The sequence below is a fragment of the Mytilus edulis genome, chromosome 11, assembly GCF_963676685.1.
Source record: "Mytilus edulis chromosome 11, xbMytEdul2.2, whole genome shotgun sequence".
Lineage (NCBI taxonomy): Eukaryota > Metazoa > Mollusca > Bivalvia > Mytilida > Mytilidae > Mytilus > Mytilus edulis.
Window position 1 is genome coordinate 58730842 of NC_092354.1, and position 72089 is coordinate 58802930.

The 72089-nt window shown below is 32.7% G+C and overlaps 2 protein-coding genes and 1 long non-coding RNA gene across 8 annotated transcripts in view; 2 read left to right on the forward strand and 1 right to left on the reverse strand.

Moving 5' to 3' along the window:
- The first annotated feature begins 7778 nt into the window (after nucleotides 1-7778).
- On the forward strand, nucleotides 7779-16502 carry LOC139495926 (uncharacterized). Its single transcript, XM_071284336.1, has 4 exons — nucleotides 7779-8233; nucleotides 12418-12497; nucleotides 14133-14181; nucleotides 14914-16502. The coding sequence occupies exons 1-4, from the start codon at nucleotides 8143-8145 to the stop codon at nucleotides 15477-15479; spliced, it is 786 nt and encodes a 261-aa protein (XP_071140437.1). The 5' UTR covers nucleotides 7779-8142; the 3' UTR covers nucleotides 15480-16502.
- A 4390-nt stretch (nucleotides 16503-20892) lies between these two features.
- On the forward strand, nucleotides 20893-37039 carry LOC139495927 (adhesive plaque matrix protein 2-like). Of its 6 annotated transcripts, none has more exons than XM_071284337.1 (16): nucleotides 20893-21035; nucleotides 23485-23595; nucleotides 24721-24858; nucleotides 25719-25826; nucleotides 26388-26519; nucleotides 26943-27062; nucleotides 27570-27686; nucleotides 28144-28254; nucleotides 28983-29102; nucleotides 29810-29941; nucleotides 30527-30646; nucleotides 31144-31263; nucleotides 32344-32463; nucleotides 33413-33521; nucleotides 34585-34674; nucleotides 36892-37039. In XM_071284337.1, exons 1-16 carry the CDS (start codon nucleotides 20978-20980, stop codon nucleotides 36893-36895), a joined length of 1710 nt encoding a protein of 569 aa, XP_071140438.1. In that variant the 5' UTR covers nucleotides 20893-20977; the 3' UTR covers nucleotides 36896-37039. The 6 variants fall into 6 exon arrangements, with proteins under 6 accessions (XP_071140438.1, XP_071140440.1, XP_071140439.1 ...); XM_071284338.1 differs by having other exon boundaries at nucleotides 20909-21035; nucleotides 29822-29941; XM_071284339.1 differs by lacking the exon at nucleotides 23485-23595.
- A 32481-nt stretch (nucleotides 37040-69520) lies between these two features.
- Nucleotides 69521-72089, reverse strand: part of LOC139495935 (uncharacterized) — a 5388-nt gene continuing 2819 nt past the window's right edge. Inside the window, exons 2-3 of the long non-coding RNA XR_011657504.1 lie at nucleotides 71823-71982; nucleotides 69521-69827 (exon numbers count right to left, since the gene is read on the reverse strand). This is a non-coding gene — a long non-coding RNA (uncharacterized lncRNA). The remainder of the gene's footprint in view (nucleotides 69828-71822; nucleotides 71983-72089) is intronic.

A 72089-nucleotide genomic window follows, 5' to 3' on the forward strand; every position in this document is an offset into this window, starting at 1 on the left:
TCAAGGGGAGGGAGAGTGGTATAAATTATGCATTATTTTGGATAACTGTTGAATACGTTATTTGCTCATTCATTTTCAAAAAATATTTTATACAAAGGTTGCTCCAATATATATTCATTATTCTAAAGTAACACATAAAAGAAGGAAACGTACTAATTTCAGTATGATGATAGGTAATCCTACAGAGAGTCTTCCTTTACTATGTTGAGTTACGAGGTAAAAGGAAATAGACAATGAAATATCCTATTATTATGTCAGTATGTGGACAGATTTGTCTGTCATGTACCGGAGTAAAAAATCGATCCGATTGCCAACACCTAACAACTTGTACAAACGATGAGGTATGGATAATATTGTCAATGACAAAATAATTGAATTTCTCTGAATGTAAAAAAAACCCAACAAATTATGCGCTGCTTGAATTTTATCTGCTGGATCGCAAAAGAACTATGAGACAGGACAACTTTCAACTGGATATAAAACAGCACAAGGAGATGTGGAATGATTGTCAATGGAACAAATATCCAAAAGAAGTAGATGTTAGCAATGATAATTTAACCACTGAAAAGTCTTCAACAATGAGAAAATCCATACTGCATTGTCTACTTTTCTTTTATTTACAGGTATGTTTTGTCCAGAAGCACACCACCGAATCTGGTTCAGTTTTGTACGATTTAGGATGTGCGTACGAGCAGGTATTTATAAAATACAAAATGATGATTAATCTACCTTGTCCTACATAAGAAAATACCATTTGTCTAATACGTTTGAGCTTTTGGTTTTGCCATTTGATTAGGGACTTTTCTTTTTGAATTTTCCTCGGAGTTTAGTATTTTTTTTATTTTACTTTTTCATACCACATCTACATATTTATAATAGTTGATTTAATAAACTCTATTTTATGAGACTCGTTTTAATATCTCGATCGTAAGCTGTTTTCAACAAAAAGTAAAATCATAAAAATACTGAACTTAGAGGAAATCCAATCGGAAAGTCCATAATCACATGTCAAAATCAAATAACAAAATACATCAAAAACGAATTGACAAGAACTGTCATATTCCTCACTTGGTACAGTACAATTGATTAGGACAAAGATAACAGTACCTGTGCTCAATTGTATCATGGTGGTTGGTGGTACGGGAGTTGTCATCTATCTAACCTGAACGGACGTTATCTTTCGAGATCCAGTCCATATGGCGAAGGAATAAATTGGCAAGCATGGCATGGATACCTTTTCTCTATTAAATCAGTGAAAATGATGATCAGAACACTACATTAAAGATTTGTCTAATAATTTATTTTTTTAATATATTTTTCATTGCATAGTTATTTGTCAATTACGGTCCTCAAGAGGTCAATTGATTTGTATTGGATCGTTTGGTTGCTGTGTCATTGATGTATACCCAACGTCACCTTATATTCATGAAACAAAATCACATGATATCGATGATAATAAATTAGTAAAATCAGACGTTGTATCATTTTCCAATGAATACAAATAAGTCAGAAAAGATATAAGTAATAATTCCAAAATGTAATGCTTAAATCAATACGTCACTGTATATTTTGTCGATTGTATACATATGATACATAATAAATGTGTACTTTATAATCAATTATATGAAACTTTGCATATTAGAAAGAAACAAAAATATTGTAAAAAGCTCAAATCCTATATCACAACTTAAGTCAATGATGTACGCCTGGAGTGTAGTAGGGTGGAGGATTTGCAGTTGCTCCAAAGTCGATGAGATGTGATTGCTCAGTCGATGGTGCAGTTGGTTGCGCATGCGTCTGATAATGTGCCCTTGTAAATTGTGGGACGAAATGTAAGGGTTGAGGCAATCCGTTAGAAGCTGTTGGTTGTTTAGGGAGCTTTGTTGCATCATACTCCTGCAAAATCCGGAAATATTCACCATCAGGACTTTGTAGCACAACAAGTCCTGGTTCAATCTCATGGGCATAGCATGGAACTAACGGGATTTGTTGTCTTGCTGGAGTTATTGTCGTCCCCGGCGTATCTTCGTCACATTTACAACACCTCCATAGATATACCAATAGTACAATAATCATAACGAAACCAATTAACACGACTAACATATTCTGGTTATTGTAGTCCTCCCATCTGAAAAGGACATTAATTTCTAAATATTTTCATGGTTACTTTTCCGACATCTAGCATTCTTTTAATTAATCTGCATAGTGAAATTGTTTTAAATGAGGCAAACCAATGATAAACTGTGGATAAGGAATATATAAAAATAAGGAGATGTGGTATGAATACCAATGAGACAACTATCCACCAAAGTTCAAATGAAGTGGACATAAACAATTATATGCACCCGTAAAGCGTACGGCCTTTAGCAATGAAAACAACCAATACCATATGGTTGACTTTAAAAGGCCAACAAGAAGATTTCAATTGAGATAACAAACGGCCTAACGGTCATATCTTCAAAATTGAGGATTGGGGACTTTTGAAATATTTACTTTCATTATGTATATTTATGAACTTGTTGATATTGTTAATTGTTTATTTTGTTATGTTGTGTCACATGCTATAAATGTATGGTGTAATGGCAATAAAGATTTGAAATGAAATGGAAACAGATCCTATCGACAAGTTTAATTATCCCTTTAACTCTCAGAGTCTGAGATACATGATAGAAATGAATGATATTTATGACATGAAAGCTGTAAGGGTTGTTATTAAGTAGCTATAATTGTATTCTGTTTTAAAATCCGAAGAAGAAATTTGAAAAAAGGAAAACATTTTTAACAAATCAAAAAACACTTACGAATTAAGATAATAATCCCCCATTCTTTACTGTTTTTCTTCCTGAAAATAAAATAAATATGCAAATTATTATTGTTTTCACTACAAAAGAGACGTCTGTGATGCTTATTATTATTTTTCAAACACTCCATCATTTAAAAGTAAAAATTGATGAAAAATCCGTCAAAATAAAGAAATTACAGTTGTATTAAAATCCATAACTAGCAGTACTAATATTTCAATAAAAAATCATCACTGTACTCGGGGTTAATGCAACAATGTAGCATTCAACAACTCGCTTTCAAGATACAAGTAAAAACATTTTCTACCATCTATAAATGTTCGACAAAATGTCCAGCAGTACATAGATGAGTTTCATTCTAGTCAATAGTTTTCTTTTATGCTATCGTCTACTTGGGGGAATATGCATGAATTATTTGCCACTGGATGTTAAGCAACAATGAATCAATCAATCTTATTATATGCCATAGTCCATAGTTGTTTTTTCAATTATTATTTTGTCATTGTTGAAGTTTGAATACATCCAGATGATGTATCTGTCAAAAAAGCACGAACCCCATAAGTTGTTCTTTGTCTAAAATTGAGAATGGAAATGGAAAATGTGCCAAAGAGACAACAAACCGACCATAGAGCAGACAACAGCAGAAGGTCGCCAACAGGTCTTCAATGCAACGAGAAATTCTCGCACCCGGAGACGTCCTTCAGCTGGCCCCTAAACAAATATTTATTAGTTCAGTGATAATGAACACCATACAAAACTCCAAATTGTACACAAGAAACTAAAAGTTAAAATAATACAAGACTGACAAAGGCCAGAGGCTCCTGACTTGGGACAGGCGCAAAAATGCGGCGGGGTTAAACATGTTTGTGAGATCTCAACCTTCCCCCTATACATCTAGCCAATGCAGAAAAGTAAACGCATAACAATACGCACATTAAAATTCAGTTCAAGAAAAGTCCGAGTCTGTATTTTTGGCCATTCGCTGTTTCAGCTAGGAATGTTTAGGATTTAGTGTTCCTGATCCAGAAACAGAAATTCGTATGCAAACAAATATATCAAGTGTTTATTTCGTTCAGGGTAAAAAGACTATTGAATCTTTCATTGTTCTTTCTCCGAAATGAAAAATAGTGTCAAATCAGTGATTAATTTCCATTGTTTAAGACATCGTAAGCTAATATGGGCCTTTTGAAATATTATCCAGAATACTTTAGATACTGGAGCAGCTAATTATTGTACATTTGGGGACAATAGTTTGATTTCGAGAATAGAGAACAGAAACTCGAAAAGTTCTGTAATGATGATACGGGCTATAGTTTTATCTACATTAAATGATTACTTTACTTGAAGTAAAATCTCAAAACATCACGGTTTTATGTAAATGAAACATCATCAAAATTTTGTAATGTCAAAACCGCTTACTTTCGTTGATCATTTGTGTATTGTTGTTTTGACAGCTGTTCTATCATTTTCACGTACTGAAATATCGATTGCTGTACTGTTTCTCATCAACCACGACCTTTTAAAACTGATTTTTACAAACTATTAAAAAGAGGAGGGTGACGTTTGTATTTTAAGGAAATGAATAAGTATCGATGTGCTAAAAATGCCTACATACATGTAAAAAATATAATATGAAAATTAATCCTTCAATTCATTCGAAGGCAAATGTAGATTAATCGTTGTAAATCTGTAAAAAGTTATTCTGGACTAATAAAACAATGCATCCAGTTTTGGTTTCTGAAATTTCTAAAGGTATGTCCTGAAGAACTGATCGGGAAACTAATTAATGAAAAAAATAACTTACTTTCTATACATGTACGTTTACTTCGCCATTAATTTACGTGATATGTATTGAACGAGAGAACACATGTTGCAGATGAAATGTACAATTCATTATTACAAAATCAATGAAGGAAATATTTGTCGAATTAATCATTGATTTGAGCATTTAGTTTGTTTTTCTTTTATATCATTATTTTTTTTTACTAAAAGATCGAAAAGTACTTTTTATCATTAAAAAAGAACTTAATTATTGAAATGGATCACGTGTTTATTTCAAAGGTGTTTTTAATTCTCTTGTTATTTTATAATTTATATGATTCATACATGTTTTAAAGTCGTGTTAATATCACTGTTTAATCCATATTTATGAATTCAATAAATGATGACGAAGAGGAAATAAATAAAAGATCAGTTCGATATAAGGTATATCAGAGCTCGTCACGTGACAAACTACACGTAGAAACATATAATACCCCTTCCTTTTCCCCCTTCTTTTAATTCTTCTCTATTCTTTATTTTTTTTTGCGCTCATTCCTCTATTCATTATATTTTAGCACCCCATTCTCAACTCTATTATTATATATTGACCGATTTTTACCCCCGATTTATGGGCATTATGTTTTCTGGTCTGTCCGTCTGCTCGTCCGTTCATTCGTTCGTCCGTCCTTTCGTCCATTCTTTCGTCCGTCTGTCCTCTTCAGGTTGTAGTTTTTGATGAAGTTGAAGTTCAATCAACTTGAAACTTAGAAAACATGGATGGAGAGTTGTCTCATTGACACTCATACCACATCTTCCTATATCTATATGTTCCCTATGATAAGATATTTCTAATCGTAATGCCAAATTAGAGTTTTTACAGTTCACAGAATATAGAAAATGATAGTGGGATTGTGAACTATAGACACCGGTGCATTACGTTAGCGCGCGTTACCATTACATTTGCGCGCAGACAAATTCTTGTTCTGTTTTCTTTATAGATTTTGCCTATTTATCCTTTTATTTTGACCTTTGTTTACTATTCTGTAAACCTTATCCAGACTGCATTATGAATTCTAAAATGTATTAAGGTAACAAATTAGGCTGTGCTGTAAATAATAGTTTTATTGATTGTTTTGATTCATTGTTTGATTGTATTTTTATTGTTAATTTAGAGATAACTGAGGTCAAATGTTATAGAATATCATTGACAAAAACTGTTACAGTATCTGTATCCACCCTAATCTGACACATACTATGGGTGTTATTGCTATTCATTACAGCCTTTAGACAAAGATGAAAAAGTCGTTTAATAGCCTTGTTTACAAAGTATTAGTCTTAAAATTAGCTTTGGGTCGTATTGGATGGACATAACTGGGATTTTTTTTATTCTGTTTACAATGTTTTGTCTACGACCAGCTACGAACTTAAATGTTCAGGTAAATCGGTCACTTCATATTTGATCATATCTATGAACTATTATTGTACATTAAAGTACGTAGACGTTTATAATATTCTAGCGATTTTCATCACTTTTTCATAATCATATTTTTGAAAATTAGTCTTTAGTTTTATTTGGTCTTATAGCCTTGATTAATATTCTTATGTAGATTTTAGCATTTATAACTTTCAATTGATAACATATTTGAGGGTTCATTGCCTTACGTCTTGTGGCAGATATTACACACGAAGAATATAAACAAACGGAATTGAAAACTTTTGTTAAAAAAATCAAGGACCATCCAAGTAGACTGTAATCACATAAATCAGATAATGTATAGTAACTATTTGTACTTTTAAGAGTGCTCCGTACTTTTGATTTCTTTTTTATCAAATAAGGCACAAAATTTCAAAGAGTATTTGTTCTGTGTTATACATTGATTCTGCACAGTTGGTCTTCCGGGATTTAGAACAAGAAATTAAGACTGCCACTTGAAAGAGAGCATTATGAAAAAAGAATAATAATTTAGCCCAACAATCTGTACTCTTCAGACATCAGTAAGAGTCATTTTATATAGTGCAGACAATGCAGCATTCTTTGTTCACACAGCAATTTCATCTCCAACCCGACTTAGGTGAGTATTTTAACATCCCGCACAACCAAATGGTTAACTCGCTCTGTCATGGGTATTTATACTACCGGATATGATTGATTGATTGATTCGGCTAGTTGGTTGCTTAACGTCCAGGGAAAAATTTTTCATTCATGTATAGGAAGAAACAAAATTTACATTAATACAAAATATATGTCCTCTACTAAAGGCCGTCCAGCATGAAGGTCAGGGAAATTTAGACTGTCAATGGAAAATAGCGGGTATATTGAATTGGGACCTTGTTTAGCCTTGCAATAGGTCACCTTCGGACCCCTGGGATAGAGAGGTCTCTTTCGTGCCGAGATTAATTGTGGCATTTTCTTTACACGAAGCGTCTTATTTACTTTCTGACCAGACGTTTCTGCGCACTTGAACATACCGTACAGTCAAACAAACGCCCCTCTTAAGAAAGGGTTTTACTGTCGTTCGGAAGAAGACCTTCAGTGGCCAAATTTATATTCCCTAGTCAAATAAGGGGTGGATAAAAAGGTTACACGATGCTATCCACATTTTTTTTTTGTAATGGTAATGGATTTTGTATCAAGAAGGCGTGCATATAAGCTTTTCTATCGGAACTACCAATTTAGTAAAAGATTCGGTGCCAATCTGATAAACTTGTATCTCGTACAAATAAGTACACTATTTTTTATGACATTGTACTAACTTAAAGTATAAAAATGACGATTTTCAGTAGGATAACTGTCTACAAAATATTACAAAAAGACGAGAAAGTTCTCCATACATATCCGAGGTTCAACGACCACCCTTAAAAGTACGAATTGCGTGTACTGCACAATATGGCCTTGGAATGCACTGGTAAACATAAATAGAAAAACTAAAGATTTATCCGTGTTGCAGACAGTTTTCTTTAAAGTTGAATAGTGAATAAATTAGTCATGTATGCTTCCCGATTTTTACGAACCGAAAAAACGGCATTGACGTATTTCAGAAAATTCCAAGCGGTCCTCGTGGTCTTGTTTACCATATAATTAGACAAATTTCGTCAACAAAATTATGCCAGAAGGTAATAGTTTACAATATCAGACCGCAAAGATAGTGAATAATCCCCGGGCAATAATACGATTATCCGTAAATATCAATAAATTTACAAATGTTTACCAAAGCCGAAATCTGAGACGATATGAACAGTTTATAATTTGTAATTTCATACTACCGCATGTAAAACTTTGCATTTACATTATTCTTTGTTTCAATAACAAGTATATTATCAAAATATAAGTGCAAAGAAGACAATTTTAACCGTTTGACACTCGCTATATATACTCCAGTGATTTGTAAACATCAAAAGCTGACCACAAGACTTATATTTAAAGTACGTGTTATACTGAAACTCTTTACTTTCAAGGAGTACACGAAAGATCGGAAGCAAACTTTTTACTTACTCGTATCTGGATAAACTGCGTGATGTAAAGATACCACCTAGCTTAAACTCTATTTGTGTAAAAAAAAAAATCAAGTAAAAATAAACAATGAGACTAATAAGATTGTTAGGTTGTGCTATGTTGGTGTGTATGCTTGAGGCAGCGCCATCTGGAAGTGTGGACAGTAACAAACAAAATGGTAAGATTTTTTCAAATATTTTTTAACCTGATAAACCATAAATAGTCAAAATTATATATTAAACAATATTAGTTAAATGTACAACTCTTCTTAATTCTAAAAATGGATGTTCTAAATATAAAGTTTTCATCTTTTAAATTGAGCTAAAAAAAATAAATATTTTAAAATAAAACACAAAACACAACACAATACCACGTCCTTTATCTATGGTACATTTCACCTAAATAAGGGTCTTCATGGAGGGTATAATTGATGCCTGTATTCTTTAATTTCTAAGACCATTGTTCTCTGTTCTTTATAAATTTTGCCTGTTATTCTTTATTCTTTATATTTTAGCAAACAATTACTTTTCTCTTTTCTTTATTTTTTTTGGCATTTCATTCTGCAAAGTTTCCAATTATTCTCAATGCTGTAAACCCAATATACACCCTCCCAAATTGACAAAGAAAGAACAAATTATATAAGAAAAACAAGTCAAAAGTAATAAAAGTTGATATTTTTACTTTGGTATCATTTTTTTTTCTCGGCATCTGTTTTCCTCGCAATACAGTTGTAACGTTAGGAAAGCAAACATCAAAGATTGCTCCTGTAATATATTTAATATTGATAGGTGCTTGCTACTCAGTTACTACGATCAATTTCCATCTGAACATAGAAAGTTAATACTACACCGAGCGCAGATTGATACGACTGTAGCATTCCGAACTTCCTTTCTAAATCAATTTGATCAATTGGACGTCTACCAGACAGAATACGCTGATGTAATGATCGTGTTAAATCGTTGTACTTCTATAGTTGTTTTGTCTTCGAATATATTCAGGGGGGATGCAATCTTCGACAGTTTATACCAAAATGTTTAGGTTCAACAATGACAACCGGTTTATTTCGATCACTATCACTATATTCCAGTAACTAAATAAGCTTTTGTATATTAAATAAATAATCGCTATGAAAATAAAAAAGAGATGCGGTATATTTGGCGATACAACTGTCCGCCAGAGCTCAAATGAAGTGGATGTAATCAATACAAGGTCACCATACGGCTTGAATAACGAGACAAACCTATACCTTATAGTAGTGTATAATTGGTTCCGACATGAATAATGTTAAAAAATTAAAACGAGAAAACTAAAATAAGTTGCTTTCTGTCTCGTTTTCGCAAATGTTAACAAAGTCGTCAGTATAACAAGGTGTGAAAATTTCTCATTAAAGCCATGTCCGTCGAAAATAGCAGCATTTTAAGCACAACTGGGTTTTCTCATTGTCAAGGTAGTATTACGGAGACAGATCAAGACGACACAACTTCATTTATTATGAAGCAAAGAAACGTATTCGATGATCAAGCCAAATAGTTCGTTATCTTTCTACCAAAACAAAATTCCACACTACTGTCTTCCGGCAATTTACGTCTTGGAATGTCTGGAATGTTGTCTGTCATGATGACTTGCGAAAGTAGGTTCATGTACATGAATGATGTGATCAGACAGAATTAGGTCAAAATGTCTTTCGGGAAAACATTTTTATCAAAAGGGTTCAGTTAAGTTCCTCGAGTTCCAAGAAAAGCAAAACTGGTGAATAATCATGGGGAGCTAAAATATAAAGAACAGAGAAAATGGCCTAACATTTAAAGATGAAGACCACCAAGAACATCGGTTATATACATATAAATTATTTGAATAAAATTAGCAGAAATTATCAAAATTTACCAATTATCCCTAATTCAAATAATGACAAAACGTTCACAGTATGCTACATGTTTTCCCTTCAGATACAGGCTATGATGTGTTTCCAGTCGGCTTCTGTTAAATACTACAAACGCCGAGTCATTAAAATCTCCAAGGACAATTAAAACGGAAAGTCCTTTATCAAGTAGCAAAATCAAAAGCTCATATAAGTCATTTGTTTTTTGACATTTTTAACTTTTATATAGATATTTGAAGATGTGGTATTAGTGCCAATGAAACAACTCTCCATCCGTTTGTTTTGTTCACACATCGTTTCAAAAATAATGAAATTTTATGCGACTGTCGTACAAGTGAGAGGTTTTGCTAACTATAAAATCAGGTTTAATTCACCATTGTTGATGTGGTTCGAAAGTCTTTTTCGTTTCTCGTTTTTTATATAGATTAAACCGTTGTTTTTTACCGTTTGAATAGTTTTATACTAGTCGTTTTGGGACCCTTAATACATGTAATTTGCTGTTCGGTGTGAGCCAAGGCTCCATGTGGAAGAACGTTCTTTGATCTATAATGGTCTACTTTTACAAATTGTGACTTAAAAGGAGAGTTGACTCATTGGCACTCATACATGCACCACATCTTCTTATATATATTGTGCATGTTTAAAAGCTGTTTGTATTCATACCAAATTAATATGTTTCCCTCCTGGATATAAATATGTAGTTAAGTGTATCATCTTTTTATTACAAATCAACATACAATTGAACACACCCTACATACACGTGGGTAACATTTCTTTTTATATTTGAAAGAAGTAAGAAAAAATCTAATTATTTATGCTAATTATGTTGTTTATCATATCATGTATAGCCGAAGGGTATCGTGTTTTCAAATATAGATGTATTTTGATAAACGATCATTCCGCCCTTACTAATAAAATAATTATCAGACTACAACACACAATCGTAATGCAATGCGTGGATATTGGCATGTCGGGATACATGGTTAGGAGGAAACGCATACACTGTCGACTCGCCGGATTTGGTTTCTTCGGATTTAATTCCTTTTGAAAATCAAATTACAAATGTAAAATACTATTTTGTTTTACAGGATTGTTAAATTTTATGAAAAATTTCTAACCGTACTTATTGATACAGTCTATGTTTTGTTCATTGTTAAAGTAGTGACCCTATACATGCTTATATCCACGTTATTTGAACTCTGGTGGATAGTGGTCTTATTGTCAATCATACCATATCTCCTTGTTTCTTTTTCAGCATTGATAACGCATGTTGAGATCTCATAAACATGTTTAATCCCGCCGTATTTTTGCGCCTGTCCCAAGTCAGGAGTCTCCGGCCTTTGTTAGTCTTGTATTATTTTTGATTTTAGTTTCTTGTGTAAAATTTGGAGTTTAGTATAGCGTTCATTATCACTGAACTAGTATATATATATTTGTGTAGGGGCAAGCTGAAGGACGCCTCCGGGTGTGGGAATTTCTCTGCATTGAAGACCTATTGGTGACCTTCTGCTGTTGTCTGTTCTATGGTCGGGTTGTTGTTTCTTTGACACATTCCTCATTTCCATTCTCAACTTTATGTCAAGCATAGGTACATGCAACATACTATGTAATAGTAACATTTTCGAAGGCTCTTGTTTATGTGTTTTCGATTGATTTAAAATAACTTTAGCTTAAAATACAGTAACCGATTTATAAATCTTAGAGCACTTCAGTCTCTTCAATGCTTGTCGTGTGATGCTGTTTTTCATATTTGTGTTTCGTTCATTTTAAGAATTGAATGCTTCTTTTTGTAACTTCATTGGGGTGTAAAAGCGTTGACCGAAGTACGTTTTGTATGAAGCGCGTAAGCGCTTCATACTAAAAATGTGCGCACGGTCAACGCTTTTACAACCCTATGAAGTTATAAAAAAGAAGCATTCAATACTTATAATTACATTTTTTTAGCAATGATCATGAAAACACGAATTTTATTATTGTTTTATTTAATTCACCTGTGCACTTTATTGTGGGACCACGTGTTATCATGAATGAAAAGTTTTATTGAGCAATGCAGTTGCTGACGGAATAACACGTGATGTACAGTTAGCCAATCAGAAGAAAGTATCATAATGAAACATACATCTAATGTAATTATTGTTTTGTACTTAAATCAGCCCGTTGTAGTTTTCTCGTTTGAGTTGTTTTACATTTATGATTTCGGGTCCGTTTAAAAAACTACATAGCTGTATGGGTTTTACTTATTATTGAAGGCATTACATCTATATATTTTGTTTTCGCTAGTGAAGAGTTAACTTATTTGCATTCAACCCTAATCGTCTTATTTTTATATCTAGATGCTTTCTGAATTATTTTATTTTTATGATGGGTTGTTGCATCATTGACTACGTCCCTTATCGCTTTTTATTCGTAATTTAACAATGTCTGTACTTATCTCGTAAGACTTTCGTGTAGGACTACTTTTACATAATGCTCACTATTTTCAGGGCCAAAGATATACGAAGAGTCGTTTTTCTACAGTTTGTTTTTGAAGCTGATGTCTAGTGGATCTTTAAGACAATGGATAGTAAGTATCTGTCAAATATCAAGTCTCTGGGAATCTTGAAATTTAGTTTTCAACAATTTAGGCCAATAACCCAACGTGTTTCGTTTTTATGCAGGGGCGGATCTATGATTTTTTTTTAAGGAAGGGCAAAATTTTCGAAAATGCTACCATTTATATATAAGCAATTATTTTATTCGCCGAGTTTATGCTAGTAAATAATTATCATACAAAAGGAGTCTACGTCCTCTTCTGAAACTAAACTTTTGAAAACTGATTACTAGAAATTCAAAACTTTATAAATTGATAAGGTGCATCAAACACACTTATCTGGATTTACCCTCAGCGTCCGTTCGAATCCAAAACTAGAACTTAAACACAAAACCGATTTCTATGACTTTTTAAAAAAAAAATAATCTTAGTCCTTTACAAACGGGCGCACTACGTTTGCGCGCATTTGGGGATTAAAATGTTTTACGTTTGCGCGCAGCTTTTGATTACATTTGCGCGCATACATTTTACAGGTAAACTCAGGTAAAAATATCAATGAAAAATAAATTAAATCATAATTGACTATATTTTTTCATAATAAATATGACTTATCAATTATCAATTCCCACTTCCACCTCCTCGTTGGTAATGCACCGTTACAAACGAAACAAGTCATTTATAACCAAATCCAAGTAATTAGTTAGGTTAGAATACATAATATATACACCAATACACGTTTGATTCAGAAACATACTAGTAATAATTTGTAAGGATTAAATAAACAAATAAACTTAATTGGATGTTTCAAAATGTCCTAGAGTCAATGATTTTATCAGAAACAAAATATTTTAATATGATTAATTGACCTGATAAAGGTATCTTGACCTTAGCAAGTGGCGCTTGAACGAGACATCCAGATCACGTGCCGTCTTTTATTTCCTTGTCATTGTACAAGTTGGACTGCATTGGCTTTGTTTGTATGTTTCGTTGTCATTATATGGTCTTGCTATTTAAAGAGAGAGGTTTTATATGTAAAACTGGTTTAAAGTCACGCTTACTGGATCATGTATTACCGAGTGATGTTTTTAGAAGTCCCTTTTTTGTAGAAGTGGGTGTGTGGTGTAGACTTACTGTCACAATTTTTGGCATTTCTATTTTACTCTAAACGTTTGTTTCTTTCCAAAATTGTATGATTGTTTGTTGATGGCATCATATATTTGATGTAAATTTAAAAGCAAGTTTACAAACTGGCACATGTACACACATTTGAGCAGAGAGGTACAGTGTTTAATGTTTGAAACTGTTGACACGGTATATCATTCTCATAAGGGTAAAGTTTGGAACACGTTTAAACTCGCTGCATTTGTTTGCACCTTTTTTAAGTCAGGAACCAGCTGGTGTTCACTGGTTGTCGTTTGTTAATGTGGTTCATAAGTGATTCTCGTTTTTTTATTGAGATTAGACCGTTGGTTTTCCCGTTTGAACGGTTTTACACTAGTCATTTTTGAGTCCCTTTATAGCTTTCTATTTAGGTGCGCACAAGCTCCTTGTTGAAGACGATACTTTGACCTGTACTGGTTTACTTAAAACAATAATGACTTGGATGGAGAGTTGTCTAATAGGCACCCATGCCACATCTTTTTATATCTTTGTACAATTATTTTGCAGAATCAGAAATTTTTGAGGCCATCAGGCAGCAGTTCTGGTTTATCATTTGGTATGTATTATTAACATTAAACGTGAATGTATCGAAATAAAAGCCATGCTAAACACTCAGAAAACTTGGATAAGGAAATAAAAAAAATAGAGATGATACAATGGTATCGATAACAAACCACATAATAGAAGAAAACAGTAAACACTTAGGTCAGAAGGAAAACAAATGATGAAAAAATTACAACAAAACTCATAAAAACAACACAAACATATTAGTATTAAGTAAAATAAACCAAATCAAATCCGTTGGTGAATTCAGACTCCAATAGTTCCTTCTTCACGAGTGACAACTGCCGTTGTAACATGACATACTATAGGATGATTGTGAAAAAGCAAAGCACGTTCTTATAATCACCTTTATTTTGTCATGCTATGATAGATTTAATTTATTAGGTTTTTTTTTCTGTTCGTTGCATAGATGGATTCCCATATCCTTTGTGTTTCAATAATGATAAAAACTATTGATAACTTTTCTGGTTATGTTGTGTTGAATCGTTTCCTTTTATGACGTTAATCTTTTGAACACAGTGTCTGTTTACCTGTTTAACCTTTAAAGTTGTTTTAAAAATGCCAGCATTCGTATCTTCTTACTTTTATGAATAAGCAGAGAGAAAACACAAAGTCAAGTCACTAACAACTACTTTAGTAAATATGCATGACATATGTGTCACTGTAAGCTAAGCAACAACCTATCAATCATATGTAAATTTTTGATTATTTGTATTCAATCCAGGTGCAAATGGTAGTAACAACAGACAAACAGCAATTCAAGCAGAAACGACTTCACCAAGTCTGACCTTTGTGAGAGACCTTGACCCAAATGTTAAAGTGCAAACAAGCACTTCTGTAGTGAAAGATCTTACAGTTGAAAGGGATCATATGAATCCTACCTCGACGCCGAATCAGGTTGTAACGGACTCGAGAACGACAAAAAGTAAAGACAAATTTACAATACCGATGGTTATTTTAACTGGTCCCGAAGCCGAAAAAATAAAGGTACCAGATCATACAACAGAGGGCCTAACTGTGGTTAGAGACTACATGCAAGATGGCAGCAAAAAAGTTAAACGTCACGTGTCAAGAAAGAAGAGAGCTCACCAATATCAATTGCCGATTGTTAGACTGGGTTCAAAGGTTAAATACAACAATCCCTCTGACAAAGCTTCTCAAACATCACCGCTGACCGATGACGATGGACAAGATTTAGTTATTGTTCGGGATCAGTCCAATCAACCAAAAACCGTTACATTCAGATTCGTGCCTTGTGGGAACGGTCAAATGTGTATTGTATTTGATTAAAAGCTGGTATGGAGGGATTTGAAAAAAATGTCAACCTTTTTTTTACTTAATGGTCCTATGTTAAATAAACAATCCTAAGCTTGCGGCTCTACTAAACGTTTACTTGCTCTTAACATAGAGGCAGTATTGTTAGCATTAGATGAACACACTAATCGTTATTTTACCTCTTTTTGATTTTACATTATTTATAAATTCGTCCAGTGTATCTATGATGAGCTATATATAAGTATACAGATACACTGGTAATTATAATATATACGTTTATCTATTTAACATATTACGCTCTTAAGCATACTTTTATAATTTTTGTTTTTAAATAATTTATTAAGTGCTTCAACTAGTGCTGTCATTTGTACATATTTATTATTTCATACATTTAACACAACAGTATTTTCAAAAATGATGTCTTTTTCAATAAATATAATGAATAGTGGCCCAAACTGGCAAATCACCAGCCAGTGAATAAATGAAAGAGACGAGTACCTGAAAGATTGAATTGGAGCCAACTCGAGTTCGTATACATGTATGCATGGTGCACGGGTACTCATTTGAAGGTTAAACATTCAGTGAATCGAATTTTTGTCTATAATTTGGATTATAAAACTGAGTTGAGTTTTATCATTTTGTTCACATCTTTTATATTTTTATATATATTGTATTTTTGTGTTATGTTTCATTTCATTAATTATCATTTAAATCTTGTTATGTTTTGATGCAAAATGGTTAGTAAAATCATTGAAGATGATTACAGGTAGTCTGTGAAAGGGCATAACCATTGCGAATAGCGTTTATTTCTTTTATTTCATTCATGAAAATGTAAATTGCAGTCTTGTTACTCGGGAAATCTACTAGATAATTTTCCCGCAAAATTTGACAGACGAGATTATGATCCCTTTTCCTGTATATGCACTTGTCTAAAGAACTGTTTTGCAGTTAAACCAATATGTGGTTATCTTTGTTCATGTTTCCTGAGACATATTTGTTGTTGTACATGTGTTTTTGAAACAATAAAATTTACTCTTCCGTGTGATGTTTTTGTAGATAATATCATTTGCGTGGCTTGATTATCAGTTTGGTCAAATGACCACAAGGGGACAACCTGGTTTACATATAGTGTCCATTGTATTGCTTGACCCTCATGGGTGTAATTTTGCAATAAAGATTATTATTGTTAAATACTCTACGAACTTTCATAGACTTACACGGCCAATTACATGTTTAAAGATACAATTAGAAGTTCAATTCCTGGGCGGTTATTAATATTATTGATATCTCGAGAGGAGGAAGAGTTTTAAAAATGAACAAATTGGGCTTGTAAAAACAGAAAATGAGCAAATCGGGCTTGTGAAAACAGAAAATATAATAAAATAAAAGTCAACACGATTAAACTGAATATTCTGCAACACAAAATGATGGAGGAAAAAATGTGTACATGCCTGCCGCTAAAAAGGAGCATGCGTAGCAACATATGAAAATAAATGATCAATCCGAATACATCAACCAGCTACACCCCATATGTCAAATGGTCGTCCCTTGATTTTTAGAACGGATTTATGCGATACGACCACACAATAGTTTATTTTTCACATAGAGCGTTGATTTTGCGATTTCGAGGGTAAAATCCAAATCATCTCCCTTTACTTGATTCTCATCTTCCTACAGATTAAATTTTCGTAGAATTGAATTAATCTCTAGTCTGTTGTTATCCAACATTACCCTTTTGCAACAAAATCACATTTCATAGTTGTTTAACTTTTGACGTTAGACACGCTCTTAATTGTAGAAAGAAAAGATAACAACCATATTAACACACACTTGTCTAGAATTTGTAAATGATTGATTACTTTTGCTTTCTATATGTACAGTGGCAAATAGTTGAAAAATTTAGACAGTCACTTGGAAAGAACAATATTTAGTTATAACGTCTCCATTTCAGACGGGTGTCAAGCAATGAACGGACAGTGTCATTCATAAATTACAAACTTTATATCCTAGAACTGGGGGTTCAATGCATAGTAGCATTTATCATCCATTCTTATGATTTTTTAGGTTGGGTTGTTTTGGGAGAAAAAAAACGAAAATAAAGGCGTCCGGATATTTTTTCTGTCATCAGACCGAATTTTAAGTCATATACAAGACCTCCGATTTTTTAAGCGGTGACCGCTTTAAAGTGGAGAAGAAACTTGGAATTGATAATAAATAGCAAATACACTTTATTTATAATGTACGACGTTCATAGTATACAGAAATGCGAAAATAATTGAATTTAACAGACTGAAACAAAAACAAAAATAACGGACGTTGGAAAAAAAGGGAGAGGGCTTAAGAAATTGTCTGTCTCCAAGTACCTATGACTTTTGATACTTTTTCTGAAATTTGCAGACATAAAATATTTTACAAAAATTCATCCTACAACAGTTTAAATACTTTCAACCAATCTAAACGGACCTACCGAATTATACTATTTACTGGGTTTGTAATAACATGAGCAACACGACGGGTGCCACATGTGGAGCAGGATCTGCTTACCTTTTCGAAGCACCTGCGATCACCCCCAGTCTTTGGTGTGGTTCGCTTTGCTTAGTCTTTAAATTAGTTTTCTATGTTGTGTCTTATGTACTATTATTTGTCTATTTTTGTCTTTTTAGTTTTTAGCCATCATGGCGTTGTCAGTTTATTTTCTATCTATGAGTTTGACTGTCCTTCTGGTATCTTTCGCCCCTCTTCCCTAAATACATAAATAAGCAAATGTGGTATGAGTGCCAATGAGACAACTATCCATCCAAGTCACAACGTATAAAAAGTTAACAATTATAGGCCAAAGTGGCCATGTTTTAAAGTCAATCTAATTATCTTTAGAAATGACAAAGCTGCTGAACAGAACAGGAACATAGTCACACTTAAAAACTTTTATAGTTCTATAATATAGCACTGGGACATGCAACACCATAAAGTCGTAAAAGAACTGACACACCGTGAGAAGAAAACAACAAACAATCAGTTTACTGTACACAACACTACATATAAAACTAAGAAAGTCCGAGTAACAAAAGTGGTCGTGTGTAATATCTTCATGTGTTTTGTTCGTTATTTTTTTTAAATTGGGTGTCATGGGTGATCTATGTTAGATTCAGGATCTGCATACCCTTCTTGTGCAACTAATAGCACCCCAAGGTTTTGTGGGTTTCGTGTTGCTCAGTCTTTATTTTTTGGTACTATTCATTGCTTGTCTGTTGATATTCATCTTTCTTAGCCATGGCGTTTTCAATTTATTTACGACTTATGTCCTTCCAGTATCTTTTGTATCATATAGACACCGGAATGTGATATAAAAAGATGTGGTATGAGCGCCAACAACCACTCTCCATCCAAGTCAAAATTTGTAGAAGTAAACATTAAAGGTCAAAGTACAGCATTCAACAATGAGCCTTGGCTTACACAGAACACCAAGCTTTAAAAGGGCCCCCAAAATGACTAGTGTAAAAACAACGGTCTAATCTAGATAAAATACGAGAAACGAGAGCACTTATGAACCACATCAACAACCTGCAACGAATAAATACCAGGTCCTTTACTAAGGACAGGTGCTAAGTCTTTTTGTTTTTTTGTTGCGCTTTTGAGGGGCATTGACATATACCACACATGTATCATACATATGCTAAAATTAAATTAAACAAAAACATAGAAAATAGTCTGGTGATATGTCTTTGCAACATGAATCATTATCCATCACAACAAAATGAAGCAGCAAAATTTTTACAAAACCTGGAAGCGGATTCCAGATTTTTGATACGAGCGTAATTCTAGAAAATGGCGTATATACTGCCCAGTGAAAAGATGCAAACATTGTGTTTGGACTATTCTTTTTAAAACAAAAAAGATAAATCGTTGTTGTGGATAAAAAGGAGAATGATTTGCGTCTTCTACAGATCCTGGATCCGACACTGAAAACAATACGAATTACACATGTAATGTTCTTTCTGACGTATTGATCCTTCTTATTAACCGATAAGAACAAAATATCCTGAACAGATCATCGGCTCATCCATCATCTGTATTTATTGGTTTTATAATTGGTGAAATAATAAAGAGGACTCAGACTCTCAAATTTTGCTCTTCAAAAGTAAACTCTTAAAAAGAGGATACAAGAAACAAGAAATAGATCCTTTGATATTTAATATTTAAAGCACTCGATAGAAGCAGAGCCAATCTCCGTACAGCGCTCGTTTCCTTTCCGTATACTTAGTACACTACAATACAATGACATATTTAGTGTAGTGATACGAAGTAAGTACGGAAAGGATGTGAGCTCTGCGCCGGAGATTGAAGCAGAGCTAGCACATTAAAATATAGAAACAAATCACGGGAAAATATTCCCCTATGCTTCATAACTAAATACAATCCCATGGTTAAACAACTAGGCAACACCATACGAAAGCACTGGCACATTATTGAAAAAGACGAAACTGCTAAACAGCTTTTTCAGAGACCACCCATTATAGCCTACAAGAAGCAAAATAGCTTGAAGGACATGCTTACATCATCAAAACTCAGATAATTCATTGAATAAAACAAAGCTAATACTGTTATCCATACTTTGAAAATCTAGGAATACGCCAGGTGTCGTACCCCAGTAATATTATTCAGTATCTAATGTATACAATCATTAAAACTAGACTTAAAAAATACGGGTTACGGGTACCTGATGAGGAATGTCTTGGCCTAAAGCCTAAACCGAAACACCAGGTGTATCAAATAATAATAGACTAGACATGTGATTATAATCATTTAAATCTATGACGAGATTCAATCAATCAAACATTCATATATTTACCAATACGGATCAATTAGGCCCCTGCATGGTTCATTGGATTGGTCCAGGACACGTCTTATATTTAAAAATACTTGTAAGTATATTTATTTGAAAAAAATGAAATTTCCAGGATAAGAGTTTTTTTTATAAGAGTAAATTATCGGGCTAAAAGTAATTCCTGGATAAGTGTATAACAAACGTATGACAAATCCTTTCTATTTTCTATATAAGTCTGTCTGTCAATCGTTACAAAACTTCACCGTTCAATTAAGGAACAGTCTGTGCAAAGCGGCTGTTTTGGGACTTTGATCTGTTTTTTTACATTTCTATATATGTACTTTGATCAAGGTAGAAAATTATTTATTTATTAAATATGAAATTCTAAATATTGCATTAAAATATTTATGACACGCCTTTCTATGCACATATTGTGTTTGAAATTGTGTTTCCTTTTTTGTTTTTTACTGCAATAATCATCAAATTAAAATTATTTAAGTCATTTCAAAGCATTAACACGTATACTCAAAAGAGGGGAACAAAAAGGAAACAGAAGCGTTTTGTAGTATATATGTTATACACTTTTACATACCATTTACACCGTTTATCTTCCGTGGTGAGCCCATTTCCAAAGTTATATAAAAAGGTGGTTTGTTCTTACCATCTTCATCTCGGTTTTTCTACTAAGATGCTGTATAGGAATCTGATGCTTTGTGCGCTTGTGTTTGTAATAGCTGAAGGAACAGGTAAGTCGACCTTTACATTGTCATTTTGGGGCCTTTTATAGCTGACACTGCGGTATGGGCTTTGCTCATTTTTGAAGGCCGTACGGTGACCTATAGTTGTTAATTTCTGTGTCATTTTTGGTCTCTTGTTGAGAGTTGTCTCATTTGCAATCATACCACATCTTCTTTTTTATATTTCAAATCTAGAATGTCATATCATAAACTTATTCTTGGTAATAAAATTCTCAACGATAAAGCACCTGATTATTTAAAGGAACTCTGTTGACCAATTGTGAACCTACATAGTAAAGTCTAAGGTCATTTGCAAATAATAATTTAGCTGTTGTACGACCGAATACAAATTCAATGAAGAAATCTTTCGCATATTATATAGATCCTCAATACCAAAGGAAATAAAATGTTGTGAAAACCTGGACACTTTTAAACAAAAATGTGTAGGTTTCTTGACTGTAATTGATTTATATGAACTCACTCATATATTCTAATGATTTTGTATTTTATGTATATGAATGCATTTAATTTTCTCTGATTCTACAGACAATGTATAGATCTAGTTATATTGTACATTACTTTGTTTTGTTCTTTGTTTTTCTTCTTGTTGGTAATTAGTAATAATTTCTGCTGTAGACGCACAGTTTGGTTTCCAATTGTCTATACTAGCATTTTTATCCTTTTGTTATTTAAATTGTCAGCTTAAACTTTTATACATACAAGGATAAAATTTCAAAAACGATCAATGATGATGACATATTGCTAGTACAAACATTATTGATATTAAAACGGTCAAATAACTATATATACACATGGAAAAAAGTATTGCAACACCAAATTGAAATTCAAATTAAAAAAACACTTTTTATTTTTTGGTTAAATAATTTGTTGAAATAGAACTAGTTAAACATTTTTTAAATATCACCTGAGTTTAATCAATAAATATCGACTCTACCAGTTCTTATCTGCACATGCAGCTACTGTACTCGTAAACACTAAAACAGATGTTTTGATCCTCATTGTTTTCAACACTTAAAATAACCAAGTTTATAAATTTATGTTATTGACACCTTGTAATTGGTCATCCACAACTCCTAACTGCAGCAAGATGGCAGATATCTAGCATGGGGGAAGCAGGTATGTCGCTGTGATAATTGCACGTATTGTTGGTCATCACCATTCCACTACAAGTCGTTTGGAGAATAAAAATCACGCAAGAAACGATGTAAAAGACCTTCCGAGGTCAAGAAGACCCCCTATAACATCTGCTAGGGAAAATAAAGCATAATGAAGGTTGGTCAGAAGGAAACCCATTGCAAACAATACAATCCTAAAAAGAAAATGATGACCATACATGAGCCTTTAAACAAGAACTGTTCGCGATCGGCTCATCGCTACTGGTTATCGTGCGATAATACCATTTCGGGGACCTTTGCCTACGAACAGACACACATATGCCCGTATCCAATATAATGCAGAGCTAGCCAAAGTTGTAAATAAGCGTCGTGGAGGAAGATCAATTGTTTCAATGGAATTCGGTTTATCTTCCTTGGCGCAATCGTAGCCCGAATTTGAACCATATCGAGCATATATGGGACACTATTGGGCGTTAAGTGCATGAATGGACACCCCAGTTCAAACAAGTCATGAAATAAACAATAACCTTCGTCAAGAATGGTTGCTGCTAGCTTAGCAACAAATTAGTCGACTTATGGCAGAAATCAGAAGACGTTAAGCTGCAGTTATCCGTTTGAATGGAGGCTGCGCACAAAGTTCTAATTCTTTGGCGTATAACGATCAACCATGATGTGAACAATCATCTAAAGATTAATTATGAAATGGCTGACATTGTAAAATTCGACTACAGTGAAAGTTTTAAAATGCATTTTTTTTTGTACAAAAAACACTTCATTTTGTTATAAAAATTTTGGTTAGATAAAACTTTTTTTTTTCATACATTTTTTGGTCGTTTTTAAGCCAATGTTATCATTAACTACGTTTCAATATTATTTTACAAATATTTCATCATATTTCATCCAAAATAAGAGACTGATTTTTCAAATTTAAAAAAATCAAGGTGTTGCAATACTTTTTTCCATGTGTATATATTTGTTTAACACAGCATTGCATAAACTGCATAGTTTTTGGGACATTTCTTCATATATTTGCATCGCTTATTTGTAGATACATGTATTAACATAAGAAGATGTATAATTGTCTCACTTAGTATATTTTCTCTTTACAAAATGACATTATTAAATGTTTATATATTTCTATACTAGTATTTTCAATTTTCTTCTAATATGTTCGTCTCTTTGGAGGTTTGATTTTTTGTTAATTATACATGTATAATAGTCTTCAATTCTATGTTTACACCAAAACGATCCTTTCTGTGCACTGAAGAGATTGGTAAGATTTTTAATAGAGAAAGAACTTAATTAATCTAACTTTTCATTAGACAACCCCTGTGCGATTAATGTATGCAATAATGGAGGAACATGCATCCACCTGTATGATGATAACGTGGTTTGTTCATGCGCAACCGGATACAGAGGTTTAACATGTGACGGTAAATATGAAATTCAGTGCACTATTGGTGAATTGCGATTAATTAAAATGAAATTTGAAACAGAAAATACATACACTGGAAAACTTGATTTCATAACGTCAATCAACTAAGAATGCTTCCCGAACTTTACATTAGTTTCGTTATTTGCATTTTAACAATAGTACTTGTAGATTTTGACTAAGTTTACATTTTGTTATTATGTTTTTGTACTACAAGCAAGGGGATTTTCCTAGCTTACCATAGACCAGTCAGCAGTTGTGATACCAAAACTTCATGATAGAGCGAAGTAGAAATATGAAGTCAATATACTTGTAGATTGTCAGCAGTTGTGATACCAAAACTTCATGATAAAGCGTAGTAGAAATATGTAGTCAAAATACTTGTAGATTTTGACTAAGTTTACATTTTGTTACTATGTTTTTGTACTATAAGCAAGGGGGGTTTATTAGCATACATGTACCATAGACCAGTCAGCAGTTGTGATACCAAAAACTGCATGATAGAGCGAAGTAGAAATATGAAGTCAATATACTTGTAGATTGTCAGCAGTTGTGATACTAAAACTTCATGATAAAGCGTAGTAGAAATATGTAGTCAAAATACTTGTAGATTTTGACTAAGTTTACATTTTGTTATTATGTTTTTGTACTATAAACAAGGGGGTTTTCTTAGCTTACCAATACCATAGACCAGTCAGCAGTTGTGATACCAAAACTTCATGAGCGAAATTATCATTTACAAATAAAATTTCATTGCAATTAGATAATGCAATAAGAACTGAAAATCAAACTAAGACAACTGTTACGATTTATTGATTTTCAAATGTTTTATTTTAATAAAAGAATTGTTTGAACTGGAATAATGTTAAATGAATCTAACACATTATTTTCATTAGCAGTTTACAATAATCCAATTCATCCATTTTGAGAACATTGTTTGACGATTGGTTGACGAGTTTTCTGGATCACTGAATCATTAAAAGTTTCGAAAGCATGCCAACTGTTCTTTAAAGGGAAGCTATTCTCAATGTCAGATATTTAATGAAAATAACTGCACATCTTCTAATCGGAAGTAAACGAAGTTTGAAAGATATTGCTATTAGTATTATCGTATCTTTGATTACAGACAAAGAGTTTATATTGACTGGTAATAGCGATGATCCATGCGACCCTGATCCATGTGAGCACGGAAGTTGTAAAAAGTTAGATAAAAACACAATCCAATGTGTATGTGATGCTGGGTACAGTGGACGATTTTGTGACGGTAAATCTAAAATTTTCTTTTAAATTTTTTTTTTTTTTTTTTATATAATACACTTTGCAATCAAACATTAGATATTTAAGTTGTAACTATCATTGGCAGTCCAAGTGGCCCAGTGGTGACGTGCTTGTTTATATGTCTAAAGGTCTTATGCTCGACCTAATCAAAGTGCATGCGACATTTTAGAGTAAGAGCAAGTACTGGTATACTTACAGTAAGAATACAGTGCCCGGATGAGGTGATATAGATATCGTTTATATAAATACGTCAATTACACATCAGCTGAATGAAGCAACCACATTCCGTTATCATTGTTTTCATTACTTAAAACAGACGCGTTATTGTTGTAAGGCAAAATCACGTGTAGCGAAGACATGTCAATTTCTAATTTTATGTTGCATGACCACATTTCCATTTCTCCAGGACTTATATTCCTATATCATTTATAAATCAAGTCAAGCAACACGCCCGATTTCAAATCTGTTTGCCTTTTACATAACTGAAAAATGTGAGTATGTTTAGAAAGTTAAAACTAGACTGATTTAACATTTGAAAATAAGATTGGTTTCCAATTAGACAACTCTTCACAAGAGAACAAGAGACCAACTGACACATTGATAACTAACGATCACCGTGCGGCCTTCAACAATGAACAAAGTCCATATCGCATAGTCAGCTATAAACGGAATGACAAATGTAAAACCATTCAAACGAGAAAACTAACGGCATGATTTATGGACATAACATTGAACAAAAAACAAATATGTTACACAGCAACGAACGAAAACCACTGAATAACGTGTTCCAAATAAAAGACCATTTAAAACTTTAACCATATTGTTTAACACATGCCATTATTTCAGTTAATCCCTGTGATGCAAATCCATGTAAAAACGGGGGAGTATGTTACACAAATGGTATTGGATACTACTGTGCGTGTACGGAATTTTCTTACGGGAAAAATTGTGAAGGTATATATATATATGTATACAGATATTATTATATAGTAATATGTAATACTATGCTAGCTATTGAACGTGTTCGATACAATAAAACAGCCTTAGAAAATAAATATGTTCGTACTGCCATAAGGATGTGGAAGATGAATTCCATTTTATCATAAGTTGTTCAGAACTAAATAGCTTTAAACATATGCTCAACATATTGAATGACATTTCTAATATTGTTCCATAATTCAATTACAAAAACTAATGAAATTTAAAAATTTTCTTGTGTAGAATGTGATATATTAGTTATTTATAATTCTTAACATTATAAATGATGTTTGACAGATGACCTGACATTGACACATTCGGCACTTTATAAATCCGGTGTTTTCGACGTTCACAAAAATAAACCGCTTGCATATACATGTTACTTTACACAATTTATTTAAAATTAGAAAATGCCTGTACCAAGTTAGGAATATGACATTTGTTATCCATTCGTTTGATGTGTTTGATGTGTCTTCCCGTTTTGAATTTTCCTCGGAGTTCGGTATTTTTATAATTTAACTTTTTGTTTATCTATAGCTGTAATTGGCTGTCCAGACACTACTCTACTACTTGGGGACTGTGAAGATAAATGTTCTTCAATTGGTTGTTCAACTGGACAAATTTGCTGCTCAAATGGCTGCGGAAAGGAATGCATGCAGCTTGTCATTGGTAAATATCTAATCTTATCTAGAATAAAGACATTTTGTAGAGAGGGAATGAACAAAGGGATCCCTTATTCCTTTATTACTTCTCCACTCCCGATAACCACTTCCCTTCACCCCATCTCCAACTTTCCTCATCCCGAACTCCTAACCCCCTTACTCCTAGACGAAAATTGGTAAAAACTCATTCTCAGAATATCCCAATTCTTACTACCCCTATCCCTCCAGTTCCTGCTCATTGACTCCTTCTTCCCGTCTCGTGATTTCTATGTTCCCTGACCTCTGTCCACCCCTTTTATAAAAGTACAATTAGATGAAATTATAGAAACATATCTTCATACCAAATTTCACTAAAATCAAAACTATGTATAGACTACTTTGTTACCGTTACTTTTTTTAACATTGAAACTATTCTCGTTTTATACTGTAGATACTGAACACGCATGTACGGACAACCTGTGCCAAAATGGAGCCACTTGTGAAATTGTTGATAATCTTCATTACCAATGCAAATGCCAGTCGGGATATACAGGGCCGTTTTGTGAGCAATGTAAGTTGTCAATTTTGTTTACAAATGAGACCAAAGCCAAGTAAGTCGAAAAGAGACTGTTAAAATTGAGAGAAAAAAACAAACTGTTCAAAAGAGCTAGAAAAATAACTATTTACACTTCACTTCATAAACAAAATAAAGATCGAATAATTTGTTTATAAATCTCCAGTGACTTTTTGTTTATAATTTTGTTTATAAATCTCCAGTGCACAGGAAGTCAGGATAAGGCAATTATGTTCGTACTTGGTTCTACTATGTTGCTCATGGTAAGTAATGATTCAGTTTTAAGTAGAATTTTCTGATAGCTTGTTAATGTCTATTATGAAAATTAACAAAATATACCAATATGACACTGTTATTTTCTTTTCTAAAACGTGAGCAGCTGATGGTAGCTTTACTGCAGACTTTACCCTTCTACACTTTTATGGTCTTTTTAGTGAATGGTGGAGAAAACACACTCTATAATTGACATACATTTGTAACTATATGAATTTTTGTTTTTTAAAGGTTTAACCAAACCTAAACCATGTGATGCCAACCCTTGTTTCCATGGTACCTGTTATGACATTGGAGACAACTATTATTGTGTCTGTGATACTGGACATAGTGGCTCCACCTGCTATCGTTAGTTCATTTATAATATTCACTCTATTTAAAATTTAAAATATTTCATTATTTCTGTACATAGATATAGGAAGATGTGGTGTGAGTGCCAATGAGACAACTCTCCATATGTATGCATTTAAATTGGTTTTAAACTGTTTGATACATTACAACATGATTAAAGTCACATGTACTTTGCAGCATTATTCATTGTAAACATTGCACTTAGCATTTGCCTTTATATCATCAGAAAAAAGTAGATTATCCAACTTACCCCGTGGTCAACAATATCAATTATCTATTCATACGCACATTTAGAAATTTTAACGGATCAAAACTTCATATTTCCAGTGGATTGATATCGGTATCTACTGGTTGTCATATGAACTCTTTTCAAATAATGTGGAAACAAACATAAAGCGTTATGTAATGATTTTATTGACATTGAAGGCTGTATGTGTATTTTGTTTTATTGTAGACCAAAACTACCCTTGCAAATCCCCAAACCCTTGTGTAAACGGGTTTTGCGGCGTCACTTCTGAAGGCTATAAATGCTTTTGTATGCTTGGTTACACTGGAGAACATTGTGGTAATTTATTTAGAAACTTTCGTACTTACAAATAAAATGATGCCTTAGTGGTCTGTATCACGATACACAGTCAACAACTTATATCATTAATATATGAACAGACCAAATACAAAACAAATTGTGTTAGTAACGTTGAAAATGTTTACAATACCATAACTATCTGATAAATTTGAGTCAGGACAGGTCAGTAAAATCTGTATTCTTAAAATTTCTACGTCAATTTCCTCTATTTTATAAATTGGCTGCCAATTAATTTTTCATTATTTATATTTCAGCAATACTTTATTCACTATTGTTTGCTTTGTGTGGCTTACTTTTCCTTTTATTTTATATGGTTTGTTCAAGGCGTTACAGTTACCTTTATTACTCTATGTCCACTAGTCTCTAATGGAGTGTTGTCTCATTGGGAATCATTTACATATACTCTGATTTAATTTTTATGCCCAACTTACAATAGTAGAGGGGCATTATGTTTTCTGGTGTGTGCCTCCGTTCGTTCGTTCGTTCGTCCGTCTGTGCGTCCGTTCGTCCCGCTTCAGGTTAAAGTTTTTAGTCGAGGTAGTTTTTGATGAAGTTGAAGTCCAATCAACTTGAAACTTAGTACACATGTTCCCCATGATATGATATTTCCAAATTAAAGTTTTGACCCAAATGTCTTGGTCCACTGAACATTGAAAATTATGGTGCAAGTGGGGCATCCGTGTACTATGGACACATTCTTGTTGTAGATGTTTCAACAAACCCTTGTGATACCAACCCATGCTATAATCATGGAAAGTGTATCAAAAAGAGTCAGACAACATACACCTGTGAATGTCAGTATGGATATACTGGGCTAAGATGTGAAGGTAAATGTACACAACAAACTGCAAGTAATATATCATAAAGAAAGCTTGATTTCAAGCTGTAGTAGAATGATAATATGTTTGGTAACGTTTTTGTACGCAGATTCCCTCTGATCGCCATTTGCATGTTAGCCTGTCAAAAAGTTATATTTACTGCAATATTTAGTTTATACGATACATAACTCTTTTGTTAAAATTTATCTGACGATACTGATACAATGTGATAGTTAGCTTGTAATACTGGAATTAAAAAGACAAAAACACCATCGGGTTTGTTGCTTTTAATGTAAATCGACACTTAATAGAGTAGATTGATTGTTAATTGTTTAATTTTGAGTGGAAAATATTTTGAATATATTTCATGGATATTCAGATCGACAAGCATGAACCATCAATATGAAATTATGCAGATCTGGTATGATTGTTAATGAGACACTTATCTACCCAAGCTCAAGTTGTGTGGATATAAGCTATTATAGGTCACAATCAATTATTATTACAACTAGACTAACAGAATATTTCGAAGTAAAATCGTGATTATCTGTTATTTGAGTTTAATATATACATATGGTGTTTTCATTTAAATATTATTTGATACCTAAACAGAGTAATGCTTGGTTAAATCATTATCCGATACTTAAATAATAAGTTTTCCTAGAATATATACAACCACCCTCATCATACACATATTTCAATATATGTTCCAATAGATGTTCCAATAGATGATATCCCATGTCCTTGTGACCCGAACCCATGCAACAATGGTGGAATTTGCACGGAAACGGGGGCTACTACATTTTCGTGTGATTGCGGATCTCAATGGACCGGAGACCGATGTGACGGTAAGAGTAAATTGAGAATGGACAGGGGAATATGTCAAAGAGACAACAACCCGACCAAAGAGCAGATTACAGCCGAAGGCTACCAACGGGTCTTCAACGCAACGAGAATATCCCGTACACGGAGGTGAGCCGCAGCTGGCCCTTAGATACAAATGTGTACTAGTTCAGTGAAAATGGACGTCATACTAAACTTAAAAAAATATAAATGAACAAAAAAACCCAAACCAACAAGAATAACAAAGGCCAGAAGATCCTGATTTTGGACAGTCGGGGTTAAATATGTAAATCTACATGTAACTCTATTTTAAAAGTCAACTGCATTAAAGATAACCGGGTTTGCATTAACATGAGCTTGACCGGTGCAATTGTTTTAAACAGTATATCAGGATCGGATGAATGGAAACAATTAACTGGGTTTGTGGTAGAAGTAGAGACATTGCCCTGTAACAGACCGGTATATATCTTTATGGGTATAAGTGTTATTGTGTTGCTGTCTCATTAAGCGCAAATGAAATTTGTTTACTCATTTTTTCTACGTTCATCTTAATTACTACGTTTGCAATTATGTATGGTATGTCAATTCAGTTCATATACCCAGCCCTTGTGACCCGAACCCATGCAACAACGGTGGACTATGCACTGAAACAGGGACGACTACATTTTCGTGTGATTGTGGATCGCAATGGACAGGAGACCGATGTGACGGTAAGAATACAATTGAAAATTGTAATGTGTCAAAGGGACAACAACCCAACCAAAGAGCAGATAACAGCAGAAGGCTACCAATGGGTCTTCAACACAGCGAGAATATCCCGCACACGGAGGTGAGCCTCAGCTGGCCCCTAGATACAAATGTGTACTACTTCAGTGAAAATGGACGTCAGACTAAACTCCAAAACATATAAGTGTACTTAAATTAAAATAACCACAAGAAGGCTAGAAGATCCTGACTTGAGACAGGCGGGGTTAACATGTTCAGAACACATAAAAAAATGGTTTGAACAGTATTAATCAGGATAAATTGAAACAGTCAACTGGATTTGTGGTAGAAGTAAAACGTTGATCTGTAACAGACCGGTATATGTCTTTTGGGGTACTTGTGTCATTGTGATGCTGTCTCATTCAGCGCAAATGAAATCTTTTGTATTCATTTTTTCTACGTTCATCTTGATTACTACGTATACAATGGCATCTCATTTCAGTTCATATACCAGGACCTTGTGACCCGAACCCATGTAAACACGGTGGAACATGCACTCCAATCGGATCAGATACTTTCATGTGCCAATGTAGACGGAGATGGTCTGGTGATAGATGCGAAGGTTAATTATTACAGATAACATTTGAAACACTAAATCTGATGTTTTTTAGATTGTGTATAAGATAAAGATTGTACTAATATTGGTTTATCATAAATTTCAATAATGAATATATAACAAATATGGGTTTTAGTTTCAGGTTCAATTCTTCTTAATGTATCGGTCGTCATATACCTTTTGATAAATCATATTAGGCACGAAAAAATGCAATCGCTAACATACCGTTTAAAACGGCACCATCTTATACCATTTTGCTCCTTTATAAAGCTTAGGGTCGAATGTTAAAATAGAGGTAATTATCGACATGTCTGATTCTAACTACTTTAAAAATTGACAACTCTTTCAGGAGTAATTGCCACTGAAATGCTTTTTTAATATTTTGATTTGTAGTTTTGGATTATATCAGAAACAAATTTAAAAAAAAACTATCGGAGCTACGTTACACATAACAGTTTCAGAAACACATATTAAGTTTAGAGTGTAGAATGCAGAAGGGAAACTGTTAATTGGTAAAAGAGATAATAACCCACCCAAAAAGCAGATAGAACTTAGATAAGCTTAGCTCGCCTTCTAACAATACTATATACTAGTTTTGCGAAATAGACGACACACAATGAATGTGCACATACTAGTCATAATTAGCTAACTGGGCCTGTAAAAGCGTTTGCTGTAAGAAGTGAAGCCTTTTTATATACGGCCCAAATAGGACACTTGAATGGACTCTTACTGAAACAGAAAGTAAATATAACCATTCGCTAATTTTTTGGCATGGAAGTCTGTTTTTTAGCAATGGTGTCGTTATATTCGACTGATGAATCTGACATCTTTCGCCTATCATTTATGTTTTATGTTTAAGTTCAGAACGCATAAAAAATGGTTTGAATAGTAATAATCAGGATAAATTGAAACAATCAACTGGATTTGTGGTAGAAGTACAACGTTGCTCTGTAACAGATCGGTATATGTCTTTTGGGGTACTTGTGTCATTGTGATGCTGTCTCATTCAGCGCAAATGAAAACTTTTGTATTCATTTTTTCTACGTTCATCTTGATTACTACGTATACAATGGCATCTCATTTCAGTTCATATACCAGGACCTTGTGACCCGAACCCATGTAAACACGGTGGAACATGCACTCCAATCGGATCAGATACTTTCATGTGCCAATGTAGACGGAGATGGTCTGGTGATAGATGCGAAGGTTAATTATTACAGATAACATTTGAAACACTAAATCTGATGTTTTTTAGATTGTGTATAAGATAAAGATTGTACTAATATTGGTTTATCATAAATTTCAATAATGAATATATAACAAATATGGGTTTTAGTTTCAGGTTCAATTCTTCTTAATGTATCGGTCGTCATATACCTTTTGATAAATCATATTAGGCACGAAAAAATGCAATCGCTAACATACCGTTTAAAACGGCACCATCTAATACCATTTTGCTCCTTTATAAAGCTTAGGGTCGAATGTTAAAATAGAGGTAATTATCGACATGTCTGATTCTAACTACTTTAAAAATTGACAACTCTTTCAGGAGTAATTGCCACTGAAATGCTTTTTTATATTTTGATTTGTAGTTTTGTATTTTACCAGAAACAAATTAAAAAAAGCTATCGGAGCTACGTTACACATAAAAATTTCAGAAACACAGATTAAGGTTAGAGTGTAGAATGCAGAAGGGAAACTGTGAATTGGTAAAAGAAATAACAACCCACCATAAAAGCAGATATCACTCAGATAAGCTTAGCTCGCCTTCTAACAATACTATATACTAGTTCTGCGAAATTGACGACACACAATGAATGTGCATATAAAAGTCATAATTAGCCAACTGGACCTGTTAAGGCGTTTGCTGTAAGAAGTGAAGCCTATTTATATACGACCCAAATATGACACTTGCATGAACTCTTACTGAATCAGGAAGTATATACAAATGTATAACCATTCGCTAATTTTTTGGCATGGAAGTCTGTTTTTATGTTGATTTAATCATGTTTGTTTTCATATGTGTCATTTTCATCCTGGTTTGTAGTGGTCTTCCATATTTTTTCCCGTTTTTTATTTTATATTCTAATTTACTAGCAACACAGCCGGAACACCTTAATCTTCGTCATTATTAGATAAAATCATATCGTTTCAGATTTCAAATGCCCCGAATATACATGTTCCCCGAGCGAATATTACACAGGATGTCACCCAAAAGGATGTGATATAAAAAGCTGCCCGAACTATCCGAACGCTTATTGCTGGTAAGATTCCTTTTTGACATTTCAATTGATTGAGACTTACAAATAAATTTATTAAACTACAGCATCGGGTTACAGGTCTGAGACTGTACGTCATGCTAAAGAGAAAAACACACACGTCAAAGGAACATATATATTTTATTTTGCTTCCCCAGTCCCTTTGTTGATAATAAGTTTGTTGATTGATTGCCTGCTGCTTATTAAAGTCCAATGACACATAACGATAATTCGAGCATATCTTAGACGCAAATGTCAACAAAGAAGGACAGCATATTAACTCAATGATTTACTTTAGTCAACTCACCCAGACAGAGTTTACTTTTGTTGGATTTAGCTATACTTTTTATTTCTCCGACCATCATCCTATATGGCCTGTATTGTGACAAGACCTACCTATTGTATTTATTGTGAACTTGTTCTCGTCCTGAATATGCATGAAATATTTGCCACTGGACGTTAAGCAACCAACAATCAATCAATCAATCAATATTTCCCTTTTGGTCATAATGATTTTAAACGTTTTCGGTTCTTATACATTCTTAGCTTTCTAGTAATCTACTTTGAACGTTAAATGCTCCAGATAAAGATTAATTTACAAAATGTGGTTTTCACCTTTTATTCTATTTATTTATTTATTTATACTGTCATGTAGTAGGTACATTCAATCAGTTTTTGATAATACTTATGCGTATCACAGTTAATTGTAACTGATTAACAATTCAATTCAAATATTTATTGCAATTGGTCATACAATTTTATCAAGTGACATAAGTGAAACAAAATAAAAACTAACAATATCAGCAAGGTAATAATAAACATTTTATAAATATTGCAAGAATCCCATGTTTTCTGAATGTGTAATATGAGGTAGAGGAAATATGTAATTTTCTCTATATTATTTAAATCAAAATACATTTTTTCTAATATTGCTGTTAATATCACAATATTAAAGGTAAATGTTAATATATCTTCCCTTTTCTATTAATATATTGTGATCACTTTTTCTAAATTTTGTTATTATCTTCTTACAGCAGTTTTACATTTGTTAATTTTTCTCTATTTAAAGTAATAATTATTGTGGCGGATGCAATGCTGTGTTTTATACTGGAGGAAAAGGTAGAAAGATACCATATTCGCAGTGTGGCATTGACGGGAAGTAAGTTTTACTCTTATATTTTATAAAAAAAGATGTGGCTGGATTGCCAATGGACAACTCGCCATAAGAGACCAACTTACTCAGAAATTAATATCAATGAGCAAAGCTTATACAGCATAGTCAGCTATAAAAGACCCCAAAAAAATAAATGTAAAACAATTCAGAAGAGAAAACTAACGGCCTAAACAATACAAAAAGAAAATCTAAACAAGTCAACAAGGACAACACTGAAAACTTAAGAATGAGCAGTAATATTCCTAAGATGTTAAGGGTGTATTCTTCTGACGTTTCAGTCTCGTTGAAATCTCGTTCTAGAATTATTTCTAAAAATTAACATGTGATACAAGTGGAAAATATAAATGAATTTTAAAAATGTTATAATCAAACTCAACTCTGTAAAGAAATTATGTATTTACAACAAACAGTTTTTGAGAAATTAATTTTTCTATTTTTTTTCTAACAATTAAGTCAGTCTTTTTTGCCAAACTTTTATGAAAATGGGTGAGAGGTACAGAAAATGAAATTACCAGAAAGGTGAACATCCCATATGACTTTTTTCTTTTCGAATTTCTTAGATATGTATTTTTTCAATCATTTAAAACAAAAAAGTTGAAAAAAATATGCATTTTGTTTTTAAAACAGAGAAAAATTACAAATTTACAAAATTGACAGCATGGTAAATTTGACACGAAAAAGCATCATAATATGACAAAACTTTCTTATATTAGCACCTACATATGGATTTTTTAAGTTAAATTTATTCAGATTGGTCCACTTCATCTTTATTGAAAGTATGAAAAAAAGTTTAATTGTGGAACTCTGAATTTTTTCACGATAATAGCCAAAAAATGGATAAACATTGAAGAAAAATGTGAAATTCATCATAATTGGGTACTTTCAAAGGGCCATAGCAAAAAAAAAAAGAGGTACACAACTATATGATTTTTTCTTCACCAATTATCTTTTTACAGTCATATAAACCCAAATATCAGGTTAAGAAAAACTATTTAATTCTAGAAATTTTTGGCTCCTCAGATGAGTACATCATTAACAACCATGGTACTATCAGGTGCTTACGGGAGCTCAGAACATCAAAGGGAGTTCACTCTTTTAGAATCAGACGAATGTTTTAACCACATTCAAAGAGTAAAAACAAATTAAACTTCTCAACGATCAAACTAATTTTTTTCAATCTGCTGTATTAAGTGAAAATTTTCCTGTAAACTGTGTGGTTCAATTTTTGGGAAATTTTTATATTTGTTTTAAACAGTTCACAGTTATTATTTTGTCTAAATTTAATGAAAATCAAACAAGCCAAATTTGTTTTAGTTAAGGTATTCCCTTAAGCAAAAATATAATGTTAATACTGTAATATTCGTATTGAAAACAAACATATTATATAAGTATTATAAAAAGTGCAATTGAACGTCTTTTAAAAATTAATTACATTGTATTCAAGCAAAGCTTTAGTTATGCTGTACTATAGTGTAACTTTACCATAAAATGGTGTCATTTTACAATACGCTAATAAGGTGTAACTTAACAATAATATGTTTTAACTTTAAAATAAATACTATGGTGTAAATTTGCGGTCTTCACGTTTATTCCAATTGGACTCATTTGTTCTATATTTCACTTATTAGTCTTATAAAAATAAATTATAGTTTGAAAAGTAACTTTCAGTCAAGCAATTTTTGTTTAAGTAACAGATGATAGCTGCTGCCACCCAGAGTAAAATATAATTTTTTTTTAATAGCTGAACTCTTTCTTTTTTTTATGAAATGAAGATGAAAAAGTACCTTTCAAATGTTTAGTAAAATCAAGATCCAATGTACAGGCATTAAATAACGTTTTCTACACGTCAACAATTTCGCAACGGTTGCACTGCCGGATTTGTTTATAAAACTCTCTGAATAATTATTTTGTAACTTTAACATGCATTTTTGGTCCTCAATGTCCTCGACCTCGTTCTTTATTCTGACTTTTTTTTATTCGATCATAATTGATGAGACGAAACGCGCGTCTGATATATACAAATAATAACCATGCATCTATGTGAAGTGTATCCACACCGCCCAATTAATAATCAGTCTATAACTCGGACGATCTGTTGGTAATGCCTACATGAATACATGTTGATAATTTGATCCGCACCAAATATTTTTTTTTTAAATTCCAGATTAAAAGATATTATTATAATCTTTTTTCATATTTCAGGTAGATATGAAGACAAGAAACAGAGTGAATATTTATAGAAAAGGACAAACATCAACATGAAGTCGAAGTCAAATACACTTTTTTGTGCTAGTAGTTTAAATGATGTATTATGATAAAAATAGCTAATAATTATATACATGTATCATAATGTTCAGCATTATTCATTGGAATTGTCAAGGCATTAATAAAACAAGGTGAGGAACACTTTGTAGACCAGATATAATTTGCTTCCAGGAAACATGAGTTTACAAGAATGCACACGCTGAAATGTCTCGCCTTCTTTACTTACCATTGATATTATGTTGTACTAACAATAAAGCTTTACTACAACTATCACATACACTTAACATGATCCAAGAAAATGAGGTCAAGGTCTTTGATCTGAGCGTTACTGATGAGTCTTATGTAGACGAAACCATAATCCTGGTATCTTTGATAACTATCAGACAAACCATACGAGAAATAAATGTACAACTTACAATCATTCATTTCACTTAATAAAGTTGACCTATTACTTATAGTTTCGAAGAAACAGACTTTAATCAAGAAACTAAACCTTCATGATTGACCAATGAAACATGAAAATGAGGTCAAGGTCAGATGAACCATGCGAGGCAGACATGTACACCTTTCAATCAATATATGCATTCAATATAGTTGACCCATTGCGTAAAGTATCTAAGAAACGAAATTAACCATCAAAACTAAACATTAACCAATGAACCACCAAAATGAGGTCAAGGTCAGATGATACCTGCCAGACATACATATACAGCTTACAATCCGTCCATACAAGACATTTAGTTGACCTATTGCTTATAGGTTAAAAAAACTGACCAAAACAAAACCAATTAACACTGAGTAATAAACCATAAAAATGAGGTCAAGGTCAAATAAAATACTTCCATACACTAAATATGGTAAACCCATTGCATATAGTGTTCGAAAAAAAATACAAAATCTCAAAAACTTAACTTTGACCACTAAACCATCAGAATGAGGTCGAGGCCAGGTAACACCTACCAGTTGGACATGTACACTGTACAACCCTTCCATACACCAAATATACAAGACCTATTGCTTATAGTATCCGAGATATGGGCTCGACCACGAAAACTTGACCTTGTTCACTGATCCATGAAATGAGGTCGAGGTCAAATGAAAATTGTCTGACGAGCATGAGGACATTACAAGGTACGTACAAACAAAATATAGATATCCTTTTACGTATTTTTTTTTCTCAAGTAGTCACTGAACCATGAAAAGGTCAACGACAATGGACATGTGACAGACGTTAACATCGTAACATAAGGCATCTATATACAAATTATAAAGCACCTTCAAAAGTATAAAGCTTTCAAGAAGTGATTTACCGCCGCCGCCACCGGATTACTATCCCTTTCTGCGACAAATGTCGCGGGCTTGACAAAAATGAACAAGACCATCCACTTCTAGTTGGCTGCAAAACTGCTGATTTTTCTCTACAGATAACCAAATCACTTAGAGGTTAAGCAATTATGACCATATCGGAAAAAGAACATTTATAGTGTATTAGAAATATCTTGTATTGGGTTTAATTATGATTACAATAATGGCCCTCAATTTGGTCAGAAAAAAATCACTACATTAAGCAACATAATAACGTAAAGATTATGTTCACGCAAGTTTTACAGAAACCGACATAACAAATAAAGATCAACAAAAGGTTCAAAAATGTACTATCCAGGACCACTGAAAATCGTCATTTTGAATGACACCATATCAGATACAAAATTGCAACAATAAAACCATACACTTAAGCAGATAAAACGTTATTATGTGGAGACTTTAAGGCACATCATATTACCTAAGTGGAGTGGTAAACATATTGATTCCATATGAAGAGAGTTATTGTCTTTCCTAGAGTGTACAGATAGACGTGTACTTAATGATAGTATAGGTGCACAGTAATGTAGAGCTTGGACATATTGACTTTTCATTTTGTAGTTCTAGCTAGCCAAATAACATGATTTGTTAAAACATTAGTTTTTATGACAGGGACTATAATGTTGTCAATATGAATTATCGTCTGTTATGAACATTGTAATCTTGATAAGAAATCTGACAATTTAAAAGACACATGTTCAAGACTAACTAACAAAATACTACAAATAGCCTGGGAGTGCATCAAAATCAAATTGAGAAAAAAATAATAACTTAAAAAATCACAAGCAACATGGTGGACACGTCGGGTCGAAATTAGCGCTGGTCCGGTGGTCAGGGACCAGTAGAATTTGAGTCGGACCAGTCTATTTTGTCACCTGGTGGTCCGCCGGACCAGAATAAATTTGTCGATAAAATCCCTGATTGAATCGCAATTTCGTTTTGTTTTACAAAACTATTTACCTGCAAAATCAATTACACGGTACTGGAGGTACTACATGTAAGCATTACAATTTATTAAGTTTTTATTAATATCGAGGTTGAGCGTACTTCACAACGACACAAAATGTGGAAATTTTTGGAATGAGTCAAATCGACGGACAAAAAAAAAAAAAAGTGACATTCAAATGAAAGATCTGAATAAAGTTTATAAAATTGACAAAAAGAAACGTAAATATATATCAAAAATCATAAGTAAAAAAACGCGAATGGTTTAATTATATAGTTGATTGCAATGTAATGGATTGTATAATGTATATCATGTGAACAATTTGCAGTGACAGACCTAGATGAGAAATGTATTTTTGTAACGAGATCTTCAAATTTGAGTTAGATTCTGTACTTGCTAATGAACAATCAGAACAGCACTAAAAAACTACGAATAAAGAATAAAGGAGAGGAAACAAAGGAAGGTAAAATCATGAAAAAACGTAAAATCTCTCTCTTAATTTGGTGTATGTCAAATGAATTTCATTTGTGCAGGACCAGTAGATTAGGAGCCGGACCAGTAAATAATCAGTCAACTGGTCCGGCTGGCCAGTACACAAAAAAGCTTAATTTTGAACCCTGTCAGGTCACATAAATGTAGTAATGTTTTAAACGTCATATGAAACGAGTGTCCGGTGAAAAATAATGTTATTCCAATTCTTGAACCAATGCATACAAACAACATAAACTTAGTCTTCTGTGCACGATTTTATCATTTTTTTCGCATAAATTTCGTATAATCGTCAATTTTTTATTCAATCGGTCAGTGTTGTTGTGAAAATGTGGCAGGTAATAAAAGTTCGTATTTTAAAGCTTAGTTTGACGATTGTCACCTGTTTGTCCACAATCAACAAAAGCATGGATATTACGCACGTGTTTAACCTGTACAATCAGATGATAGTTTATTTTAAGGACATTCGTGCGTATTGCGATCACTGGATTTTTACAAAATGGGTCACACTGAGGTTACTTTGCATACGGAAATTATGTCGGGAAATTGCTTCTTGGAAGCAAGCAATTTAAATAAAGTGCGGTGGCAGCATACCCTGTTTGTATAAAGCTAATGATTTCAGAGGATAGGACACTCGAATATTTCATACACTGTAAATTAGTGTCTTTTGTTACGAAGTATCCGTCAGTCATCTGACATTTATTCTTGTTAGCAAATGCTTGAAAAACGTGTTTTTTTTTGCCATAACTATCTTTAGACTGAGCATCGTGAACCCTCAAAAACCTTGAGTTGATCTCTTGTGATACAGAAGGGTGAGCCGATCCTGCTACGACATTATATGTAAAATTTGAAAAGTGTAAAAAAAGGTTATCATTTTTTTCAGGAAATTTCATGATTGTTAACCACTTACATACCCACATGTACGTGTCTATAATATAAATCAGCTTAATTATATAATGAAAGACAAAACTATACACTAACATATGAATTTGATACTAATCTAGAGAGTGCCGAAGATCCTGTTGATGACATAAAAGAGAAACGAAAGATACCAGAGGGATAGACAAACTCATAAATCGAAAATAAACTGAAAACGCGATGGCATAAGCAACACGAACCCCACCATAAACTTGGGTGAAATCAGGTGCTCCGGAAGGGTAAGCACATCCTGCTCCACATGTGGCACCCGTCGTGTTGGTCATGTTATAACAAATCCGGTAAATAGTTTAAGTCGGTTAGTCACATTCATGAAAGGGAAGGGGATTATAGTTACGACGTAAAGAACAAATTCGATATCATCTGTGATACGGTTATTCCATAACGGTCAACCAACTCGTGATGACGTCCGTAAAATTTACAAAGGGATGATTTCAACTTCCCCATATGGAACTCTTGGTTTAATAGCTTTCTTGTGAGCAACAACCCTCTATCAATATATACCTACATTGAGTTTTTTTCTCTCTTTCAGAACAATAGGTAATTTTTTCTCAGAATCAAACCGGACGATACCATGTTTCAATGAAATATGCTCCAAGGCACTAAGTGAAGTCATTATTTTCCTTCATAAAAATGCAATCTATGATTTGCTTCAAAACTATATATTCGTCTGATAATTTTTTTGTTGCCGATTTGGGAATTTATTTTTTAAAGTTCAATCGTTAGGTTTTTAAGGATGTCGACAAAGAGAGGCGAAGAGTTCAGTCCAAGAGAAATGCTAAATATTTGTTGTAAAAGTCTTTCTCCAAATTCACGAAATGCTTACCCTGTCGACACATCCAGTTATTTGTTTGTTTCCTGCATGTGTCTCTTTCTAGACTGATGTATTGGATGTGTTGAACTATTATGTCTGTTTGTTTTGTTCATACATCGTTGTCAATATAATGGGATTTGATCCGACTGTCATACAAATGAGAGGTTAAGCTAGTTAAACAACCAGATTTAATCCACCTTTTTCTACATAAGAAAATGCCTGAAACAAGTCGGGAATATGACAGTTTGTATCCATTCGTTTGTTGTGCCTAAGCTTTTGATTTTTCCGTTTGATTATGGACTTTCCATTTACAATTTCCTCGTTATCGATTTACGAGATTGGTTTATCGATGCACAACTATTAAGTGTTCTGTTGGGTGTTTTTTTTTTTTTTTTTTTTTTTTAATTTTACGACAGAAAAATCAAATTGTATTTAATATAATCCACTCTTTTATACAAACAGACACTCACTAATACACTTTAAAACGTTACGTTACAATGTTCTTTTCCAATATTAGACACATATTTGTTATGTTTTTAGTTCGGAAGTTTCTACATAAATATGTCTCTTTAAACACCGGTTAAATTCCTTCGACAACAATTATATGGCGAATGGATTGAATATTGCTGAATCAAGACAGAATCGTGTACCTTGTAGGTGCGATGTTGTTATATTCCTTGTCCATCTGTTCATTACAGTTTATTGTAATGACGAAATGCATACCATCATTGATTGTGTCGTCTTGAATGTCAGCCAGGTCCAACTAAATAATAGAACATGTTCCTTTTTTAGACAGCTTGCAATTGATTTGCAGCCAAAATACTGTGGATTCATTAATATTCCTGGGATAGCAATTTTCGTGGATTTCGTGGTTACATGTGAACCAGAAATTTAAATGTTCAATGAAGTAAAAAGATTCTATTGGTCTGTATGCAGACTGGCAAAACCACGAAATCAAATATCCACGAAAATACAATTTTTTCCTCAAACCACGAAAATTGGTATCCACAAAATTAAATGAATCCACAGTAGTCCACAACAAAAAGGGATTTAACCCAACAATCTTTGGATTTAATTTAAATTTAATAATTATTCCAACTACCAAGGACCTGTCATCTCCATCATATTCATAGGACATTTATTTTAAGTTTTTAATTTTATGTGACAAATATTATATTCATACGAAGGACAATAACATACTAATTAGTCTTATGTAACATGTGTAACATTCTTTGTTTCATACTGACTCATTTTTTTAGCTGCTAAGATTATATGACACCAAACTGACAAATCCTTCATTTCACATGCTTGGTGGAGACGCAGACTTAAAAATTCAGAAGTCTTGGCTTTAAACCGTACCTCCTTGAACATTGTGACAAGAAAATGTTATTTGCTATCCGAGTTGTCTTCTCATCTTTTTAGACCACCTGATATTCCCACCGATATTTGTAGGGGTTATGTTGCCAAATATTTTGTTTTTGTAGAGCGTTGTAGAGCTCCGTAGCAATTGTTCGTCTCTAAGTCGTTTAAAAGTTTATGCCGCAAAGTTGTGATTCAAAATGATTATTACGAGAGTTTCTGTCTTTCTCTTATAAAGGAAAATAATATTTACATGTGCAATTCTGCTTGTTTTGTTTATGAAACTTCTCAGTGCTGTCAAACCCGTTATAATCGTAATAGATGCAGCACCCCAACTGATTATAACAGCTATATATGTGAAAGATGAGTCTAATTGTTCGAAAAATAAATAAAACCTTATTTGAGCATCATTCAACAACAATAATATAACACTATAATGGTTCTTTACGGTGAGGGCCTATCAATCGATTTGTATATCTAAGTACAAAAGTGGCAATTGGTTCTCTTTCAATGAGTACAAAATGTTATAACGATCTAGATATCACTTTGTGAATATTTTATGGTATTAATACAAGTTTTGCAAAGTGTCTAAATTAGCTAATTAGTATGTAAAGTGATAAATACTGATAGTAGTCTACCGACAATAATGACAGCTGTATAAATATATATATCTGCTTACAAATGTTTATACAAAACTATTTATTAAATTTCTCCATTTTTTATTAAAATGTCCTGTAGCAAGTAGGGAAAATGGTCATCGTTATATTATAGTTCGTTTCTTTGTGTGTTGCATTTTAGTGTTTCTGTTGTGCCGTTGTTTTCCTCTGATATTTGATGTGTTCCCCTAAGTTTTAGTTTTTAACTCGGATTTGTTTTTTGGCTTAGAATTTCGAACAGGGTTATTCTACTGTTGCCTTACATACAAAGACATGCAAAAAGCTACACATTTCAATTAATTCGTTGCTCATATATTAATGATTTCTCATCTTCAATCACTAATACATATTTATGCGAATTTAAATATTTTTAATGTGACTTGCCATTGGTCTTGTTCTCATGCTTGTCTTTGTCAATGATTGATTCAATAGCTCGGGTTGTATCAATCGTTAAATCCATAGTTGAGGATTTCATAGTAATATACTCTTTGCTATTAGACGAGGATTCATTGTATGTTCTCGTAACTCCTAAATGTGATCCGTCGTCTATAAAAATAATTCATATTTATCTTTATTGCATGTTTTATTTGATAAAGTAATATACATGTATCTGTCTGGTATGAATATTGTACTCGGATAATTTTCATGTGATATAATTACCTACCGCTAATAATGTTACTGATATTGATTATCTTTTTTTTTCAGTTTTATTACGTCCAGAACTCAGAAAAATGATAATTAATGGGGTGACAGCATAGAATACGTTTGAATTTCTGTGGGAATATATATATATAAATATTACATATGGTATAGCATTTAATGTTTTAATTGGATATGAAAATCACGTGTTTCAAAGGTAATTTTACGTATCTGACGTCTTGTTTCTATTTTTTTTACGTATATTGACGCCATGTTTCTATTTATATGTATATTAAAGGTCAATATAAGAAACATTTTGCTAAATTTAGATATATGACGTCATGACGTCACACATGACAACCACGGAGGAGCGTTGTATCAGAAAAGAAAAAAAATTATCAGATTTTAAGAATTTTATGTTAAATACAGACTTCTTTTTTTTTTTTAAATTTTATATAGATTAGACCGTTGGTTTTCCCGTTTGAATGGTTTTACACTAGTAATTTTGGAGCCCTCTATAGCTTGTTGTTTGGTGTGAGCCAAGTCTCCGTGTTGAAGGCCGTACATTGACCTATAATGGTTAACTTTTTTTAAATTGTTATTTGGATGGAGAGTCGTCTCATTGGCACTCACACCACATCTTCCTATATATATTAGACTATTATATTAACTTAGTTTTAAAGTCCCAGATGCAGAAGATAAGAATACAAGAGTGTTAATGTAACAAGCTATGAAGATGTTAACAAAATTATTGGGCGGCCTATTTTCAATAACATGTTAAAATTCTTGCAAAAACAATTAAAAAATACACAGAAATAACATTGAACCTCATTTTCATTTTCTAGAAGGAATTAACATTTATTCAGTGGTGAATTACAAAGAGGGTAAAGGACATTCGCCCCCCTTTGATAAAATATTTATATCATGTTTTTTTATGATTCATATGATTGTTTAGCTTCGCTTGACGCTATATTTTCAGTTCTTACCACTCCCTGTACCCACTTTTGAATATCACATGGTCGTCCCCTTATTTGAAAGCATATGGTTGTGCTTTCAAAACAGATCTAGAAAATGAAACAAATTCTTTCGCATTTTAAGAGATTCACTTGATTCAATTTTCCTACAAAAGTAATTTTGAGACTGTACCAAATATTTTGTACATGTAAGACCCTTACACTGGTACAGTTTATTTATTAATCTTGCATGAAATAGGTTCTATTCATGACAGAACGTCGGTGGTTTCTACTTGGCATTCCGATTTCCTCCACCAATAAAAAAAAGACCGCCACAAAATAATACTTAAAGTGGCATTAAAAATCAATCAATCAATCTGGAGAAGTAAAACATAATACCCCTTACCAAAAGGGCATGCCAAACCCTGTGTCAACGTATATTTGTTCCGCCTAACAGTAGTTCCCCTGGATACTTTGTTATTACAAAGGCATAATATCTGTTCCAGTTCGATACAGATTTGATTTTGAAATGCATAATATGGCGTTACAATACAAAATACTGGGATGTATTAAAAAAAAAAAACTTCAAATAAATGATCGACCGATCATGAGAGAGCTCATCAAATGTGTTAATATATTTGTTAATTTTATTTATTTCCCATTTGTTTGAGATTTAAAAATCAAAGGTTGTATATCACTGTATATGTAAGGTAATCTCGCGCCCAGCTCATATGATTGTTTTTTCAAATGTGCGTATTCTGATTGGCCAATATAATTGAATTTAGCTATTCTAGTTTGGAAGGGAATCTACTATCATTTACGGGTTAGCTCGGTATTTTTATTTAATGTTTTCAACTTTTATGTATACTTACCAATAAAACAAGTACACTATTATATAATCTTCTGTTTACTGTTGCCCGGGAATGACTTTCACTTATCCCGAGAAATTTGACAACCTTTAAAGTCGTTCCTTAATTATGTGTATTCTCTACATAATATGTATGTGCAGATACAGTGGGAATTCTTGTGACAAATTTTAAATACCTTCCCTGTAAAGTCTAAAAACTTGATTTTTTAAGTATGTGTTCCTTCTTATCAAAGACTCTATTAATTATAACTTCTGGTAAATAGTAACACTTAAAAGAAAAATTTCAATGAAAACAAAATTTTCATATAATGATATCATTTCCCTACGAAAATAATAACGATGAGTACGATATACAGCAGGCTATAGAAACTGTGTGCTAAATTGGTTTAAAATGTTGCTTTGCGAATGAATTCCTGGAGTACCAACTTCAATTCATTTTGCTGTTGGCTGTATACATTTCTGGAACATGACAATTATTTGTATATGTATGTAGCTAGATCGGAGAAGTAAGGGGAAGAAAATCCAAAGGGATTGATTGATATGCAGCACGTTTTAAAGTAAGTTACTAAAAAATTCAAACGGACCTTATCCCGATGCACATTGAATTAGATAGATCGAGAAGACAGCAAATACATAAACAGAAATCGAGACTATTTTTGTATAAACTTGTATAAAAAAAATTAGAAAAAATCTTTAAACGGATAACCTGTTTTATAAAAATACTTATCTTTAATTTTTGGAAAAACAGTTAAATAAATATATTCACATAAAGACAATATTTTTGTATTGAAAGTTCACTTGACAAGAGCAGACTGATGTACTCGAAAACTTAAGATGTGAAAAATATGTATATTTTGGTAAATAGTAACATGCTTAAGCCTATTTTGACGACTCCCTAAATTGATGACATGAAAGATCTTTAGATTTTATAGTTGCATAATTTTTTTCCCAATTTTGTAATCGATATTAAGCAAAGATTTCACAAGCTTCTAATGCAATTTTCTCAATTAACAATGAACATAAAACATCGTTTATTTGCACTTATATGTCCAATAACACAGTTTAACAACTATGAGCTTTAAGTTGTACGATTGTTGTTTAGAATTAATTTATTATCAGTTTCGTCACAGGCAATGTTTTACTATTGACTTTTTCTAATGTTCTCGTTCATCGGTTTTGTCGCTTATAAGCGGCCGGTTTTATAATCGTTATTCAAAATTCAATACTCAAGCGGCCGCTTGCAGTTGGCTTATTATTCAAAATTTCTAAGTATTTAACGTGATGGAAATTTTTACTGGAAATGTTGGAAGATTAGTTTGAATAATTTCAAATTATATTTAGGAATAGTTTGGACAAACAAAAATCATTAAAATAGCACTATTGCTGATAATTGCATTAACTGCAGGTCTTTAGAAGGATAAGCACTTATTCAGTAAATGAAACGAGCTAAATGTAAATCAATGATAGCAGGTCCTCTAATTTGCCCGAAATGTTTGTGTAAATTGCAATTTCATATCTTAACCAAAAAACCTTTCCTCTGAAATGTCTTAGATGATTCATCTTTTACGTTTTATAAGTCGGAATGCCCTGCACTTCAGTGTTTCTGTTGTTCCTTTGTTTTCCACTTATAATTGATGTGTTTCCCTCGGTTTTAATTGTAACCTATATTTGTTTTCTCAATCGATTTTGATATGAAGATACATCCAATAAAGTTGATTAATTATCCTTGTAGGACATGGGACCAACAGATAAACTTCAAACTATGATCTTTATTGTCTCCAAAAATATTCTGCAAATGTTGTTTTGGAGGCATTTTGTAGATGTAACATAGGTATACTATTATTATTATCAATTGCTGATTGATTTTGAAAATAATTATCATGATTATATGACAATGAAGTTGAAAGTTGTAGAGTGTATTTTAATTCAATTTTAACTCAATATTTTACATAAAAGAGAATTGAATATATGTACTTTTTCAACGTAAACAAATTAGAAAACTTCTTTTATTGAAATGGGGATTCATTCTTAATTGCAAAAAAATACACTTTCTGTATTCAAATGACTAATTTAGTCAAAAGACATTTGATGGGAATGAATTAAATAAAAATATTAAATTAATCAGGTTAAGAGTATTGAAATGTTATTTACTGTTTTAAGCCAATCACTGATTAGTGTAACCTTCATTATTGATTAATTGCAGATGATGATTGCACAGAATTAACAAGTAAAATATAGACCTTACTTGCATATCTATTTTTATATCTAGATTTCATATTTTGTCTTTTCTTTTGAAAAAAACAAATATCTTGTTAAACCTTAATCATTTATCGTTCAGACATAATTTATAGAATCACTTTATGTAGTGTAGATCAAAAGATTTAATCGGCAATGAATAAATCTACCATTTCTGTATATATACATTTGTGTATTCAATAATGAGGTTAAGTGTTTGTGTATTGAGATGTATAATGAAGGGTCTGTTTAATTACGTCAGACTGAGGATGATAAATAATCTGGTTAATATGATTGGCATGAAATGAGGTGGGACATTGTAATTAAGCCCCACCTTTTCTCTAATTGATTAGTGAGCATGACAGTTCTCAATCAAACTGGTATTGTATCATTACTCTTACCTAATTAAAATGACAGCCAAGCCTGCAAATTGACATACTTAAAGACACACATACTTCAATGAACTGCTCCAAAGATATAAATAACACAAACTTTTCACAGTTTATATGTGCATATGTACCCAGACATCATATGGGAACTTTATTTTATTGTGTTTACATTTTGTAAATGTAGTAGCTAACCTGTGCTCATTTGTACTTCTTGTTTGGGAGGTCGGTGCCTTAGGAAAGACTTTGAAGAATAGTTCCAATCTTTCAAAAAAATGATTCGTATGATGATAACCATAATTAAAACAGCAGTTGTGAAGAAAAAAAATGATAAAAATTTAATGTGACTCTTAAAGATAATCATAATTTATGGTTGTCCTCATTTAACTCTCAACGGATCTATCTTAATAAATCTTCCATCTTTAACGACAAGTTTGTATCAAATATATTTGATATATGACCACGCTATTAAAAACGGATAGTTCAATAAGGTGTGAAAATATCCAACTATGAAATACAATTGAGAATGGAAATGGAAAATATGTCAAAGAGACAACAACCCGACCAAAGAGCAGACAACAACCGAAGGCAACCAATGGGTCTTCAACGCAGTGAGAAAATCCCGTACCCGGCGGTGGTCTTCAGCTGGCCTCTAAATAAAATTGTTTACTAGTTCAGTAAAAATGGACGTCACACTAAACTCCAAAACATATAAATGAACTAAAATTAAAAAAACCATACAAGACTAACAAAGGCCAGAGGCGCCTGACTTCGGACAGGTGCAAAAATGCGGCGGGGTTAAACATGTTTTTTGAGATTTCAACCCTCCCCCTATACGTCTAGCCAATTTAGAATAAAGAAACACATAGCAATACGCACAGTAAAACTCAATTTAAAAGAAGTCCGAGTCCGATGTCAGAATAGGTAACAAAAGAACTAAAACTACAAAGGACTTTTTAAAAGCGCTTTGTGATCTAAAATATATTGCAAATGTAACTGGGGACCGCTTAAACTAAAGCTCTCGAATACGAATACCAATACTTTATGAAACCAATTATCGGCCTTTTAAAGGCATTTTACATATAATGATTACAAATAGATAAAGTAAGAAAAAAAATGATAATACTTATGATAATATGGATTTAACTACGGCAGTTATTTTCTTATCGTAAAACATTTATAAAAAATGAAAGCAACACTGTTGCATATTTCTTCATATTTACAGACAGAAGCCAAATAAATTGGGTTTTCTGAATTTTGAATTATAACATATTTTTAAAGAAGAATTTAACATTACTTGCCGCTGTTGTTCGAATGATAGACATTCCATCAGAAAATGATTTTCATTTTTCAATTGAATTTAAAGATCAAGATTTACAAATTCTTTTTTAAAGTTTATTTGGATTAGATATATTATAAACAATAACGCTTGTATTGAAGCGATTAAGAAATAAAGAAAAGGAAACAAGTTTTACCTTCTATCTGTACCTTCCATTCTCCTAAAGTTTGACATGTGATTAATCCTATGCTTCTTATTATAAAAGGATTTGGGTCGATCCACTCAGCTATAACATTTATACCAACGATAAGTCCTTTTCCTATCATTAGAACTCCGTTTATGACACTGATCCAAAATGGTCGGTATTCATCACACGAACAAACGCCAGGGGTGTCGTAAAAGACGATTTTCTGACTTGCCAGTTTAAGTGAATCATCATTCCGTCTTTGAAAACCTGACCTTTTATTTTTATTGCTACCAATTTCAAAATTATACATGGGCTTTGAGGAATCTCCATCGTCTGAATTTGACATAATAATTCTAATACCATGACATGCCTTTACCTTAAATGTTAGCGTCGTAGTTCCACTTAAATCAAGACCATGTTTGTTGATATCAACAACGTACTGCAAAAAATCAGCGATTTTAAAAAAACTTTTGTATCCAATCTTTGGTGTTGTAAATGAATTCTCAATTACCAGTCCTATAAAATAATATATATCAACCAATCAAGTTCACTCAGAGTAAGATAGAAAAATACATGATAAAACAAGGGAGATAAGATACTTGTACTAAAGTGGCATAAAAAACCCAAAGAGACAGCACCATGACTAGAAGAAGAAAAAAAGACGAAAAGACAAACATAACACAAAACATTAAAACGAACTTTGGAAACAACAGGGGAAGAAGCAAAATTCTGTTTACTAAGCTGGTCCACTTGAGCTAAACATATAGAGGAAAGGAAAGCAGTATATTCCATTTACCTACTAAATTAATTTGCTGTGACATACTTCTTAGAGTGGGGTGCTCATTTTCGCCACATCTTTCCATGTTTTCTACAGTTTATGTTCAGGTCTAAATGTTTTTGAAGTATACTGATATTTCTATATGAAGATAACTTCAAATGCAAAATATACTTAAGCTTGAAAACCGGTTTGTTTTAAGAAAATCATCTGAAAAGTTAGATTAAAGGGTGTTTGAAATTTCCGAATGTTTTGTCAATGGGGGACACATATTCGCCGTTTTTACACATCTATTTAAAACCAAATAACCGCAGCTTTTAACAATTTTTATCAAATTAATTGAATTGTAGATGAATAGCAGACATTTCAAAGGTATAAAAAATTCAAAATTAGGGCATTCAGTCAAATATTTACTTAGAAATACTTCTTTGAAATCGTGTTTTTTTATTCAGGAAATTGTCCGAAAATCGTTGTCCGTTTTCTGTCATTTTCGGTAGGACCCGCAATTTTGTCTCAGTTTAAAAAAATATTATATTTGTTATAAAAATATAATTTACGGGTACATTTCTTCCATTTCAGCCATCCTTTGAAGGTTTTACACCTCAAAATCCTTAAACGGCGAAATTGTGTCCCCTGCGAAAATGAGCACCCCACTCTACATTTCAGTTTAAAAAAGGGCACACTAATCAGGTAAATTACGAAATTGTTTATTAAAAAGTCATCGTTACGATTTCTGTTCGGAATCATCAACGCTGCATACAATTTGAAACTAAACCCATTTTGTTGAGGACTCAGTTTTTATGATTTTCGTCTGATTGTTTCTGAACTAATGATGTTATTAATTTTTAAAGGAAGAATACAAAACTCAGAAATTGAAGAACAAAAACTTTCTCATGCCATGACAGAAAAACGAAAGGACAAACACACTTACTTAATACTACGCTACAAACGTCTTCATACACCTATTATATTATAGAAAATGAAAACCAAACAAAACGGCTTACTTCCAATAAGATTAGAATGGTATTTGTGTTGATAATGTTTTTGGTGTATTTTATCATTATTATTAGAAATGACTAAACATGCATTAGACAGTCAATATACAGAGAGAGCATAAAACTTATTGCTTTGCTGAATATTTAATAAAGTTATGCCAATAAAGAAGAAAAGCTTTCAATGAATTGTTGCATGTTAATGTCTAAATAAATTAAAATGTATGAAAGCTTTTGCTGATTATGTTTTAGCCACATATGTTGATGACACAGTGTTTTAATTGTTCCCATCATGCGTATGAACTTTAAAGTGAAGTTACAAGCTACTACACACATTAAATTTGAGAGTACCCATGCAGTAGCAGTAATTAAGAAGAAGATATATTTCAGAAAAGAAAACATTTGCCGTGTAAAATGTTGGTTGCAAGTCCGAATAAAGGAGTAGGGAAGTCATTTTTCTTTTAACTGGCGCAATCGTATGTTTAATTTTTGGCGCAAATGATACCATGTAATTTTAAAACATGTGGCGCAAACGTAGCATTGAATTAAAAAAGTTGTGGCGCAAAAGGACGCATTTTTGGCGCAAACGGATCTCCCCGTAACGACAAATCCAATTGCATTTTAATTGCAGTGAAAACAATTCTTTTTATACACAATGTAATGAATACCGTTCTCAATAAAACCTTTGAATTTTATAATAAAACAAAAATTAAAAAAACAAAGTGATAGCTTCAAAATAAAGAGTGTTTTGAAATCCTGTATGTAAAGTCTTTCTTTCCTACTTAAACTACCAACTGTACATTTTTCCAACACAAAAGGACCCGTTTTCTCTAAAAGGACGACAATTTCATTATTAAAGAAACAACGGAAGAGAGGACTTTTTAATAAATATGCTGGCTCCCAAAAAATAGAGTGAAAAATAGGAAAAAAGAAAAGAATGAAATTTTGTATGCATTTAAAACTTGTTACGTTTGAAAATCGAAAACAAGTATATGTCATGTATGTCATGTATGTAGCATCTATACTTCAAGCAATACAATGAATTATATTATGTAAGTCTTACCTAAAGTCTTCAAAGCAACAATACTTAAGAGGAATAATCTTAGGCAAAAATCCATCTTCTAATTCTTCTTCTACTCATTAAGCCAAATTATTGTAGGGTTATGAAAGTAGTGCCTTCCTCTACTGATATAAATATCAAGAAGATACATAAAATATTTAGCGAAAGTCGATATCATTATGCATGACCGTGTATAATTCCATAACGGAGTTTAAATTGGAAAATTAAATTCACGTGTATCGTATAATTTTCCCATGAAATGATCGGAGATTGTCGGAAGGGGAAATCGTTTTTGATAAATATGTTTAAAAATAATTAATTTGTTCTTATGAGTGTACTTGACAGAATTGGTCCGTTTAGTGATAAGCCTGTAATCAAAGTGTTAGTCCTTTTATGAAACAAATTTTCTAGTTTATTAACGTTTAGGGCAACCTTACTTGTTAAGCCATTTACTTACTGAACAATTGTTTCGCGGGGTGTTAACAAATATAATAAGATTTCAAGTTGTCGCCTGATTTCAGTAATTTGCAACGTTTTTATATCCCTTTACCTTCGGAATTGAAATATTTGTTTCTTAATGCATTAAAAATCCGGTGACAATGCTTATTGTAAGAAATAGCTATACCATGAAAGCAGTTGCGACCATAAATTGCCTAAAATTACGGATGACTTACTCTTTATAAATAAATTAAATCAAAGCACTTAGCAAGAATGAACCCGATATCTAATTGCTGGCAAATAATTAATTCAGAATAAAGTCTCTCTGAAAACTGATAGAAGTAACTTGTAGTTCTTTTCTTACGTCCAGTATCAAATATTTTAATTAATTTTAGGAAGATAAATATTTAAACAGTTTATCAGTTTGGTAATTGTTGTAGGCATAGAGGGTTGACATCGAATAGGACAACTGAAAGAGAAATGTGCAAGGCATTGTCTGAACGCCGGATAATATATGCAATAAACATTCGCAGTCCGATTTGCCGTGACTTTGTAAAAAATGTCAAACCGACTGTCTCCCTCGAATGTGTTTTCATATTCCTATTCCACCACCTAAATGTATATTCATATAAAAGGTATGTTTGACTTTAACATCAATGGTGTAGAGCCTATTTCCTCCTGGGTCTATTACAAAACAGCGGCAATTAGAAAAAAAACCTTTTAAAATCTTTTCATAAATTCACATTATCAGAGTTTAATGGGTGTTCTTATAAATACTTACAATACTATAGCTAATTTTAAACAGATTATAATATACCCACGTTTTTATATTTAAGCATGGAATGTCCCAGGAGAGTTTGCAATACTTTTTAAAGGTACCGATAAAGCATTATTCCATTACAGAACATAAAGTATACTTGTACATTTCACAATTCGTTCCACTGATTAGGAAGGGTCTATTTCGCCGATTTGTTTGGTATACAGAAAGCAGTAGCCTAGCCTCCCGTCAGTATGTGCCCAAACCAGTCTTTATAAATCACAAAGAAGACGAACTCGGGTTTGCACTTTGTAATCAATAAATTGTTAGTTACTCGCACGAGATCAGTAGTTAGCTTAACCAAATCTAGATTTCTTTGTTGATAAAATACTAAACTAACATATTAGGAGTGTTGTTTAGCTTTCAGATATCACCATTTCAAAACCAAATTTCAACTAAATTGTTAAATTAAACAGCTTGAGCTGAAGTTTAACTTATAGGAACCATTTATATCCCGAATGTTTGGTGTATAACTTTTGTTATGCCAATTCATAACCAATGTTCAGATCTTTAAGAGACAGATGCCGGCCAGGAGTCACCAACGACTTAAAAAAGATCTCTGACATTGTGAAAATGTTAACGAATATAATTCATAACACATTTACCCTAACATTTTATACGAATATACTTCATAGCACATTTACTCTAACATTTTATACGAATATACTTCATATCACATTTACCCTAACATTTTAACACAAATCAATGGACAAATATATTTTGGACTAAAATTTTATCATTTCACAATTATTTTGCATGGAATGTCCCAGGAGAGTTTGCAATACTTTTTAAAGGTACCGATAAAGCATTATTCCATTACAGATCATAAAGTATACTTGTACATTTCACAATTCGTTTCACTGATTAGGAAGGGTCTAATTTCGCCGAATTGTTTGGTATACAGAAAGCAGTAGCCTAGCCTCCGGTCAGTATGTGCCCAAACCAGTCTTTATAAATCACAAAGAAGACGAACTCGGGTTTGTACTTTGCAAACGAATATTTGTTAGTTACTCGCACGATATCAGTGGTTAGCTTCACCAAATGAATACTAGATTTCTTTGTTGATAAAATACTTAACTAACATATTAGAAGTGTTGTTTAGCTGTCAGATATCACCATTTCAAAACTAAAATTCAACTAAATTGTTAAATTAAACAGCTTGACCTGAAGTTTAACTTATAGGAACCATTTATATGCCGAATGTTTGGTGTATAATTTTTGTTATGCCAATTCATAACCAATGTTCAGATCTTTAAGAGACAGATGCTGGTCTGGAGTCACCAACTACTTAAATAATCTCTCTGACATTGTGAAATTGTTTACAGTATACTTCATAGCACATTTACCCTATGTTAACATTTTAACACAAATCAATGGACAAATATATTTTGGACTAAAATTTTATCATTTCACAATTATTTTCCTATCATTTGTTATTCATTTGTTTTGTTAAGCAACAACACCAAAAAGAACTATTTTCGTGAGAGTCGGGCTCGATGATTAAATTGATGTGACACATAACATACCAACATGAATGACTAGGGAAGCACCACGAGTATATTCATCGATTGTTAAAATGAATAGATATTCGTGTACATTTCTTCTTATCATAAAACGCCTCATGCAACCACGCATCCCATGTTGCCTGAGACTAAGTATTTCGGCACTTAAAGCTTTGGATGGTACTCTTACATAAAGATGCATTTCTAAAATTATTCCTATACTATTACATGAAGAATTATATATATTTAGGTGATTCATCAATAGATATCATGACGAACCGCCATCATCAGGGGTGTAACTGGTCAATTGTATGTTATAGTCTTTAACTTTGATATAGTAAGCATGTCTCCTAGACTTTTGTGTTTGTTATACATAACTAGTGGTTAACATTAAACACTTGACCACATTCGTCGTCAAACTGCAATAAATGCTAATATTTTATGATACCTTTTTAAGTATCTATGGTTATATTTAGTTATTTACACTAAATGACTATATTCTTTTTCCTTAAAGTGTCTGTGCTGCAATTTTTCAATAGGATCAATAAATAAAGCATAATTATGTAATACAAGTTTCCTATATTTTGACGTTATTCAATCTAATTAAAATAAAATCTCCGCACTAGCTCAATTTTTTTATGCCTGGTCGCTGCATGGGGGATCTAACAAGATCCTATTAGAGTTCGAGTCAGAGTTCAAAATTTTAATAAGGTCACAACCTTTTTCTGAAGCAGCGACCAAACATAAATGAGTGAGTGCGAATATTTTACTTTAATTAGATTGGACGTTGTCGTAGTAACCCCTATCTAAAATTTGTTAGAATTGTATTAATTTGTTATGGTCACTTGTCACCTGAGATCACCCCTAGTTTTTGGTGGGGTTCGTGTTGTTTATTCTTTAGTTTTCTATGTTGTGTCATGTGTACTATTGTTTTTCTGTTTGTCTTTTTCATTTTTAGCCATGGCGTTGTCAGTTTATATTAGATTTATGAGTTTGACTGTCCCTTTGGTATCTTTCGTCCCTCTTTTGTTTCTTATCTACCGTTTTGCTTCACCTTTAATAAATTCTCGGAATACATGCTGTTAGTTACATCAATTTCGATGCAGATATATACATTGTGCTTCTTTAAAATGTATTTTAATGTCAAAAATGCCATATATTGTAAATATTTTACCTTTAGTTACAATAACATCTATAAATAGTTTGACACTTCATGGTTAACCCTCAGGAATGGATTGTTATTATTTGCCAGACAAAAAAAAATCTTAAACTTCAGGAAGGGATTGTAATTATTTGACAGACGAAAAAAATCTTTAATTTCATCTGATGTTCAATTTTATATTATAAATCCATCGTCCCTGTATATGCCATGATATTACGTCTTTATGTTGAAATGCAGAAGCTATTTGATTCATTATTTCAAACATAATTATGCCACAGATTTCCGGTTAAGGGACTGTCGCCAATTTCCGTACCTATTATTTTTTTTTATAATTTTCTATCAAATTCAAATAGATTGTAATTTATAATGAGTTTCAGTCAAAAGATGTATTGATACGTTGACCGGTTGAGCATCAACTTTGAATGTCAGTTTGGGTTGCTCACCCAATGTTGGCAATATATAACGCAGTTTGAGGTTTAGCAATAAGACCAGGTATAACCCACTATTTTCTTCGGAAAATGCTTGTACCAGGTTAAGAATATAAAAGTTGTTTTTTACTCGTTTCGTTGATTGATGAGGTTTTAATTTCTCACTGATATAAATGGAAGATGAAAGTATCTGCTATATACTAGGTAGACTGGTTTTTACGAAGGCCTGTAAGGGGAATAAACAGACACAAAATATATTTCGTGCGACAATATACTATTTTGTGCGCTCAATATATATTGTATGGGCTCAATATATATTTTGTGCGCTTATTATAATATAAAGTGCGCACTCATTAGTATTTTGTGTGCTCGATATTAAAATAGTGTGGGCTTAAATTAATATATTGTGCGCTACATATATTGTGCGCACAAATTCATATGAAGTTTACATGTGGTAGTGCTGTCTAATATCTCCAGCTCAGTTCAGTCGTAATAGATTTTATAAGGTTTTATTTTGACATGAGGTTAGATTACAGGAAAGTTGACTCGTTTCTTGCAAAATATCATCAATTATGTATAGTTTTGTAATCGACACCTGAAATGATATTACGGAACCTTCGTTTTAATCCTCATTCGAAAATACTATGCTCCACATGAAGATTTCGTTGCATTCATCAAAAAAGAAACATTTTGATTCCAATAACAAATTTCCGCCTTAATCAAAATATACAGATGGGTGCAGTCCTAACCTGTACAGCTAGTTAACTAAATAAGCAGACTTTATGAAAGGTTCAAGTTAACTTGGACAGCTTTGTGTTAACTTAAATAGCAGACTTGGTCCTAGGACTGTTTAATGGTTGCTCGTAAATGTAACTTCATGACAGGTCCATGGCCAGTATTGAAGTTAACTTAAGATGAAGTTAACTTTGCCACAAGCAATCCTACACACAAGTTAAGTTATGACCAGGTCTGCTATCAAAAGTCAAACAGACCTGTTCTTATAAAAGTTAAATTTGATTTGGTACAGGATAAAGTTAACATGATCCAAAGTTAACTTTGGTCTGGTGTGCTCCTCTAAGATAAAGTTAACTTGATCCTAAGTTAACTTGTGAAGAGGACTGCTTTGATTGATGAATGTCCTATGAGTATCGACTTCCAATCAGTGAAAATCATACGATCTTTGTCTTTTTTTATGTAAAAACAAATACCAACTATGCCACCAGTAAAATCTGTTAAATAGCAAACTTCTCCCAAGGTCTTGTCAGGTCAAGTAGACCTGTCCACAGGTCTGGTCTGGGACAGTAGGGCAGACCTGTCCACCGGTCTGGTCTGGTCAACCAGTCTTGCCCACAGGTCTGGTCTGGTCTGGTCAAGCAGACCTGTCCACAAGTCTGGTCTGGTCAATCAGACCTGTCTACAGGTGTGGTCAAGTCAAGCTGACCTGTCCTGGGAACAGGTGTGCTCTTACAAACTTGTCCTCAGGACTGGTCTGCAGCGGTCCTAAAAAAGCAGACATGAGGTCTTGTCTGCTAGGGATAAAGTTAAATTACATGTCTACTAAATGTTCTCAAGTTAACCTATAGAGCAGTCGTAAGGACTGCTTTAAGTTAACTTGTGTACAGGTTAGAACTGCACCCATGTTTACCTTATTGCTGAGTTAAGTTGTTGATCTTTGAAAATGTAACATTGGATGAAAATCTTATGTTCCGCACATTTATACTCAGCTATGTCATAAAAGTTACAGATCAAATTTGAGTTTCTTCTATACAAACATTTTTTTGCTGATGTTTTTGCCAACTTTTTTTTTATAATTTTTGAATCAATTGATTCGACTTTTATTAAAATATATCAAATTTAGTTGTCGTAACAGTAAACTGCTCTTTGTTTAACACAGATACCTCAGGGATTGGGTTCGATCAGTAGTTGTTAGTAATGTCTGCATCCTTCAAATGAAAGTTAAAAAAAAGTCTTATCTCATCAGATCGATACAAAGCACATTAAAAGAAAACTTACAAAACACAGAAGACACAAAGTACAGATCTAAGAGTACTCTCAGTTACTGAAAGCTAGTTCAAAGTCAATAACAACTGATAAAAAAACATGTGTTTAAGACTTAATAATCAATCACAAATCCAAAGGATTTAGTGTAAGGACGTCATTAACAATCAGAGAAATACATGACCTTGTGCAATGTCAATTATAGACATGAACAAACGACAACCACTAAACCACAGGCTCCAGACTTGGCCCAGGCACATATATACAATCTGGCGGGGTTAAACATGTTTGTGAGCGCTGAACTCTCCCCTAACATGGGACTGTGGTGCAACAGTTCAACAAAAGAACAAACTATAAAAACTAGTTGAAAAAGGCTTAACTCCTCAGACTGATACAAATAGAAATACATCTAACAAAAACACAGAGTGGAAGTGGCCGGTTACTTGTACATCCCAACAACAAAAAGACAGAGTACTCTAAGTTACTGACAGCTAGTTCAAAGCCAATAACAACTAATAAAAAAAATTATCATTCAGTACACATCCAACATCCAATGGATTTAGTTTTAAGACGTCATAAACAGTCAGAGAAAAACATGACCTTGTGCAATGCCAAGACACAGGTATCGACAGATTGTAGAGCCATGAATGTGCATATGTATATAACAATAATATTTAGTTTGCTTTTAATTTACTGATAACAAAATCAATATTAATACAAATAAAAACAAATAAAAATGCAAAGATCTAATTACAGTGTTGAATTGGTAACCTTTTAGAATAAGTTTATTTAAAGGATCGATAAGTTTACCAGGATCGTTTCTAAATTTCCAGGCACGTCAAAAGTATGATGTGCAATACCGTTTGAAAAAAGTTGTCTAGATGTACAACCAAACTTCAAAACAAAATATTTATATCTATAGAAGAATTAAATAAAAGTTTAAGTAATTTGTGGTAACGAAATCCCTGACCTAATAATTTACCAGCAATACATAGACTACGTCTATTAAAGTCTAAAACGTCACAAACGACACGGGCATATCGAACGAGTTGTAATATATAAACACCGTAAGATGGTGCCAAAGGAACATCCCCATCTTAACTTGGAAAATTAACAATAGGGAACGAAAATTCGTCGCTTTTATCGTAAATTTAAAGGGGGTACCCAACACTATACCCCCAAAAAAAACCTGTCGTTTAATTTTTCTTGTTTTTAACTCATTGATGAGTAAGGCCTAGCTGAACATCATGTAAAAAATTTAAAAAAAATGACTGATTGGAAAAACTAACCATTTGTAGTACTATATCATTCTGTTATTCTCGCAAACATTTATAACAATTTAACCGTCAGATTGTTTTCAATTTAAGGTTAAAATATACCCCCACCCTCAATAAATTAGAGCAATTTCCGTTCTGATAGTACATATGGGCCATAACTTTTTTGTCTTTTGATCTAGGCCTTAGATATTTGGCATGTGGATGTATAGTCATAAGATTAAGTGTCTTGTATCTCGATGAACTTCATGAGACCTTCAAATTTGACCTCAAGGTCAACTTACTGAATTTCTTTGCAAGAAACACAACCAGGCAATAACTTCTTTGTCTTTTGACCCATACCTTACACCTTTGGCATGTGGATGTATCATCATGAGGTGTTGTGCCCCTTACAGTTTTGACCTTCATGTGACCTTGAACTTTGACCCCGAGGACGAAAACTGTATTTTTGGCAAGAAACACTTGAGCAGGCCATGACTTTTGTCATTTGACCTAGGCCTGAGATTTTTGGCTTGTTATGAATTGAATTCAAAGTTTTTTTTAGAGTCAATATTTAGTTAACAAATACATATTACACAAGCTCTAATCGACAACAATAAAGACACACATTAAGATAATCAACAAATTCCATGCACACGGAATACATAAAGGACATGTAGTTACATACAAAATTAAAAAAAGGTATAGTTTCTATTGAGGCGAAGTGTACATACTTAACTACTCTACAGAATGTTTTTTTTTAATTTCACATGTGGAAAAGTAAAAGTACACGAGATAATAAAATTAAAAAAGGGAGCAACCGTTTTTCGTTTTTGAGATACGAGCTGTTGAAATTAACAGCAAGAGACGCCAAAAATACATAGGATACATAGGGAAATTCTTCAAATCGGCACATATTTTACATTAACAAGATTTTCAATTTTGTTGGTCTACAGATTTAAAAAGAAAAGATAAACGATTCAAAAATGAACGACGAATCCATTGGTGCAAAGAACCACGGCTCCTGAAAATCTGAACTAGGTGATAAATAAGAACTGAACGTGCAAGATCCTTATGCATAAGCATTAAGTTCGTTAAACATGTAATTTGATAATATTTCTGGTGAGGTTATGAAAATTAGATACAACTTGTTTTTAGTTTAAAGCAAATCAGTCTTAAAAATGCGGTCAAAATGCGAGAGTCTTAACTCATTTCACCTCTTATTCCACGAAATATTAAACTGCAGTTACAAGTGTCACATTATTTTTTTTTGTCCCCTTATACTCTAATCAGTCATAATCTTGAATTGAGACTTGAGAAGAAAACTTTGTTTATGACGTCTTTACACTAAATCCATTGCATGTTGGATGTATACTGATTGATTATGGAGTCTTAGATGCATGATTTTTTTATTAGTTGTTATTGGCTTTGAGCTAGCTGTCAGTAACTGAGTACGCCACGTTCTGTACGTATGTGCATGTCCCAAGTCAGTAGCCTTTAATTGAGTGGTTGTCGTTTTCTTGCTGTTTTACATATTTGTTTTTCGTTCATTTGTTTTGTACATAAACTAGGCCGTTAGTTTTCTCGTTTGAATTGTTTTACATTTAAGATTTTAGGGCCTTTTATAGCTGACTATGGGGTATAGGCTTTGCTCATTGTTAAAGGCCGTACAGTGACCTATAGCTGTTAATTGCTGTGTCATTTGGTCTCTTGTGGAGAGTTGGTCTCATTGGCAATCATACCACATCTTTTTTTTCAATTTATAAAATTGCATTCACTAATTCGGTAAGATACACAAAAGCACAACAAAGGAAAACAAATTTCGCTATCCCTTCGAAATAAGAATTTGATAAAGCAAAACTCACATGTCTATTTTGATCATACATGTGTAGTTTCAGTTTCAACCATGGTTCTAAATTTAGAATTTACTTTCCCAAAAAATTGCGGATGGAATAGAAGACACCTGTCAGGATAAAGGTCGAAAACAGAGAGTTGAATGATATAGTGTAATGTTTCGTGGACTGAATCTGATGGGTGTTTTTTTCTTGTTGTTGTCTGTGTTCCTTGACTTGTAAATGATGCACTACTGGTTGGTTATCCCCTTGATATCTTCTGACTTTTTAAATGAATATAAATCATACATGTCCTAAAATTTTCAATTGCCAGCGTTTTTTCAACACACAAATACACATGTCATGTATAACTTATTCGTAACCTACAATTTTACAAACTATGAAGTGTATTTCATTTAAAACAGCGGTTTTCCCAAAAAAATCATCGTGGAGTCAATTCTGGTTTGATTTTAATCAATTTGGTACGAAAAGAAGCATAATTGTCCTTGGTTTATTTATTTATTTGGTTATAATTTTATTGTCAGGCTTTTAACTTTTTATACTTTATACTTTATTATATTATATGTAAGGCCTGGGTCAAAAAAAGAAAACAGTTATGGTCCTGTCTGTTTCCCTTTATTTGCCTCTTTGAAAAAATCTGACCTCCTGGTTTTCTTTTGTAAATTTATTTTACTTTGAAATTTTCCTATTTTGTCTCTTTAAGGATTCATTTATGGAAAATGTGTTACTAAAAATGGATTAAAAGATTAAATGAATAACAATAGGTGTACATCTGCTCCATTAACAAAGAGAACATTCTGATCAGGATCTTTTAAGTTCTTACATATTGCATGTGATTTTCAACGCTGCAATGAAACAGAACATGAGTTAGAGTTCTCTTTCTTAGGTTTTGTGTACCCCCTTAATGTGGAGTTTCCCGTGTAAAACTGAAGTATCTTAATCTAGAAAAAGGACAGTTATTACCGTTTATATTTGATTTATTTAAAGTAAGTTTCTTTGGGTAAATTTCGGCAGTATATTTAGAAAATTCTTGATTATTTAACGAAAAAAAAATCAAGATAACGGTAAGTGTTGTTGAATCTATCAATTAAATGCAATTACGTCGGGTCTTTACTGAGTTTTGTCATAAACTGTGATTCATAACAGTACAAGAACAAGTCTGCTATTAAAGGGGAGCAATAAGTGCCCATAGGAATACCTACTATCTGTCGATAAACTTTGTTGTAGAAACGTACACAAATAGTATCAAGGAGAAAATTAAACAGCTTCAATCATCTCATTACACCTCCAGTAAGTATATCTAGCATATATACCGTTTTCATGAAAGAAGAAGGCTTTAAATGAGTTGCAGCAAATATATTTGCATTCAGATTTAACAACCGACCATTTGATTAAATAGGAAAACTTTTGTTTGATAAGTTTGTGTGCAAGTGTAGTGTAAAGAGTTGAAAAGTCAAAACTGTCATCAGAATCAAAAGGACCATGCAAAGCACGTAATTTATCTAAAACATCAAAAGAATTTTTTACACTCCAAGAATAGTTATTTCCATTATTTTCATATATTTTATAACAAAAGTTGATAGTTCTTTGATAGTAGTTAAGGAACTAGTTAAAAGCACTGAAAGATTAGTTGTAGAACACTTAATAGAGGCCGAGATGAAACGATATTTTCTGTTTTGTTTGTGTATTTTAGGTTACCAATACAAAGTAGGGACCTTCAAATGTTCAGAAGAGTCTTTAAGCTGTGATTTGGTTATGATATGTTTGTTTACTCTATGACTATCTGTGGAGCGCACGGACTTGAATGTAGATGAATTTAAAATTTCATTCTTAGGAACGGACGTGAAGTATTTATGGCATACCACCACCACATTGTTGGCTGATTTGTCGGCCGGTACAAACATACACCGCTTTGAAAGTTCTCGAAGTTTATTTCTTATTCTATAAATAGGCGTATTATGTTCTCTTTTATTCATTTCTGAATTATTTTCAAATTGTGATATTCCAATATCCACAACATGCATACATTTATTTAAATAAGAATCAAGAGATTTTTATCAGATTTTTCCCGTTCACACCAATTTTTACAACACGATGAGAAAGCGTCTTTTCTGACCTGACGACACTGTTTCCAATCTATTTTAGATGGAGGCCGAAATTTCGGTCCTTTTTTCAAAAAGTGTTTAACCTTTGTCTTATAGGATATTTAGGTCCCCCATCATTACATGGCCATAGGGATCACATCTAAAATTCGACGATTAACAGTTTCAAGTTAGAGGAGTATTGATTTCTACATTGACGTCTGATGTTACTGATTAAATTTATGCTGGAATGTTGTATGTTTACGAAATAATAGTTGTTTAAGTGTTATTAAAATAGGGAAGTATAAAGTTTTGAATGGTAGAGTCATTAAATATACTCGATAAGTTGATAAAATCAATACCTCTGTTAATATATTTAATTTTCAGAAAATGTGTTTATGATCTTCAGGTTTATCGATACGCGAGAACAGTCTACGGTGGCAAAAAGCCGTAATTATACGCGAATATTCATAGAGTGGGCTGAAGATCGAGATTGTGTCACACTCCTTCAAAATAATCATGTAATTAACTAATTGGTAATTGATCCTGTTAACATAACAATCGATGTCTACCATTGTATTTTAAAAATAGATAGGAGATCATCAAGTGTTTAATTTATACGATGCTTAATTCGTTGATTTCGATTGATACGTTTGCCATAAGACCTATTATTACGTTGTCTTTTATCAACAATGTTCATGATATCAACAGAAGAAGCTTTATAAATATAAGGTCTATTTCCTGTCATTGCCCTCCGCAGATCATTATAGTAAGCCTCAACCAGTTCTGTCATCTTCCCAATTTTGAGTTGTGCTGCTATCCAAAAACTTAGTTGTGGAACATATTTTATCAGAACCATTTGTAAACCATGCAATTAGTGTCTCCTCTATGACAGTCTTGAACATTAAAGCTAAATATTAAATAAACGACACTGCTAATAGTGTTTGGTAAAGGTTGGCTGTCACTATGCAACACAGTTTAACACGTTTAACATAGAACCCTATGGGAAAAAATAGAGAACTCTTTTTGTCAGAAAACACTGTCAAACATCCAAATATACTATCCACACTTATCTGTGTCTACACTAGTACTGTTCTTAAAATAAAACAAAATACGCAGAAAAGGGAGAAAAATCATTATTTAAGGACAATTAATGTTAAGGCGTTGATTTCCAATTAACTTATCTCAACTTATTTGTTGATTGTATATTGCTGATCTATTTCCGATAACATTTCCTTCAAATCTATAATACTTTTAAATAGTCTAAAAACAAGTTTATAGTTTATTTATTTATTTATTTATTTATTTATTTATTTATTTATTTAATGACAATTTGTCGCATTGGTCCAAGGTTGTCTATTCCTTAATTTTTCTTTAATTCAAAGACTTATGATCACTTATATCTAGTTATATTTAAAAACAACAACATTATTTTATTAAAATAGTTATTGTATTTTGATACTATGCGAATAAAAGTCTTTCATGTGTTCATAAAAAGAAACATTTTGTTGTATGGTGTATAGCAGGTGTTATTTATATTGTACATTATGCGAATGATTAATTGTATATACTAGTGTATATTTTTTTTCTTTCTTTTTTCTAAAAAACAAGTTATACTGTCTTTTTTTTAATTTTGTGTCGCTGAAAAATGTGCAATCCACTTCTACTTCTACTTCTACCATATAGTGACCGCCTTCAACAAATTGAAGATTATGTCACAGGAGGAAACTTACAACAAGACATAGATTGAAAAAATGTACAAGTTTTTAAAAAAATATGAAAAATTAAAAATATAAAATGTTTTGTATAATAAAGTAAGATGTTGTAATTAATATTGATGCTTTGAGATTGAAGATTTGAAAGAGTCTACTGAAGTGCAATTTACAATGTTATCTGGTAGTTTGTTCCAGTCGGTAATAGTTCTTGGAAAATATGATTCTTTTCTGTACTGTGTTTTGCAGGATGGAATTTGGAAGCTGTTCGAATTAGAATGTCTTGTTTGTCTTTTTTGAGGAATTAATTTATTATTTTTAGGAATTGCAACCTTTTCGTGTTCAATTTTGTAAAGCATTACCAATCTGGAGTCTTTTCTTCTGTCAGAGAGACTGCGCCATTCAAGATGTTGTAACATGTTACCAACGCTTGAGGTGTTTCTGTATTTGTTGGTAACAAAACGTGCAGCCCTCCTTTGAACTTTTTCAATGCTATCTATGTCTTGTTGTAAGTATGGATCCCAAACAGAGCAAGCATACTCTAGTGATGGTCTTACTAGGGACTTATATGCTTGCTCTATAATGGATGTTGAACTTATGTTCAGGTTCCTCCTTAGAAAGCCTAGTGTGCTATTAGCTTTCTTGCATATGTTGTTAATATGCACATCCCATTTAAGGTTGGAACTGATGGTGACCCCCAGATATTTTGCTGTTGTTACATGTTCTAATGAATGATTGTGTAATGTGTAGTTAAATGTGATTGGTTTTTTATTTCTGGTGACTGAAATTACATTACACTTATCTGGGTGGAATGCCATTTTCCAAGTAGTTTCCCACGATGCATGTTTGTCTAGATCTTTTTGTAATGTTAATGCATCGGAGTTTGATTTTATTGCCAAATAAACTATTGTGTCGTCTGCAAATAAACGTACTGTAGATGTTAGACCAGTTGGAATGTCATTTATATAGTACAAGAAGAGACTTGGTCCAAGAACTGACCCCTGTGGAACCCCTGACTCAACTGCAACATACTCAGATTTTTCCCCCTCTAGAACTACTGCCTGTTTGCGATTGCTAAGAAAATTTTGTATCCAGTAATTTAATTCCCCTTGTATCCCGTAATGATGAAGCTTATTAGTTAAAAAAGAATGTGAAACCTTATCGAATGCTTTAGAAAAATCCATGACCAAAATATCTGTTTGTTTACCGTTTTCCATGTTTAGTGAGACATCGTCTATAAATTCTAGTAGTTGTGTTTCGCAGGATCGACCTCTGCGAAATCCATGCTGAAGGGGATATAAAATGTTGTGATTATCTGCATGGTTCATGATGTGTTTAACTACAATTTGTTCTAAAAGTTTGCAACAAATACATGTAAGTGATATAGGACGGTAGTTTTCAGGGTTATATTTTTGGCCTTTTTTGTATACAGGAGAGACATGGGCAGTTTTCCAGTCATCTGGAACAACGCCTGTTTTAATTGACTTCTCAAAGATAATAGTAAGTATGGGTGCAATTTCATGTGAAAGTTCTTTTAAAAATCTTGGTTTAATTTCATCGGGTCCTGCTGCTTTGTTCGGATTTAAGTTATGTAAGAGTTTTTGTATACCTTCTGTTTTAATTATTAATTTTGATATGGGTGGAAAAGGAGTATTCTGTGGCATATTACACTGTTTGACAAATTCTGTATGAGAAATATTAGATGCTGGTGTGAATACAGACTGGAATTGTGCATTAAGTGCCCCAGCTTTTTGTAGTGGATCAGTTAGGAGTTTGCCATCTTGTTTGATTTCAGTAATTCCACTATAATCAGTTTTTTTATGTTTAATGTAGGTCCAAAATTTTTTCATAGTGCCAAAATTTGTTTCATCTTGTGGTGGTAATATGATGCTTTCAATGTATTCCCAGTATGATTTTCGTATACTTTTTTGCACCTGGTGTTTAACCTCTTTGTATTTTTTAGCAATTGATGTATTACCAGATTTTTTTGATTTTTTATAGAGTCTATCTCTTTTTCTAATGAGCCGTTTTGTTTCCATTGTGAGAGTTCTACATGCGTTCATTTATAACGAGACATTTTAACAATATCAAAATTTCGTGTGTATATAAATACGAAATTAATATATATATGCTCTTTTCGGGTCCTTTTCTGTTCTTTTATGTACTTTTTGTTCCTTTTCGGTCATTTCTGTTATTTTCTGTAAATTGTCGCTCTTTTCTGTAATTCGTTGGACCGGTTTTCCCGATTGTCATCGGTTTATGATTTAATTTCTACTTTTCATGTTATAAGTGTTGTCTCCCTTCGCATCTACTCCGTTTTTGCATGACGTAAAAATTCAATTTTTCCGACATCTGTTTCGGTTATTGATAGGTTCTTAACGGACCGTCTGAACTATTGCGTTGCATCGTGGGTAAATGTACAAGTTGAAGATACTAACGTTCTATTTACACGAAAGGTTGACTGGGGTTAAAAGATATGTTAAACCACGAACTTCTTCTGTCCGGCAATAAATCACTGGCTAAAGTGGGAGATTTATTTGGTTGTATAGGATATATAATACGCAGGAATGGGGACGTGAAGTTCGATGCCTTGTGTAGGATTGAACACGCTAACGAACCCTTGTAACAACTTTTTAAGGGGTCCGTATGTGACCTTCTGCAAAAGGCCCGATTTCTGTAATCGTCTACTGCCCTAATTTCTAACTAACAGTCAACATGTCTTGCTCTTGATCAAGTTCGACATTTCTTGAAGAGCATAACTATGGTATTAATTGTAAATGTTTATCGTTCTTAATATGCTTGAAATATTTACCACCTGGCAGCAATCAAATAATCGCTCAACTTTGTGTAAGTTCTATTTTAGTGTCACGGTCTCTGCATGTTACAGAACCTATCCAACATCTCGAAGAATTCTGTATGTTGCCTATTGCAAGGAATACAATATGTCTTCCCTATCCCAACATTTTCATTTCGGTCGACCTACATGACATCTCCTACCAATTCATTGTTAACTTGTTCTAGTCTTGAAACAGGATGAATGATTGGCCACTAGACGTTAAGAAAACGAAAATACACCAATCAATCAATCGGTTGTCTAGAAGTTTGGTATGAATCGAAAGATAGTTTTGTAATTTAGATAATTTGACTGTCCCTCTGGTATCTAACGTTAGAAAGTGAACTGTGATGTGGGTGAAACCTGTTTTGATAATTTGGAATATATATAATAGATATATATATATGGGAAATAATGTTTACGCCATCAAACCATTTTTTTAGGTCTAATTAGAAACGCACCGTTCACTGAACATTTTCGTTGACACTGTTCAACACTGGAAGTTTGTTACTTCAATGGTTCAATAAACAAAAGTAACACCACACGACCAGAAGTAACATTTAATCAAAAATAGAGGTAAGTCAAACACTCAGTCTCCAGAAGTAGCACCAGCCCGTCAGAAGTAACATTCATCATTCAGAAGTGACATCAAGTCGACTGAAGTAACACATACTCGAATAAAGTAACATCCATTTATCAGAAGTAACACCAAACTCTTAGATGAAGACGAACACCATCAGAAGTAACACCAAAGACATGCACCATTGTATCTGTAACATTTTGAATAAAATTCCCAACCGTCCTCTTGATTCTTTGGGATCTGTGTTACAACACCAGGGCTTAATTCTACTAGTTCACAGCTGAAACAAATACATTAAATCATAATTATTCTTGAGGAAGTATTTTTTTTTTATATAATTTAGCTTTAAGTCTTAACTCTTTCTTTAAAATATCTTCTTGGAAAATACTAGTAATCGTTTCTTCCAAAACGGAAATGACGTAAAGGATATTCCACAATATGTCAAAGATGTGTCTTTCTCTTTTATTTGAAATTCAGACGCGTTTTTAGTAGATACATTTTGAACGGTGTTTTCATAAAAATAAATTATGTTTACTGATGTGTTTTTTTTCTAGATATAAAAGACTTTAATCATCTGCTGTTTCAAGATGCATCATGAGGGTCTGGATGGGGAAAGGCTACTTCTTTTCTGTATTATTTAATTTTTATGCCATTTTTCCCAATTTCTTATTAATATCATCATTTTTAGCCAATATTTCTCTATTCTTTGTTGGTTTTATCATGTTTGTCTATTGTTCTCTATTCTTTGTTACTGCTATCATTTTTGCCTATTTTTCTCTCTTCTTTATTACTACTATCATGTTTGCTCATTTTTCTTTATTCTTTATATTTAGCATTTCATTAATCTCAACTTTTATTTTTTCCCCTTTTTTTTCTTTATCTTTTTTCTGTTAACCCCATTAAGGCCTTCCTGGATGACAGTGGCAATATGTCAAAAAAGTCACTTTTTCATATTAGTTATGTGGATTTATTTATTTTCGCTTGTACCAATTTACGTAGATTTAGAAAATTTGTGTGTTTCGTGGCTATTTCATTTTGTAGTTTTCACAAATGCGACATACACACTTTTAAGTGACCTCCTCTAACCAACCATCAATTGATTGACAAAAAGGTAAACCAGTTGTGTTGGGCATGTTTTGAGTTCTGTTTGTACCTTCGGATTTGGCGTCTGTCCGATCCATTACGGTATTTTTTGTCAACTAAGCAGTTTAAACTTTAGGGCTTTAAATATTCCTATGCAAGATATTCTTTGGTATTTCAGTATGTTAGAAACATTAATGGCGTTAATCCGTCTGCCATAGCATTCGACGACTTATTTAGCAGTTGACGTTGTGGCCGTAAACATGTCTAGCAAGTAACGTTGCGTTATCAAACTTTATTGACGTGGCGTTGTCATTTCATATTAATCTGGTCATGGGAAGGAAGTCATCAATAAATCCCGTTTACCTGTATCGTTAATGTAAGGACAGTAAGAGGAGTTTCTGACATGAAATTGTCTATCAACATCACGTTCACGTATTTCTACTTGCAATATACTTATGACCTGATTTAGATTTTCATTACTCTGTCTCGGCAATATGGAAATGCAACATTTGTTTACTGATTTAAGTGTGGGTATGGATTGAAAGAATTGTTTCACGAAGAAACAAAAACTTTAAAAAATCATTTATGGGTTTCAAATGTTAATTTAAGAAATTCGTGCGACTTCAATATTCTATAATGTCCAATAATCTTAGGTAAGTCAGGTCTTGAATTTTTCTAAACAGAAAGAAGTATTGTAATCGTGAATAGTAGTATATGAGGATCAATCATGAATTGGTAAAAATAAGTCGCCAAAACGTGTGTTGCGATTTTAAAGTCCGTCGGCAAATGTGTATTTTGATGTAACATTAAAATGAGTCATTCGGCTAAATCCATTAACAAGCAATGTACCTGGCGATTAATTAAGAACCCACAATAGTTAAGCTAAGAAAATGTAACAAAAGTAAACAAGTGGCAGCAGTAGCGGAAATTGTCATCTGTATACTACTTCCTATTCACAATATTATCAGGAAACTCAAAGCGTATGTCATGTATCTACACTAACCTCATTCAGCGTTTTCTTTCGTGTCGTATCCTCCGCTCTCTTCAAAGTAAAGAAGTTTGGCTTATGTCACCACTGTTTTGAATTTTGGTATTGCAAGCGATAAATCTGTCTAAAGAACCTAACTTCAGTATTCTTTTTTAATTGTTCAGATAATTTGGAGGAACGACAATGAAGAAGAACAAAACCTACCTTTGATTATGATAGTTGAATCCAATGCATGCTAGTAGCTTATCACACAGGGCAGCACATTGCAACAATGATGTTTTTTCCTTTGAGAATAAAATATCCAGGACTGCTTTATAGTCTGTTGTACATCGGGAGAAACTACCATCGTAAAGGTTGTTCACAACTGCAAAACATATTCAAATACATGTTTGGATATTTGAATGCGTAAGCATTGAATAAATAATCTTACTGTCGAATGCTCTCTTGTTGAAATAGCAGTAAAGCGTTCAC

Coding starts and splice junctions, on each gene's coding strand:
- LOC139495926 (XM_071284336.1), top strand. CDS start 8,143: ATGAGACTAATAAGATTGTTAGGTTGTGCTATGTTGGTGTGTATGCTT. Junction 8,234..12,417: donor GGACAGTAACAAACAAAATG/GTAAGATTTTTT, acceptor CACTATTTTCAG/GGCCAAAGATATACGAAGAG. Junction 14,182..14,913: donor CAGTTCTGGTTTATCATTTG/GTATGTATTATT, acceptor TATTCAATCCAG/GTGCAAATGGTAGTAACAAC.
- LOC139495927 (XM_071284337.1), top strand. CDS start 20,978: ATGCTGTATAGGAATCTGATGCTTTGTGCGCTTGTGTTTGTAATAGCT. Junction 26,520..26,942: donor ATGCATGCAGCTTGTCATTG/GTAAATATCTAA, acceptor TTTATACTGTAG/ATACTGAACACGCATGTACG. Junction 32,464..33,412: donor GTCTGGTGATAGATGCGAAG/GTTAATTATTAC, acceptor ATATCGTTTCAG/ATTTCAAATGCCCCGAATAT.